Source organism: Theropithecus gelada, chromosome 1 (assembly GCF_003255815.1).
Source record: "Theropithecus gelada isolate Dixy chromosome 1, Tgel_1.0, whole genome shotgun sequence".
NCBI lineage: Eukaryota > Metazoa > Chordata > Mammalia > Primates > Cercopithecidae > Theropithecus > Theropithecus gelada.
In genome coordinates, this window is record NC_037668.1 from 22,308,495 (window position 1) to 22,376,976 (window position 68,482).

At 52.8% G+C, this 68,482-nt stretch overlaps 4 protein-coding genes across 10 annotated transcripts in view; 2 read left to right on the forward strand and 2 right to left on the reverse strand.

The window, feature by feature from the left end:
• The window catches only part of PRCC (PRCC, proline rich mitotic checkpoint control factor), a 31,371-nt gene extending 30,643 nt beyond the window's left edge, over positions 1-728 (forward strand). For all 3 annotated transcript variants that reach the window (XR_003121058.1, XM_025395501.1, XM_025395511.1), the window contains one exon: positions 280-728. Coding sequence is in view for 2 of the 3 variants with exons in the window: in XM_025395501.1 (XP_025251286.1) it covers positions 280-366 (87 nt within the window). In the remaining variant the exon portion in view is untranslated. The remainder of the gene's footprint in view (positions 1-279) is intronic.
• Positions 729-6,511: 5,783 nt separating this feature from the next.
• SH2D2A (SH2 domain containing 2A) lies at positions 6,512-17,114 on the reverse strand. Of its 3 annotated transcripts, none has more exons than XM_025358050.1 (9): positions 16,941-17,114; positions 16,271-16,328; positions 15,305-15,489; positions 14,473-14,562; positions 14,116-14,284; positions 9,911-10,057; positions 9,453-9,740; positions 7,442-7,612; positions 6,512-6,840 (listed from the first exon to the last, which is right to left on the reverse strand). In XM_025358050.1, the coding sequence occupies exons 1-8, from the start codon at positions 16,949-16,951 to the stop codon at positions 7,445-7,447; spliced, it is 1,116 nt and encodes a 371-aa protein (XP_025213835.1). In that variant the 5' UTR covers positions 16,952-17,114; the 3' UTR covers positions 6,512-6,840; positions 7,442-7,444. The 3 variants fall into 3 exon arrangements, with proteins under 3 accessions (XP_025213835.1, XP_025213826.1, XP_025213818.1); XM_025358041.1 differs by having other exon boundaries at positions 16,271-16,359; XM_025358033.1 differs by having other exon boundaries at positions 14,473-14,592; positions 16,271-16,359.
• Positions 17,115-42,358: 25,244 nt separating this feature from the next.
• On the reverse strand, positions 42,359-60,520 carry INSRR (insulin receptor related receptor). Its single transcript, XM_025357997.1, has 22 exons — positions 60,160-60,520; positions 55,479-56,030; positions 53,625-53,928; positions 53,383-53,525; positions 53,033-53,177; positions 50,719-50,933; positions 50,397-50,523; positions 47,987-48,225; positions 47,419-47,586; positions 47,087-47,282; positions 46,840-46,881; positions 46,544-46,764; positions 46,175-46,311; positions 45,930-46,092; positions 45,643-45,748; positions 44,930-44,982; positions 44,511-44,740; positions 43,910-44,020; positions 43,608-43,767; positions 43,161-43,290; positions 42,889-43,023; positions 42,359-42,602 (listed from the first exon to the last, which is right to left on the reverse strand). The coding sequence occupies exons 1-22, from the start codon at positions 60,242-60,244 to the stop codon at positions 42,359-42,361; spliced, it is 3,906 nt and encodes a 1,301-aa protein (XP_025213782.1). The 5' UTR covers positions 60,245-60,520.
• Positions 60,521-62,016: 1,496 nt separating this feature from the next.
• The window catches only part of NTRK1 (neurotrophic receptor tyrosine kinase 1), a 21,481-nt gene continuing 15,015 nt past the window's right edge, over positions 62,017-68,482 (forward strand). For all 3 annotated transcript variants that reach the window (XM_025358009.1, XM_025358016.1, XM_025358023.1), the window contains exons 1-4: positions 62,017-62,742; positions 65,937-66,011; positions 66,311-66,382; positions 68,465-68,482. The exon at positions 68,465-68,482 is cut by the window's right edge and continues 51 nt beyond it. In XM_025358009.1, coding sequence (XP_025213794.1) covers positions 62,453-62,742; positions 65,937-66,011; positions 66,311-66,382; positions 68,465-68,482 — 455 coding nt within the window. In that variant the 5' untranslated portion in view covers positions 62,017-62,452. The remainder of the gene's footprint in view (positions 62,743-65,936; positions 66,012-66,310; positions 66,383-68,464) is intronic.

Sequence of the window (68,482 nt, forward strand, 5' to 3'; positions counted from 1 at the left end):
CCCACTTCAGCTTTTGAGTTTTAATTCTACTAGAGGAAGCACCAGGATTCTTGAGTCTTTATTCTGCTTAAACCTTGATAACTCTCCAAAGAAATGATTTTTCTTTGCTTTCTTGGGGTCTTCCCCTTTTACTTCGATAAGTCTTTCAAGGAGTTTGCAGTTTCCCCATAATCATTTTGATAGGAGAAAGATTTTACATTGGGAAGCTCACAGAGGCAAGAGGACAGCGTTTCTCAGAATTCCGGTTTGACCCTCCCCTCCCCTTCTTCCTTGCCACAGGCCAAGGAGCGGGAGCTGGAACTGAAGAACACCTGGTCGGAGAACAAGCTCAGCCGCCGTCAGACCCAAGCCAAATATGGATTCTAGGGCTCTGGAACGGATTGCTCCCAGGATCTCCTGCCAGCCCAGCTGGCCTGGCCCCCAGCTTCACCTCTGGGACCCCAGCAGCTGCTCTAAGCCCAGGATCTCTTTCCCCAAGGACCCAGCCCTCGCCTCTGCGAGAATGGACATATTTGATAGATTTTTCTTAACAAGTTAGAAAATTCAGCTCCTGTCTGTCCTGGAGCTAGCAAAGACTTGTGTGATGCCTCTGAAGGGGCTCTGAGTTCTGGGATGGGAGTTTTGCTCCCTGTCAGGTGTGATGAAATGTTGAACCCTCCCCACCACCACTTTTTTTTTTTTTTAAACCAGGGATGTCTGTTGAAATAAAACATTCAGTCTGACAAACATTGCCTGCCCTGTCTCTGGATTTGTGTTTACCTTGTGTAAAGCACCTTCCAAATGATCTTGAGCTGCCTGATTCCTTTGCTTTTTTTTCTCTGTATCCACCGTCTAGCTGTGTTTGTGGCCATTGAAAACCCTAGAAATGGTATGCACAACTTTATATGAGGTGGGATGATTTTCAGAGAGACCTGTGGTCCCAAATATGTATTGCTTATCTCAGGCACCTCTGGAGACTGGGTGAAGTCAGGAGGTTTTTTTCAGTAGCACAAAATAGTTGTCAGACATAAAAATCCTATCCAGCAAGAGGTAAAGTGGCAAAATCCCTGTCCCTAAAGATGATTCAGATTGACACTGGTAGTCCATTGGTCTGGATTGGTTTGGAAGCTTCACATTGAACTTGGGTGCCAGAGATACCCTTGGAGACGCCCAGAGCCCTAGCCTTTGTTGAAGAAAGGAGGTACAGGGTCTATAGACTCCCATTATCTGTAATGCACTGTGACGCTCAGAAGTGACAAGACAGATGGCATAATTCCAAAAACAATGTGCAACTCATACTGCAAGCCACCACTGAAAAATATGGCTAAGGGTATCAGGATTCCAGTAGGGCTTAGCTGCTGTGGTTTCCTGCAGGAAAGTAGCATTGAGGAAACTCCTGCAAGAGAGCCTTGGATGTCAGGTGGAGGAGCTGTTGACCAGAAATAGACTCTTGAGTGTACTGTTGCTGGAAAACACTGGGAAGAATTAGTGTTTGGCAGTCCTGGTGACAGAGAGGGGAGGCTAAGGCCATTGGGGCATTTGAGGTATGTGGTGGAGACCTGGGGATGGGAAGGAAGAGGCAGAAGTTAGAAACCTCACCAAGCTTCTGGTTTTGTGTGCTGGGGTAAGTTGAGGAGTCTGTTTCTCATTAAGCACAGAGAAGGTTTCATCACTTACAGGAAAACCACCCGCTTATCTGAAATCTGACCTACTTCGGGCTGGAGCCAGACAGGGCTCCTGCATCCCACAGGGACACTCAGGCTGTAGTTGTCCAGATCTGTGCAGCCAGTTAAGACTTCAGCAAGGAGCTTCAGCCCTACCATGCTCCCAGTGTTCACAGAGGCACTGGGGGTCAGGGCTGAGATCTGCCCCTCTGGGGTGTCACAGGTGGTGAGGTGTGCTCAGCAGGGCCTACAATCTTAGGTTCCAATGAATCCAGTGCTTCCTTTCTTATATCCAGTATGCTACAGATGCAGCCCTAACCATATGAGTCGCCACGCTCCTGGGATTCAGTAATTCAACTTTCTCATTTTAGGGGCTGTGTCATGATATAGCTGGAAGTGCTCTGGGCTGGGAGGCAGAAGATGGTGAGAGGGAGACTCCCTGGTCTTCTGGAAATGGACAGAATTGGGCTAGATATCTATAAGGGTCCTCTTGCCTCCCACTTCCTTCAGTTCACTCAAGAGGCTTAAGCCACATTTTTTTTAAAGCCACTTTTTAGTCCTACCAAAGATGGCATTTTATTTGGTGGTTGGAATTTCCTGGTCGCTGAGAAATAACTAACAATTAGAAAATGGATAGACTTCATTTGGGAGGGCTTCCTGAAGGTGGTAGCCTCAAGTTCTTTTTTTTTTTTTTTTTTTTTTGAGACTGAGTCTGGCTCTGTCGCCCAGGCTGGAGTGCAGTGGCCGGATCTCAGCTCACTGCAAGCTCCGCCTCCCGGGTTTACGCCATTCTCCTGCCTCAGCCTCCCAAGTAGCTGGGACCACAGGCGCCCGCCACTTCGCCCGGCTAGTTTTTTGTATTTTTTAGTAGAGGCGGGGTTTCACCGTGTTAGCCAGGATGGTCTTGATCTCCTGACCTCGTGATCCACCCGTCTCGGCCTCCCAAAGTGCTGGGATTACAGGCTTGAGCCACCGCGCCCGGCCCGGTAGCCTCAAGTTCTGATGAACAGAAGACAGAGACAGAATGAGGGAGAAATAAGAGTGATAACTTGGTTAAAATTAGCATGGCAGCAACAGCCAAGGGGCAGAAGGAGAAAGGTGTGAAGGCCTTGGTCAGAAATGGATCCAGTGAGCCCTGGAAGATGTTGGTGGGGCCGGGGCAAAGCTGGATGTGCCGTGTCACATTGACCAGGACAGTAGAGCTGGAGAAGCTGAGGTCTGCAAGGATCAGACTTAGAACCCTCACAGAGATGATGTGGTTGTCGTAATGAGGGTGTTTTAGTGCCTCTGCAACACCACTGGCCCCTTCGGAGGGGCCCAGCCACATCTGCACTCTAGCTGGGGTGCTGAGCTCGCTGTCCAAGAAGCCCCAATGTACGGAGGAGTGGTTAAAGTTCAGTGGGGCCTGGGGGAAGTGGCAAGGATGCTGGAAAACTCTGGGCTGCGTGCTCCCGTCTGCCCCTTTTTACCCCTTTCCCTCTAGGTTCAGCTTTCTTTTTCTTTTTTCTTTTTTTGAGGTGGAGTCTCTGTGTCGCCCAGGCTGGAGTGCAGTGGTGCAATCTCGGCTTACTGCAACCTCTGCCTTCCGGGTTCAAGTGATTCTCCTGAGTAGCTGGGATCACAGGCGCGTGCCACCACGCTCGGCTAATTTTTTTGTATTTTTAGTAGAGACTGGGTTTCACCATATTGGCCAGGCTGGTCTCGAATTCCTGACCTCAGGTGATCCACCTGCCTCGGCCTCCCAAAGTGTTGGGATTATAGGCGTGAGCCACCGCGCCCAGCGCACCCGGCCTAAGTTTAGCTTTCTTTCAGGTGAGGACTCAGTGATGACCAGCCCCACCCCTCCCTGAGTGGGTTCGTGGGATGTGATGTTAGCTCTTCAGTCCCCCGAGAAGCCCCTGAGCCAGTTACAGATCACCTTACTGAGACTGTGCTGCATTAGTTGAGGGAGCAGACAGGAAGAAAGGGGCAGCTCAGGGGAGGCTGGAGCAGGAAAGAGCCATCAGGGTAAGGCATGGAACTGAAGGGGCAGGGGCTGGAGGACAAAGCTGGACCCTGTAGTGGGAGCCATGCTCTCTGTTCACAGCAAGGTCTTCCATGTGCTGTGACAGGGTGAGAGGTTGCCCTTTCACAGATATAACAGTGGGCTCAGCCAGAGAGGCTCTACCTGGAGGAGGCAGGAGGAGGGATGGAATGACCATGGGAAGACTGTCGGTGAGAAATGCCCTCCCCCTCTTGGCATGTGGAGTCTCGCTCAGCATAATCGCCCCAGTTCACTTTTCCTGTACAAGTTACTCAACTTCTCCCTCCTGAGGTCTCACCGCAGCCGCAGGCCTCAGCTTGGAGGAGTAAAGTCAGCGGGATCGTGCAGGGGTGCCCCTCGTGAAGGGGAGGGAGGTTCCACCACCTTGGTCTTCAGGGCTGGGCCTCCAGCTGTGGCCCTCAGCAGGACTGGGACCTTATCCTTTAGCCTAGGAGGGGCCCCGTGGTATTAAGAGGAACCCTGGGTTGGGACGACAAGATCTGGGCCCTGGGCCTTACTGCCTTTGGCTCCCTGTCACCTCCCCTCTCTAGACCTCAGTTTCCTCTTTAGTTGAGCCAAAAACTCTGTCATTAAGGGTCTCTGAAGTCCCTTCTAGACCCAGCAGTACTGCTTTTCAAAGCCCTTCACTCGCATGGTCTCATGTGTGTGCAATGAGGCATTATCTCCAGCATAAAGAATGGAGGGAGCAGTGGCACAGAACAAGGGTTCCCCTGCTGAAGGTTGCACAACTAGTTAGCACAGCGCCACAACAGACCCAGGGCTCTTGATGCCATAGGTTCATCTGAGCTCCACCACCCCTTTGGTGTGTCCACTGCATGCTCTGTGGAGTCACAGAAGGAAGAAGAGGGTCCCTAGGTCCTGCTCTGCCCCTGGCTTTGCTCCTGCCCCTGTTCTGCCCCAGGCTTTCTCCTCTAGAAACACCAAGTGGGTCGCTAGGCATTTCTGGCCCCCTCCCCACACCTGCCCATTCTGTTACACCCCAAAGTCTGGGGAAATGTATTTTCTGACTTTCTGATTTCTGTCTCTTGCTGTACAATCAATATGCCACTCTTTTCTGCTTCCTCCCCTGCCCCAAGGAATCAGCCACGAGGTAACTGACTCCATGCGTCTAATCTGAGACCTTTCTGGCACTTTCAGCCTCCTCTCTGATTTCAGCAAAGTCCTCTGCTCCTCCCTCCCTGCCCCTCTGCCTCTCTCCCCACCTCTCCTCTTGCTCAGGAGGGCATTTAGATCTGAGGTCTAAACAAAGGGAAAGGAAGTGGAACCCCAACTCTGTTGACTCAGCAACCATATTTCTCCTTAAGCCGATTAGCACTGGAGTGGAAAGGAGGGGAATTGGCCAGTCACTGGAGCTGGCACCTGGGCCAGGCTGGGGGTGGTGCGGTGGTGGCAGTGCCCAGCCAGGCCTAGGGACTGTGGCTTAAGGAAATGGTCTGGAAGATTCCTGTGCCTCAGGTAGGTACAGGGGCCCTGACAGGTGCTGATTGCCTGGACTAGACTCTTATAGGAATGAATGTGAAAAGAACAGGCTGCACAGATGGGACCACAGGAGTCCGCAGGCCTGGGCAGCTCTGGAGGGGCCGTCTCTGCTCTGAGCCCTGAGGATGATCCAGGGGCAGACACTGCCCTGCCTTAGAAAGCCCCCTGTCTGGCTGGGCATGGTGGCTCATGCCTTTAATCCCAGCATTTTGGGAGGCTGTGACAGGAATATAGCTTGAGGCCAGGGGTTTGAGACCAGCTCTGGCAACATAGTGAGACCCTCTCTCTATAATTTTTATTTATTTATTTATTTATTTATTTTTATTTTTCCCCCAAGACGGAGTCTTTCTCTGTCACCCAGGCTGGAGTACAGTGACGTGATCTTGGCTCACTGCAACCTCTGCCTCCCGGGTTCAAGCAATTCTCCTGCCTCAGCCTCCTGAGTAGCTGGGATGACAGGCATGTGCCATCACGCCTGACTGACTTTTGTATTTTTAGTAGAGATGGACGGGGTTTCACCAAATTGGCCAGGCTGGTCTCAAACTCCTGACCTCAGGTGATCTACCCACCTCGGCCTCCCAAAGTGCTGGGATTACAGGTGTGAGCCACCACGCCCAGCCGGGCTTGGTGATGGGCACCTGTAGTCCCAGCAACTTGGGAGGCTAAGGCAGGAGGATCCCTTGAGCCCAGGAGTTCAAGGCTGCAGTGAGCTATGATCATGCTACTATACTCCAGTCTGGGCGACAGAGCAAGACCCTGTCTTAAAAAAAAAAAAAAAAAAAAAGGGAAGTCCCCAGTCTGTGACAAAAGTAAGGCCCAGGGCATACGCCAGAGCCCCAGAGCTTTGCATGGGAACAGGAGGCTGGCTCTGAAGTGGTTCTGGGCAGAGAAGGGGGAAGCAAGAGGGATATGGGAGAGAATGGGGTCCTGATTGAGGCAAAGGGCCTAAGCCCAAGAGGCTAGGAAGATGAGAGGCCTGGAGCCAGTTCCAAGGGGATTCCTGTCCTCTTAAGGGGCTCACACACACATCTTCCTCCTCTCCAGTCCTGGACTTGGCAGGGGTGTTGCAGAGGAGGTGAAGGGGCTGTCCTTCAACTGCTCAGCTCTCTGCCCCTCTTTCTTTATGCCTCAAGTGGTGCAGCCACCCCTATGTCCCTGCCTGCCTACTCAACCCATCCCAGCCAGAGAAGGAATACTTTGCAGAGGTCTTGTGTCCCTGGCCTTGGTGTCTGTCAATCCTCAAGCCCTTCCACCCTCACTGCAGTGGCAGTTCAACCCCTTGCCTTCCACAGTATGAGAGAGAGAGAGTCAGAGACAGAGACAGAAGGAGCCTGGAGGACTTGAATCCCTGTAGGGGAAGGCAGTTGGTGATGATTTATTAGCCAGACAAGAATCAACAAACAAGTTCTAACATCTGTTCTCACCAAACCATTCCTCAGACAACAGCAGCATTGGACCAGGGCCCAGACTCAAAGGCTCAGAGGGCCAAGGAAATTAGACTCCAGGAGGAGAAACCAGGACAGTGAGAGCCAGCAGGGCCCTCCTCGCACACTTCTTTGCTGTCTTAGATCATCAAGGACTGAGCCATTGGATTCTTGGGATCTCTTAGGAGGGAGCAGGCTCCACATTTGCTTCTCTGACCTCCAGGCTTCTTTGTTGGGGGTCAGGCCGGACCTGTCGGGGGACAGAGTTAAGCCAGGATCCACAGGAGGGGACCCAGCAAGCACCCAGGCCTCCATGCAGTAGAACTCTGGAAAGTGGCCAGACTTCCTGTTTGAGGAAATCTCTGATGTTTCCTATGGACTGGAGTTTGTGGATGTGTGGTAAGGAACAGAGTACTAAACGGGGAATCAGGAAGCCTGGGTTCTAGTCCTTGACTTTGGCCAAGTCACTGTGCCTCTCAGGCTATGTTTTCTTTTCTGCATAGTGAGGGAGTTGAATTTGATCAGTAAGGACAAATGTAATGCTGCTCATCCTCCCGCCCTTACCCATGGCAGACATCACTAATCAATCATGTGATTTTTTTCTGCTGAGTTCAGATATAACCTTAACATCCTTTCCAATGCAGCACTCTAGGCAGCCACGACCAATGGATTGGAGTTGGCATGCAAGATGACACCTCTTTGCCATCCTTGCAATTGATGATGGCTGAGGTCCTTTCCAGCTTTGATCAACTATGGTTTATTCCATCCACATTTCCTGAGAAGGGTGCCAGGTGTGTGTGAGGGTCTCTGGACCTTATACTCCAAGTTATCCTCACCAAGCTCAGACTTACCGCCTACTGAGGAGGCCCAAGGGGGAGCCATGCCTGTCCTCTGTCCTGAAGCACCTGTCTAGAAAGATTGTGGGGGAGGGTGTGTCTCCAGGCGGGTGGGGGCTGGTGGGGCAGGGGAGGGCCTTGCCCAATCACAGAGTTCTCAGAATGCAGCTGGGAGCCACCTGTATTCTGCAGAGAGAAGGACAGTTCTAGGTCACACCCTCTACCCTCTGCCTCCTAGGTGAACCTGCAGTCTCAAGACATCTGATCTGAACAGACTTTGGCTTCCAGAGAGGGTGTATAAACTCCTGTCATTCATTAATTCAACAAACATCTCCTGAGCACCTGCTCTGTGCCAGACACTGGGCTGGGTGCTTTGGAAACAGATGGGTAAGTCCCAGCCCTCCCTTCAGGGAGCTCACACTCTAAACTAGGGAAGGGACAGAGAGAAGGAGATGGGAAGAGATGGGTGTCTCATGTGATCAGTGTCGTGGCAGGTGTGTGTAAGGCACAGGGGGTGGCCTCTGTGGCCTCTGAGAAGGGAAAGCTGGTCTTGAAGGATGATTAGAAAGTTGCCAGGCAGCGGGAGGATGAGCTTGCAGGAAGTCGCTATAGGCAGAGATACTGGTGGGTGCAAACCCCAGGAGGCTTGAAACCACTTGGTTTAGAGAAATATGAATCATTCTAGGAGAATGGGAGCGGCTGGTGGTAACGCTAAGGAGGTGAGACCCCCCTCACCCAAGTCTAGAGTGCATCGCGGGCCAGGCAGCTGCTTCAGCAAGACCATTCTGGCTTTTTTGGTGCAGAGTGGATCAGAAGTGGCAAGTATGGTGGTTAGGAAACCAGTTAAGAAGCTCTTGGGAGCCAGGCAAGGTGGCTCGAGCCTGTAATCTCAGCTGAGGCGGGAGGATCACTTGCACCCAGGAGTTCAAGTTTGCAGTGAGCTATGATTGTGCCACTACACTCCAGCCTGGGTGACAAAGCCAGACCCCAATGATGGAGGCTGGAGCTGGGGAAAGGAAAAATATACTTAGGAAGAGATCCAGCATGAATGAGTGGCTTACCGGGGGAGTGAAGAAGGAGCAGTGCTGAGGGAGCCCTGGGATTCTGACTTGGCTAGCTGGGTGGCTAGAGACTTAGCAATCAGGACAGAAAACATGGGACCGAGCTGTTTGGAGGGCAAGGGTGAGAGTGGTGTTGGCTGTGTTGAGTTTGAAGGGCTGAGGGATGCTGGGGGGAACTGACCAGAAGCTTGGAGAGAAGTTTGGATGGAGATATGGACAGGTGACGTCAGCTCTAGGACAGCAGGCGTTGGCAGGGGTGTGGGTGAGGACAAGCAGGCTCAGGCTGAGCCGGGAGCCTGGGGCACCAGCAGGGAGGGAGGGTGGGGAAGGGTCTGAGGAGAGAGGTTGGGGAAGGGCTTTGGGAGGGCCGCAGAGACCAAGGGAGAGAGTGGGATGGCTGCTGGGGCTAACCCATGGCATGAGGTACTGACTTGAAGGGTAGGCAAGCAGACTTAGGTCTGGGGAGAAGGAAGAGGGAGACAGGGAGTACACAGAAGGAGCTGGGAGAGGAGAGTCCCCCTCCTCTGAATAAGGGACCCCAAGTGCTCTTTTTCTCCAGGACAGCAGGGCCGTGAAGGCCAAGGGAGAGAGCCAGAGAGGCACGGGGTGGGGTCAGCCCCAGGTGCATCCGAAGAGGGCCTGCAGGACCAGATGGACACAGATCAAAAAAGCCTCGATGGGGGAGGTGAAGGGGCACCCTGCCTGGGGGCCTCTGTTTTCTCTGTGAGGTAGGAGGGCATGGGGGTTTGACAAAGATGAGGTCTGAGTGACTCTGGGGAGAAGAGGGGGCAGTCTCTGGGCCTGGAGAAGGGAGGCTGGCACCTGGATCATTCTGTCCTTCCCACATCACCTCACACCTCTGCCCCTTACCCTGCCCCAGGCATCCACTCTGAACACCTTCACCTTCCCGTATCTACCTGCAGGGAGACCTTCTCGAACCCACCTTTCCCTGCACACCAGTTTACCTGGCCTCCTGGGACAGGCCTGGACCGGCTCTTCCGTAGGACAGGGTGCCCAAGGGTGGCAGGTGGGCCCTCATCTTCCACCTCCACATAGATGTTGCTGGGGGCTTCCCCGGGGCTGCCCCGGCCCATGGCGTAGAAGGCTATGGGTTCATCAGGCTCGTTGTAGATAGGATTGGAGGGCTTGGGGGGTGGGGCCGGGAGGCGTCGTGAAACAGGGCTCGTGTAAACTTCTGGGGGCAGCTGAGGTTTGGCAGGGATGGGAGGCTTGGGCCTGAGTGGCTGGGAGGGCTGGGAGAGAAGGTGAGGCCAGGGAGGAGTGGGGTGAGGGAGGCAGGGTTAAAGCCCCATCGTAAGTCCCAGCCTAAGCCTCTGCCCCCGCTAGGCCCCTCCTCCTCCCCGCTGCCTGCACCCCCTCGCAGGCCTGTCCTCCAGCTCCCTCAGCCCCTCCAACCCAATACCTCCTTCTCCCCGGCCGCTTCTTTCTGCATTGGGACTGTGGCTTGCCCCTGCTTGATGATTGGGCTGTACTCGGGGTTTGGGTCCTGGCTTTTGCTTCCAGAGTTTGATTCTTCAGTCCTCAGGGGAAGTCCTGCAGGCTCAGGAGTCTGCTGGGAAAGAAGGAGGTCTGAGGGACTTGGTGGAGCATTGGGGAGGGGGAGGTGATCAGGAGGACAAAATAATCCAGTCTAAGTGGAGGATGGGAGAAGGGGGAGGGGCACAGAAATTTGGCCTGGGCTGGGTTCCCTGGATGAGGAAGAGGGGGTGGCGACGGTGAGGAGACCCAGGGTCGGATGGAGGCGGTGGTAAGCTCTGGTCACAGGCCATATCTAGCATTACAGTTTTTCTTTTCTGAGCTAGAGTCTCGCTCTGTTGCCCAGGCTGAAGTGTAGTGGTGCAGTCTCAGCTCGCTGAAGCCTTGATATCCTGGGCTCAAGCTATCCTCTTGCCTCAGCCTCCCAAGTAGCTGGGACTACAGGCATGCACCACCACCCTGGCTAACTGTGTTTTCATTTTCTGTAGAGATGGGGTCTCAGTATATTGCCCAGGCTTGGTCTTGAACTCCTGGGCTCAAATGATCCTCCCACCTCAGCCTTCCTGAGTTTTAGGATTACAGGTGTGAGCCACCACACTTGGCTGCATTAAACTTAATTTCATCTGGATCACAGGGCAAGGCCAGATTCCATTTGTGCCTGTGGTTGTGAAAATGCAACATGGCTTTACACATCTTTAGCTGAAAAATTATTGGCATGGGGACCAATCTCCATGACAGCTGTGCTTGTGTTTATTTCTGTACTGCTGGTTAATTTATGGAGATATAAGCTGAAGGTTTTTTGTTTGTTTGTTTTTGTTTTTAAGACCAAGTCTCATTCTGTCATCCAGGCTGGAGTGCAGTGGCATAATCTCGGCTCACTGCAACCTCCGCCTCCTGGGTTCCAGAGATTCTCCTGCCTCAGCCTCCCAAGTAGCTGGGATTACAGGCACCCACCACCACACCCAGCTAATGTTTGTATTTTTCAGTAGAGATGGGGTTTTGTCATGTGGCTAGACTGGTCTCGAACTCCTGACCTCAGGTGATCCTCCACCTTGGCCTCCCAAAGTGCTGGGATTACAGATGTAAGCCACTGCACCTGGCCATAAGCTAAAAATTTTAAGGGCAGAGACCACCTCAGGAGAGAGGAACCCCATGTGGGATGGTTCCATCTCACAGACGGTGTGCTTTTAGTTCAGTGTTAGCCCTTGGTCCATGAATGCTGTCCCCATGCCTGCTGCCAGTGTAGGCTAAGGTCACAGGGCTTTTCTTGTGCTCCTGCAATCCACCAAGTGCACGTCTCCATCGGGAGGTGTACTGCAGGTGTACTATGGAATCCAAAGAATTCCTTTTCCTGCCCTAACCCCCTCCTCTCTCAGCATCTCCTTCCTGAATAAAAAGTAGCACCTCCACCCTGCTGCCGAAACAGCACCTTAGGAGTCAGCCTTGATGCCTCCACCTCCTCCCTCTCGACATGAAATCAAACACAAGTCCTGCTCCTTCCACTGTCTAAATATTGTTCACATCTGTGTACTTTTCTCCATGCACACGACCAGCACCCTAGTTGAGGCCACCTGACTCCTCCCCCTGCATCGTCTTGCCCTTCCAACCCACTCTCCAGTCTTCGAGCAGAGCAATCTTACAGAAACTCCCCTAGCAATCCTTGGGTGGTTACCCATTGCCCCAGGATAAGTCAGAATCCTGAGAGCTTGAGTGACAAGACTCTGTGTGATCTCAGACTTCTACAGCTCTGCCTTCAGCCTTCTCAGGTCAGGCTGGCTCCTCCTCACCCCCAGACTTCCCCATGCTCTATGAATCTCAGGTCTCTGCCTGTTCCTCACAAAAGAGGCAGTGACCACAGGCACTGTCCCCACTTGTTTTAACTGACCCAAATCAAGTTCTATGAAACTCCTCTTGTCTAGGTCACCAGTGACCTCCTCTCTGTCAAACCCAGTGTCAATTGCACCCTGTGCCCTCACCCGCCTTCACTCACTTTCTTCACTTGGCTTCCAGAGCATCACACTCTTTGGCTTTTCTCCTCTCTTTCTGAGTGCTCTGCTCAATTTTCTTTGTCAGTTCACCCTCATTTCTGCAACCTCTAAATGCTGGAGACTTGGGCTTCATTTCCTTCCTACCTACACTGACTTTTGAGTGAGATTTCACCCCTCCTAAAGGTTTTAGAGTCCCTCTGAGTGCTGGTGACTCTCAATATTTGTCTGCAGCCCATCCCTTTGTCCCAGTCCCGACTCTGAATTCCAGCTGCCTACTTGACATCTCCATGCTGAACTGCATGTGTAGAAAAACAGAACTCCTGACCCTGCCCCCCTGCCCAGACATGTTCCTCCTAGAACTTTCCTCGTCTCAGTCAATGACAAGTCCATCTTTTCACACTCCTCATCCAATCCTGCAAAAACCCAGCAGCTCCACCTTCTAAGGAGACCCAGCCTCCGCCTTCCTCACACCTCCTGGAGGCAGCCACCTCTGCTACCCTGACCCAGGCTGCCATCATTTCATGTGAAATATTGCCTCTCCCGAAACTTGCCAGGCCATGTCACCCCTCAGCTTGTAACTCTCCAGTGCCATCTCGTCTCACTCAGAATAAAACTCCAAATGCATACAAGAGTCTACAGGGCCCCCCTCCCTCACCCCTCTGATCTCATCTCCTACTTCTCTATCCTTCAGTCACTGGATCCACCCATGCTAGCTTCCTCTCTGCTCCCATCATTCCTCAGACACAGCAAGTCTCCTCCTGCCTCAGGGCCTTTGCACCTGCTGTGCCCGCTGCCGAGAATGCTTTTCCTCCAGTTGTCTGCATGGCTCTTCTATTTCATACAGGCCTCTATTCAGATGTCCACTTACCAGAGTGACCTTCCCTGACACCCTGTGTAGAACAGCCCCAACCCTGTCACTCTTCAACAATATTTCACATGAAATGATGGCAGCCTGGGCCAGGGTAGCAGAGGTGGGTGCCTCCAGGAGGCATGAGAAGGCTGGAGGCTGGGTCTGCCCAGAAGGTGGAGCTGCTGGTGGAGCTGTTTGGTTTTCTTGTCAGTGTGTACTTATCATTACTAGACAGACTCTGTCTTCTTTGCTTGTTTTCTGTATTACTCACTTGTCTGCCTCCTCCTTCTAGAATGAAAGCTCTTGAAGGCAGAGATATTCCAGTCCTTTAAGTTCACTGCTGTTTTTCCAGTGCCCAGAAGGTTGCATGGCACCCAGTGGTCCCTCAGCACTGCCTGAACTTGTGCACCGCTGCCTGCTAGGCTAAACGGTACCCTGTATTTCCTTCTGAATCACATTCTCCACACTGGATTTCTATTACTTGTCCATTTTTACTGCTGGAAAGTAGGCTTTGTGAGTTTGAGACCCGTCTGTCTGTATGGTTCATGGGTCTATTCTCAGGGCCTGCCAGCAGTTGGTAGGCCCTAAGTACTCCGTAAATATCTCTTATATTAAAAACAAATGACTAGGCTGGGCGCAGTGGCTCATGCCTGTAATCCCAGCTACTCAGGGGTCCCATTCAGGAGACCCCTGCATCCTCCCCTGGCCTCATCCTGGAAGGGCAGTCTGCAGGGGCTGCTACTGCAGCAACAGGGATGGGAAAGTAGTTGGACTTCCAGATTTCAGAAGTCAAAGCTGAAAATACCAGATGGAAAATACCAGCATTCGAAGCCTTAGGGACAGAAGGATAATGGGGCCTGGAGAGGGGAAGCTGACTCAGGAGGCTGAGGCGGGAGAATCACTTGAACCCGGGAGGTGGAGTTTGCAGGGAGAAAAGATCGCGCCACTGCACTCTAGCCTGCGAGACAGATCGACACTCTGTCTAAAACAAAACAAAACAAAACAAAAAACCCCAAATGACTCTGTGTGCCCCTGGTCTCTCCTTGCCCCTCTGTCTCCGTGTGGCTGGGCTGGTCTCTTAAGGAGGGACCCCCCAGCACTCATATTTCTTGAAGGGCCTGCCACCCTCTCACGAAGATGAAGATGCCTGGGTAAGGGAGGCATGCCCGGGTGGTGTTTTGGGATGAGAAAGTGCCTGGTGCCGCGTCCTGCGCCTGGGCTCTGAGTCGGGGGACGGGGAGGGGGCGCTGGCCTGAGACCCTGGGCTCTCTGGTCAGGGCCCGGGGCGCGTACCTGGCGGGCGAGCGGCTCGGTGAGCGTCTCCCCGTAGGGGCTGAGCGGGTGCGCCGTGTAGTGCCGCAGCAGGTCCTGCAGCCGTTCGTGGGCGCTGTCCTCGCCCAGCACCACGTGGCGCCCGTCCCCGAGCTGGGCCAGCAGGAAGTGGCGGCAGCAAGTCCGGCTCCTGGAGGGCGCCGTTAAGGATCAGACTATCTCCCACTCCTCGGCCAGGGCCACCAGCGCGAGGCGTGACCCCCACTTTCAGCAGCCCGGGGACTGAGCTAAAAGCTCGGCTCCTCCTGGGATCAGACCCAAGCCCCGCCCCTCCCGAGCCCCGCCTTCGGTCTCCCGGCGCGGGGCCTCGCCCCTCACCTGTAAGTCAGCACGAAGGTCACCGCGCTCTCGCTGAACCGCACCAAGTAGCATCCCTGAGGCTTGGGCTCCAGCAGCCTCTCTGCCTCCCTGTGGGTGACGGAGAGAGGGGGCCGAAACCTGCTCTGACACTTTCAGCCTCGCCTCTGTCTCCCCAGCTCTCACGAGGAACCCTTACCCCCAAGCAAGCATGCTGGAGCGGCTAGAGAAAGGCTAGGGTTGAGATGGGGAGAGAGAGCATGTGGGAGCTGTTCTCCCGCTGCAGGGACTAGGGGTGGACAGGGGCCAGGGGTCCCATTCAGGAGACCCCCGCTTCCTCCCCTGGCCTCATCCTGGAAGGGCAGCCTGTAGGGGCTGCTACTGCAGCAACAGAGATGGGAAAGTAGTTGGACTTCCAGATTTCCGAAGTCAAAACTGAACTGAGGAGGTGAACAAAGAGATAGGGAGAAATGAGGCTGAGAAATGGAGGAGGGAGGATCTGCAAGGGTGGAAGAAAAGAGGGCTGGGAGATAAAGATGGAGTAAGCCTGGAGGGAGAGAGAGGTGGAAAATACCAGCATTTGAGGCCTTAGGGACAGGAGGATAATGGGGCCTAGAGAGAGGAAGCTGAGGCACAGAGAGGCCTGGACTGGAGCCTCTCCAATGATCTCCCCTGGAGAGATGCCTCAGTGAAAGGCCTAGAAAACTCTGGGAGTGGGAGCCTGGAGTGGGCACCTCCATCTGCTCCAGACTGGTAGAAGTGGGAGCCTTCATCTATTCCTGGCAGGTGGCAGGACCCAGACCCAGGACTTGCCCTGCCCCTGTCTGGGCCAATTTCCTCCTCCATGACTCACCTCCGGGTGATGAAGCCATGGAACCAGGCAGGGGCTGCCCCATGCTGCAGGAGCCAGTGGGCCTGGGTCTTCTGGAACCAAGCCCGGGTCTCGGCCTGCAGGGACAGGCTTCCTTCTCCAGGCACCTCTTCTGCCCTCTCAGCATTCCCTGGGATGGAGGCAGCCTCCAGGGCCTGGGGAGATGCCTGGATCAGGGAAGAGTTCAAGGAGGGGGAAGCAGCATGATGGGTGGGCCTTCTCCTGACTTTGATCCACCTGCCACCTTCTTTTCCTCATACCCAGCCTCTCCTGTCTATTTTAGGGTACAATTGCCCAGAAAGTCCTTCCTAAAGTCTAACTTAAATCCCTTCTTCAGCTCCAGCTGTTCTGGCTTCCAGAGACTCTCCTTCCTCTGCCCTCTGGGTCCTGAGGGCTTTTAATCCAGCAGCAGTGAGCTGTCACACTGTGCTCCAGGAGGGACGGGAAAGGCAGCACAGCCTTCCAGATGGATAGAGTCATTCCCTGGCCTGGAGGATGAAGGAACATGATGCTGGAAGTCACGCTAAAGGCCAGAATGAGGGAGGGTTTACTCCACAATATGAGGGACTGAGCTAGTTCACAGAGAAAATTCTTGAGTGGGCGGGAGGGAAGGGCTGAGACGTGGAATGCACCGGGTGAATGAAGGTCACTGACACAGAGGGCAGATGCCTGCTTCTGGGACTCAATGCGCTGCATCCTGGTCACCTGCGGACTCTGCCTGAGCTTCCGGAGGGCCTAGGAGCAGCACGGGAGTGAGTGGGCAACTCAGTGCATGAAGGAGGTACTCCCCATTTTCGTTCTCTCCCTCTGTGCCCCAGCCCGCTGGCAGACCCGGATCATTCCTGCCTTCTCTCGGGGTAGCCTTTGTCCATCTGCAAATCCTTCCCCATGGGAGGGTGGGAGAGATGAGGGAGCTGCACCCCGCTGCCGCCCCAGGTTTCTACCCACCGCAGTGTAGCCCAGGTTCCGGCAGCTCCTGTGGGTCATGTCCGTGATCTGGAAGGTGCTGAAGGTTGGGATGGGGGCTTCGTGACTCCCTGTGAGCACAAAGAGGGCTGTCGGGGTTTCTCAGAGGGGGACTGTGTCTATCTCTGCCTCCCACCCCTCCTCCCAGGTTCAGGGATCTGTAGGGCTGGGACAGTCTTAATGACAGGAAAAACGCAGAAGGGCAGCAGGGGAGTTTCTCAGGCATGAGGATAAGTAGCCAAGGGGGCGTGAGGGGGGCTAATGCTGCCAGAGGAGGTTGTCAGGGACACCAGGTGCCTAGAAGGAGAAGATGGGAGCCAGGCTGGCCTTCGGATGGCCAGGGAGGCAGATCACTTCAGGGCAGGCCCTTCTTCTGGTCCAGGATCTTTTGCCTCCTCCTCCCTTCATCCTCCTGCTCCCTCCTCTCTCCTCTCTGAGAAGCGCTCAAAAAACCCTGTCACCTTTATCCTCAGGAATGAGTGGGCACGGAGCCCCAGGCGGGGTTGTGGTCGCCCTGCCTCTCAGCCTTGCCAGCTCTGGCTTAGAGTGGGGCCCCTCATCCCTGAAGTGGGAGCTCAAGCCCAGGAGGGAGGGCAGGGGGATGGGGGTCTTGGTGCCCCCTCCCACCCGTATCCTCCAACTTCACACTTACCTTGGGGACATATCTGGGCCAGGGGGAAATCCATGGGGGCAGCCTGACAAGGGATCCCAGAACAGGGTGTGTGTATGTGCTCTGGAAAGGTGTGCACACTCAGCAACTCTTCATCTCTCCTTTCACCCTGGCCCCAGGGGCAGGAAATGTCGCCTTACCCACAGCCTTAGTTCTGGCAGAGGACCCACGTCATGGAAAGCCTTAAGACGATTGTCCCACCCCCGGAAGCCACGCAGCTGTAGATAGCGGTGGTATAGCGGTGGGGGGTATCTGTGTCACTCTGTGTTTAGGTGTTAGGAAGTCCTTACTGCTACCTGACCTTCATCCCTCCAGATTCTTTCTCTGCTCCCTCACCCCAAACTAGAACTTCCCTTTCTCTCTCTCTCATCTCTCTTGGCTTCTATTTCTTTCCCTCTGGAAAATCTCCCACTCTGCCTCTGGGCCTGTTCTGAGCAGTGGGAATGGGGATGTCAGCCTCAAGGATAAGCCACACAAGGTGCTTATGGGTCATGCTTTGAGGAGACATGAGGAAGGGAGGGGGCAGGGCTGCAACAGGAAGGATGTGGGTTAGACTTCTGGAAGGACTTTTTGAGGACACATGAAATCTATGAGTCTGGGCATGGTGTCTCACGCCTGTAATCCCTGTACTTTGGGGGGCTCAGGCGAGAGGATCGCTTAAGCCCAGGAGTTCATGATCAGCCCTGGGCAACACAGGGAGATCCCATCTCTATTTTTAAAAATTAATAACAAAAAAAGAAATTTATGAGACAAGGGGTTAGAGAGGAGGGGGACTGGATTCCATCATTCAGCAGATAATGGAACTGAGTTAGGGCAAAACCAGGCAATCCTGGAGGAATGAAGGAGAATTCCTCCAGCTAAGCTGGTCATCATTAGTATCAACACTATCAGCAGTTGCTGTTAATAACATCACTGTTGATGTCTTTTTTTTTTTTTTAGACAGAGTCTAGCAGGACTACAGTGACACAATCTCAGCTCACTGCAACTTCCGCCTCCCAGGTTCAAGGGATTCTTGTGCCTCAGCCTCCCGAGTGGCTAGGATTACAGGCTTGCATCACCAAGGTTGTACCACCCATCACCAGGCTGATTTTTGTATTTTTAGTAGAGACAGTGTTTCACCATGTTGGCCAGGCTGGTCTTGAACTCCTGACCTCAAGTGATCCACCCACCTTGACCTCCACAGGCGTGAGCCACTGCATTGGCCGGTGCTGATGTCTTAAACTTTCAATGTGCTTAGACTTCCCACCATACCAAAGGACCAACCCCATTTCTCTCTGAATTGATCTTCACAAACTAAGAAGGGGACAGAAACATTATCCCCATTTACCAGAAGCTCAGAGGAGTGTCTTGACCAGGGCCTTTCAGTGGCTAAGAAGTTGGTATGAATGCTGGGACTAGAAGCTAGACTTCCTTTCACTAATTTCACTGTGATTTAGGCCAAAGGTTCATGACTATGTGCTGTGCACTGTTCTTGGTACTGAGAACTCAAAGAGGAAAAAAAATTTTGTCTCAAGATGTCAGGTGGGGGAGATGTACTTGCCAAGACTTACTGTTTTTCAAAAAGTGATGTACTGTTTTCTTACTTTTAAAAACGTGTTCTAAATTTTTAATAGTTTTTGGGGTTCAGTTGGGTTTTGGTTACACGGATAAGTTATCTGGTGGTGATTTCTGAGATTTTAATGCACCTGTCACCCAAGCAGTGTACACTGTCCCCAATATGTAGTCTTTTATTCTTCACCCAACCTTCCCCCCAAGTCCCCAAATTCCCTTATATCACTCTCGTGCCTTCGTGTCCTCATAGCTTAGCTCCCACTTATAAGTGAGAACATACGATATTTGGTTTTCCATTCCTGAGTTACTCCACTTAGAATAATGGCCTCCAGCTCCAACCAAGTTGCTGCAAAAGACATTATTTCGTTCCTTTTTATGGCTGAGTAGTATTCCATGATGCAGATACACCACATTTTCTTTTTTTTTTTTTTTTTTTTGAGAAGGAGTCTCGCTCTGTGGCCCAGGCTGGAGTGCAGTGGCCGGATCTCAGCTCACTGCAAGCTCCGCCTCCTGGGTTTACGCCATTCTCCTGCCTCAGCCTCCCGAGTAGCTGGGACTACAGGTGCCCGCCACCTCGCCCGGCTAGTTTTTTGTATTTTTTTTAGTAGAGACGGGGTTTCACCGTGTTAGCCAGGATGGTGTCGATCTCCTGACCTCGTGATCCGCCCGTCTCGGCCTCCCAAAGTGCTGGGATTACAGGCTTCAGCCACCGCGCCCGGCCGATACACCACATTTTCTTTGTCCACTCTTTGGTTGATGGGCACTTAGGTTGGTTTCATATCTTTGCAATTGCAAATTGTGCTGCTATAAACATGTGTGTGCATGTGTCTTTTTTATAGAAGGACTTCTTTTCCTTTGAATAGACACCCAGTAGTGGGATTGCTGGAAATAATGGTATTTCTACTTTTGTTTTTTAAGGAATATCCATACTGTTTTCCATAGTGGTTGTACTAATTTGCATTCCCACCAGCAATGTAAAACTGTTCCCTTTTCACCACATCCATGCCAACATCTATTTGTGTGTGTGTGTCTGTGTGTCTGTGTCTGAGATGAAGTCTCACTCTGTCACCCAGGCTGAAGTGCAGTGGTGCGATCTCAGCTCACTGCAACCTCTGCCTCCCAGGTTCAAGTGATTCTCCTGCCTCAGCCTCCTGAGTAGCTGGGACTACAGGTGAATGCCACCATGCCTGGCTAATTTTTGTATTTTTAGTAGAAAAAATGGGGTTGGTCGAACTCCTGATCTCAGGTGATACCCCTGCCTCAGCCTCCCAAAGTGCTGGGATCACAGGCATAAGCCACCGCACCTCGCCACATCTATTGTTTTTTTGACATTTTAATTATGGCCATTCTTGCAGAAATAAGGTGGTGTCTCATTGTGGTTTTAATTTGCATTTCCTTGATGATTAGTGATGTTGAACATTTTTTCATATGTTTGTTGGCTGTTTGTATACTTTCTTTTGAGAAATGTCTATTCATGTCCTTTGCTCACTTTTTGATGGGATTATTATTTTTTATTTTTATTTTTATTTAGATGGAGTTTCACTCTTGTTGCCCATGCTGGAGTGTAATGGCATGATCTTGGCTCACTGCAGCCTCCGCTTCCCAGGTTCAAGCGATTCTCCTGCCTCAGCCTCCTGAGTAGCTGGGATTACAGGCATACGCCACCACGCATGGCTAATTTTGTATTTTTAGTAGAGATGGGGTTTCTCCATGTTGGTCAGGCTGGTCTCGAACTCCTGACCTCAGGTGATCCACCCGCCTCAACCTCCCAAAGTTCTGGGATTACACGTATGAGCCACCGCGCCTGGCCTATTTGTTTTTTTTCTTGCTGATTTGAGTTCCTTGAGATTCTGGGCACTAGTCTTTGTTGGATGCAGTTTGAGAATGTTTTCTCCCACTCTGTGGGTTGTCAGTTTACTCTGCTGATTCCTTTTTTTGCTATTCAGAAGTTTTTAGTTTAATTAGTTCCCCATCTATTTATTTTTGTTTTTGTTGAATTTGCTTTTGGGGTCTTAGTCATGAATTATTTGCCTAAGTCAATGTTCAGAAGAGTTTTTTGGATGTTATCTTCTAGAATTTTTGTGGTTTCAGGCCTTAGATTTAAGTGTTTAATCCATCTTGAGTCGATTTTATTATAAGGTGAGAAATGGGGAACCAGTTTCATTCTTCTACATGTGGCTTGCCAGTTTACTCAGAACCGTTTATTGAATAGGATGTCGTTCCCCAATCTATTTATTTGTTTATTTTTTGAAACAGGGTCTCACTCTGTCACCCAGGCTGGAAAGCAGTGGCACGATCTTGGCTCACTGCAGCCTCAACCTCCTGGGCTCAAGTGATCCTCCCACCTTAGTCTCCCAAGTAGTTGGGACTACAGGTATGCACCACCACACACGGCTAATTTTTGTACTTTTTGTAGAGATGGGGTTTTGCCATGTTGCCCAGGCTTGTCTTGAACTCCTGGGCTCAAGCCATCTGCCTGCCTTGGCCTCCCAAAGTGCTGAGATTACAGGCATGAGCCACCACATCCAGCGCCCCCAATTTATGTTTTTATACACTTTGTCAAAGATCAATTGGTGGTATGTATTTGGCTTTATTTCTGGGTTCTCTATTCTCTTCCATTGGTCTACATGCCTATTTTTATACCAGTACCATGCAGTCTTGATAACTATAGCCTTGTAGTATAATTCGAAGCTGGATAATGTGACGCCTCCAGATTTGTTCTTTTTGCTTAGTATTGCCTTTGGCTATACGGGCTTTTTTTTGGTTCCATGTGAATTTTAGGATTGTTTTTTCTAGTGCTGTGAAGAATGATGAAGGTATTTTGATGGAAATTGCATTGAATCTGTAGATTGCTTTGGGCAGTATGGTCATTTTCACAATATTGATTCTTACCATCCATGAGCATGGGATGTGTTTCCATTTGTTTGTGTCATCTCTGATTTCTTTCCGCAGTGTTTTCCTTGTAGAGTTCCTTGTAGAGTTTTCCTTGTAGAGTTCCTTGTAGTTTTCCTTACAGAGATCTTTAACCTCCTTGGTTAAGTACATTCCTAAGTTTTTTGTTTGTTTGTTTGTTTTTGCAGCTGTTGTAAAAGGGATTGAGTTCTTGATTTGATTCTTAGGTGGTCGTTGTTGGTGTACAGCAGTGTTACTGACTTATGTACATTGATTTTGTATCCTGAGACTTTACTGAATGTATCAGATCTAGGATCTTTATGGTTGAGTCTTTAGGGTTTTCTAGGTGTACCATCATATTATTGGCAAACAGCAATAGTTTGACCTCCAGTTTGATTTCCAATTTGGATGCCCTTTATTTCTTTCCCTTGTCTGATTGCTTTGGCAGGATTTTCCTAGCAGATACTTATTAAAGCTTGTAGTGGGTTAGTGGTGTAGGCTGCTGCTACGGGAACCCCCCCACCTCAGAAGCCCCTAATTTAGCCTGGTGTGTGTGTGTGTGTGTGTGTGTGTGTGTGTGTGTGTGTGTATGTGTGCGTGTAGGGGGTTGAGATGTCAGAAGACTTGAGATTTAGCTGAGTTGTGGAGGATGAGTAGGGTCAAAGAAGGTGGGGAAAGGTGTTTCTAGAAGAGGGAGACAAAGCTCAGAGTGGTGAGGAAAGGAGAAGTGCAGCAAAAAACAGATGCAAACAATGTTACTGCATTGGCTACTTCAAAATGAGCTGCAAAGTGCAGTGGCCAGTTGCTTGGAAAGCATTTCACTTGGCAAGGAGGACTTTCTTCAGACAGGGTGCAAAGTGAAATCACATGTTGGAGTAATCCACAGAAGGGAGAAAGGAGGAGCAATTTATCTGCCCAACTCCCTGGTGCTTCCCATTTCCCATTGGTCAAGGTTATCCTATAGGAACTGACATAGAGGTTTCATCCTTTGGACCTTGGTGTCCACTTGGGAAGCCAGATGCCATGGCCCATGTGTGATGTTTGATTTTAATCAGAAATAGAGGGATAACTCAGAGAGACAGCCTCAACATGTGAGTGTGAAGACCATGCGTCCCTAGGACTACAGCTTTGACTCCAGGCAGCTCTGGCCACAAAAAAGGGCTCTGATAGAGGTGGTGGTAGTTTGGGAGGCTGGCAACCCTTTTGGAAAGAAAGAGTCAATTAAAAGAATCTAAGGAAGCATACACAATTTGTGTCCAACACGGTCCACCCCCTGTGCCCTCTTATTATGTTCAGCTCCCGGATGATAATATTGGGCTTCAACTTGTCCTGTGCAACATTCCTAGTTCCTTACTTATTCCTCAAGAAGGGAGCTACAGGTCCCGCCAGTCACAGGGTCCCCTTCAAGGTAATAGTCAAGAGTGTTTTTCTCTTGATTGAAGCCAGGAGTTGGAGACCAGCCTGGGTAACAAAGCAAGACCCTGTCTCTACAACAAATAAAGAAAAAAAATAGCCAGGTATGGTGGTGTGCTACTTGTAGTCCCAGCTACTTGTGAGGCTGAGGTGGAAGAATCGCTTGAGCTCAAGGATTGGAGGCTGCAGTGAGCTGTGATCCCACCATTGCACTCCAGTCTGGGTGACAGAGCAAGAGCCCATCACTGAGGGAAAAAATGTGTTTTTCTCAAAGACCAAGGTGAAAAGATTAGTAAAAAAAAAAAAAAAAAAAAAAAAAAAAAAAAGCTATAGCTTTCTTAGTTGTAGCTAGTCCAGAGGCTCTAATTGATATTCATCATTTCCCTCCTCCATTCCAGATGCTCCACCTTCACTTAGCACCTCATCTAGTTTGAGCTGTTTTCCTGGTAGGGTGATCCAGACCTTCACTGCCAAAAGGTGTAGATCTCTAGTTGCCCTGTCCTTGTTGGTTGTGGTAGCAGCCCATTCACAGTCAACACTAGACACATGAAACTATTCAGAGATGTCCCAGAGAGTCCCTGGGTACAAGACATTCTCCCTGACTCATGGTGTGGCAGCTAATTTAGCTCCTCATGGTAACCATAATTGATGATCCCAGTCGGCATAGGAACTTCCTTCCTTTGCCTGTTGGTCCACTGCATGAGGATCCCCAAGTGAAAAGGTGGTAGTTGCTGCTGCCAGTTCAATGGAATTCTTACTGTGTCAACTGGTACAATTCTTCTACCTCTGTTAACTAAGATCTGTACCCTGGAGGATCCCAAGATGATGGTGAAGGGAAGCACACATTCACAAATAAGTTGCTGGATGTAATAGTGAAAGGAGTCATTTCTGATTCCAGTCCTTGATATCCAGATCTGCGTATTCTGATCACAGGGGACACAGTACAATATTGTGCACACACCACCACATCCAGTTCAGTTTCAAGCTCCATCCTAGAGGAGAGGGCTCCAACCCCACATAGGGTTGCTCCCCAGATGGTGCCTTCCTGAGCCTTCAACAGGCCACCCCATCATTCCATCAAGCTGACTAATTATGGGTGATGGGGAAGTACCAGTCCACCCTGTGATCGCGAGCCTGTTGTTGTGCCTCTTTGCTGTGAAATGGGTTCCTTGGTCTGAGGCACTGTGATGTGGGATACCATGCTGAGAGATCAGGCATTCTGTAAGCACATGGAGGGTGCTGCTGGAGTTTGTAATCATTCTGGTAAGGACACATCACTGCTCCCTCAAAAGAGGAAGGGGTCTGATGTCATCAACCTGTTACCTTATGGCTGGATGTTTTCTCTCCCTGCTAAGGAATAGTACCAGGTATAGGGCTCAGTGTCAATCTGCTGCCAGCAAGTTTGGCGCTTGGCTGTAGCTCTGTACCTTAGTGAGAAGGTGTCCGTGATCTTGAGCCCATGAAAAGTCACCATGTCCACTATGTTGATCAGCCCATTGTGCCAGCACTGGGGGAACAGGTGGCTGAAGGGAAAGGCTGGTTAACATCTACAGGATGAGTTATCCTGCCCAGTGGGTTGTTCACTGCCTCCCCAGTGATAGATGCTCTTTGGTGGGCATTAATGTGAGTCCCAGAGATCTGCACCCTGTGTGCCCACTTCCGTAGGCCCATCTGCCAGGGCTGGGCCTGGATGAGGCAAGTAGGTTCCTAGGGAGGCACTCATCCTTAGGATTGTGCAAATGCTCCCTAGTCCTGGCCCTGCCATACCCTATATCTTTCTCAGAGTTTCTTTTCTCCAGTCTTTCCATTTTATTGCTTTCAGAGCTCTGCCCAGTTGGCCAGGCCAGGTGCCACTTCCTCGTAGTCAGTGTATATTCTTACCCTGGACTATCGCTTCCCATATGCAAAGTGGATGACCAGCTACATGCTTGCAGCTCTGATCCCTGGCAGGATTCTCCTTTACTGTTGTTCTTCAGGGACCTCCCAAGTGGAGCCACAGTGCTGTTAGCACCAGCATATCATCCTGGCACATGTGGACTGAAGAAGTAGTGAAATAGAGGCAGGTGATTTAGGAGTCTGGGCCACCACCTGCTCATGCAATTTACTTATGTGCTCTGAACCAGCTTGAGCCTGGTTTGAATGTATCGCTCCCATCACGTAATGGATTGCTGCCTTGGATGTCCAACCTTATGACCCATCATTCAGCTTAGGATGGCCATCTCAGGCTGAATGGTCACTTGGTGCCCATTGGTCAGGCACTTAGTCTCTGCTAGGGCTCAAGAGCATACTATAGCTATTTTTCAGAGTGTAATTCTTTGTCAGAGAGAGCATGACATCTTTGTCAGAGATAATGTGGGAGGGTTATTCTAGAACTCTAGGGTGTGTGCTGCAGTTCTCCCTGGAAGCTCACCAAAGACTCCATCCTTTATCCACCATGGTGATTCCAGCACCACTGGACATGCTGGGTCACATAACCCAGGAGGCAGAGCAGCTTGTGCCACAGCCTGAATGGTGGTAGGGACCTTTCTTTCTGTTTGTTTTGTTTTATTTTGTTTTTGAGACAGAGTTTCTCTCTTGTCGCCCAGGCTCGAGTACAATGGCGCCTCTCAGCTCACTGCAACCTCCGCCTCCCGGGTTCAAGCAATTCTCCTGCCTCAGCCTCCCGAGTAGCTGGGATTACAGGCATGTGCCACCATGGCCGGCTAATTTTGTATTTTTAGTAAAGACAGGGTTTCTCCATGTTGGCCAGGCTGGTCTCGAACTCCTGGCCTCAGGTGATCCACCCGCCTTGGCCTCCCAAAGTGGTGGGATTACAGGTATGAGACCCTGCACCCCGCCCAGTAGGGACCTTTCTTATCCTGGGACTCGCTTGAATCAGCTGCTTGAATTCCGGGTCACCCAATAACTAGGTTGAACGAGATTCTCAAGTGCAGCATATCTTGCCTCCAAAATCCTAAGAGGCCAAGTAAATGCCTTGCCTCTTTCTCAGTGCTAGGAAGCTCAGGGTGCAACATCTTGTCCTTCATAGCAAGTTCTAGGATGGGGCTTTTGGAAAGAATATGGTGATCGAGGGAATCTGAGGAGGTCTGTGTCCAATATAGCAAGAATAATATGCACAGTGGATCATACAGATAGAGTTCTTCACTTTTTTAATCCTACTGTCTGCTTTCAGGGAACAAAACTGATGAGTTTTAATTTTTACCATCCTACCCTTTGTGTCCAGACCTTAACAACGGCCCATCATTACCTTGTATACTCAGTTATTATTTGACAAATAACTGCCAAGGCCTGGTCTTGCCTTATTTAACGATTAGCTGGCGCCATTTTACAGGTGAGAAAACTGAGATCATGGTCAAGAGACTTAGCTTCAGTCACACAGTAAGAACATCAGTCTGAACCTGGGGCTTCCAGTTTGGAACTTGTAGACCATGGAGGTGGAGAGAGATATACCGTCATGTCCTGCTTGCCATGGGCAAACGCTGTGCTAAGCGCTTTACCGGTCTGAACTCACCTGCCCTTATAACTGGTCCATGAAGTGGGTGCTGTTATTATTCTCCCCACTTTACAGACAGGAAGTCTGAGACTTGGAGGGGTGGTTAAATGACTTGCCCAGGGTCACACAGAAAAGAAGTGGGGATTAGAACAAGATGACCTGGTATCAGATTTTGGGATCTCAATCAATAGCCAGTATAGCTGCCAAAGAGTTACGGACGCAACCCCCCACGGATGGGTGGGCCCTGCCAACTGCTTTTCCACGGAATGAGTTCATGGTAAAGACACCTGAGGAGAAAGGAAAAGGAGCAGGACTTTCCAAAGCCTTGAACTATTACTAGAGCAAAAGAGCTCTGTATGGAGTTGCCCTGAGAAGACCCGTTTCAAGCTTTCTATGGTTTGTTGTTTTAAGAGCTGGGGTTTTGCTATGTTGTCCAGGCTAGACTTGAACTCTCAGTAGCTGGGGCCAGAGGCACACACCCCTGCTTCCAGTTGAGTTTCAAGCTTTAAGAAACCGGAATCCAGGATGTTTTTCTAACCACCAGCCCAAACCCTACCCTTGCAGGAACGTATGCTTTGCAGCCTTTTAAACCCAAAACATGCACTCATTTGCAGAACCATAGTATCTTTTTGCAAGTAGTTTTTCTTTCAGCAGAATGTGCTTTGCCAACATCATGAGCAATCATAACATACTCCCACAACACTACTGAAAGGAGCAGTGGGATATCTTAGATTTCGCATAATGCCTTTTCTCTGAACAGTTCTAAGCATTTGCAGAGCCAAAGCATTACTTTATAGTTACTCTTCCTGTATCTATTTAGTCAACACAGATTCTATGCCTACAGTTCACCAAACATGCAAAAGTAAATAAAAACTCAGCTCCCTGTTTTGGAGTTCACTTCTGGGGGGAAAAAATAACTATTGCATATTAACTTTTGCTTTATTTATTTATTTTTTGAGACAGGATCTCTCTCTGTCACTCAGGCTGGAGTACAGTGGCATAATCACAGCTCACTGCAGCCTTGAACCCCCAGACTCAAGCAGTCCTTCCACTTCAGCTTCCCAAGTAGCTGGGACCACAGGTGCACAACACCACACCCAGTTAATTTTTATTTTTTAATTTAATATATATATATATATTTTTTGAGACAGAATCTCCCTCTTTCACCCATGCTGGAGTGCAGTGGTGCTATCTTGGCTCACTGCAACCTCCACCTCCTGGGTTCTAAGGGATTCTCCTGCCTCAGCCTCCTGAGTAGCTGGGATTACAGGTGTGTGCCACCATGCCTGGCTAATTTTGTATTTTTAGTAGAGATGGGGTTTCACCATGTTGGCAAGTCTAGTCTTGAACTCCTGACCTCAGGTGATCCACATGCCTCGGCCTCCCAAAGTGCTGAGATGACAGGTGTGAGCCACTGCATCTGGCCTGTTTTTAATTTTTTTGTAGAGATGGGTCTCGCTATGTTGCCCAGGCTAGTCTTGAACTCCTGGGCTCAATTGATCCTCCTGCCTCAGTCTTCCAAAGTGCTGGGATTAAAGGCACGAGCCACTGCCTGGCTGCATATTAGTGCCTCTTACTTCTAATTGAAAAATTAGGTAACAAGTGGCCGGGCTTGGTGGCTCACGCCTGTAATCCCAGCACTGTGGGAGGCCGAGGAGGGCAGATCACGAGGTCAGGAGATCGAGACCATCCTGGCTAACATGGTGAAACCCCGTCTCTACTAAAAATACAAAAAATTAGCCGGGTGTGGTGGCGGGTGCCTGTAGTCCCAGCTACTCAGGAGGCTGAGGCAGGAGAATGGCGTGAACCTGGGAGGTGGAGCTTGCAGTGAGCTGAGATTGCGCCACTGCACTCCAGCCTGAGCGACAGAGCGAGACTCCGTCTCAAAAAAAAAAAAAAAAAAAAGAAAGAAAAAAGAAAAATTAGGCAACAAAAGAAGTGAAATGGAAGTGAGAGACTATGAACCTGAAATGATCAGCTTCTGGCCCTGACTTCAACAGCTACGTTTTCTCTGTGGGTCTGCCATGTGTCTGACTGGGTTTCTAAATCAGGCTTTATTATAGAATTAGTGCATGAATTTATAATGAGCCAGGCCTAGTAAAATCATTCCTTGTTCTTATGAAGGTATGAAAAAAACTTATTTCACAAAATGTTATGTAGTTTATTAATATATCTTTTTTTTTTTTTTTTAGAGATAGGGGCCTAAGTTGCCCAGGCTGGCCTCAAACTCCTGGGCTCAAGCGATCCTCCTGCCTCAGGCTCCCAAAGTGTTGGGATTCCAGGCATGAGCCATCACTCACATCCAGCCTATAATATATCCAATGTTTGAAAATTATAAGGCCATTTGCAATTGTAATATTATATTGATATTGATAAATTAGGTCATTTGCTTGGTTTTTAATATATTATAGTGGGCTCAAAGATCAACTGACTTACTTGAATAGACAATAAATCAATGACAGAAGTGATAGGTTTCGAGTTTATTTTCTTCATTTGTTTCCACTCTGAGGTGGTAACCTTGTCTTATTTATGTTGAATTCTCAGTGCCTGGTAAAATGCTGGCATGCAGGATATGCTGAATAACTATGTATTGATATTTTGAGGAAAAAAAAAGCAAAGAAAGGAAGAAAAGGAAGGTTTAGAGGATAACAGCCCCTCCAGGGAGAGGCGGCTTGTGCTGACTCCTCCTCCATGCTCCCGGCTGGGCTGCCTCACAGGCTGCCTCCACGCTTCTCTCCATGCACAGGCGTGGGTCGGCCTCTGTGTGTGGCAGATGATTCTTCACTCACACGCCTGTGTTTGCCACGGGCACCCGCATGGACGAGGATGATGAGGAAGAAGGAGCTGTGGTTTACCCTTCCCTGTACGGATGACTGTGAGGCTATGGAAGGAGAGTGGTGGGAGTCAGGGTCTTTTTGAGTCTCTGCTCTGCCACCAGAAAGGCTGCGTGGCTTGTGGCAAATCCTAGAGGCCCTCTGAGCCTCAGTTTCCCTGTATGTAAAATGGGAATAACCCAGACTAAGTCATTGTACGTAGGAAATGACCAGTGACTCAGTGCATTGCTTTGTCAACTGTAAAAGGCTGCTGCTGTCAGGCTGGAATTATTATCATTGTTCTATTTATCATATCCTTAGAGGAGTAATAAGAAGTGGAAGTCCATCCAGTCAGCTCATTCAAGAGTGGAGCCCTCCCTTGATGTAGCTGGCAGTGCCAGGCCCTGGGGATATAGCAGCAAACAAGATGTGCACAGCCTCGCTCTCTGAGAGCCTTTATTCTGGTGGGGGAGAGAGAAATAAACTTATGAACAAATAGGAAAAGTGATTTCAGCTCACAATAGGAGCGAATAGGAGGTATGAGGATGACAGTGCAGGGTGTTAGATGTAGGGTAGGTGATGCTTTTGGAAGGCTTCTCCATGAGGTGACAGGTGAGAAGCCAGCCATTCAAGCTCTAGGGAGAGTGTCCCAACAGGGACAGTGGGTGCCACCACCTAGAGCACATAGCACAGCCACAGAACAAGGCTCCCCGCATCCCTTATCCCCCTCTTCAGTTCTGGGGTGGAGCAGAGAAGGACCGAAGATGGGGAGGAACTAAAAAGGCAGTGGGGAGGGCTGTGGAGTGGCTGCACAGGTCCCTCCAGCCCAGAAGTCTGCCTCCCCAGCCCAGGTTCTGCAGAGAGTTCCAGAGTCCTGGCCACCTTCAGGATCCGGCCTTTTGGACAGGGAGGCCCTTGGGGATGGACGGTCTCTCACTGGGCCCAGCTCTGGGTAGGATGACACTTTAAGGAGTAGGACTGCTTGAGCCCAAGTATCGACCCCCAGACTCAAACCAGTTGTCTTTTTCTTTTTTCCTTTTTTTGAGACAGAGTTTTGCTTTGTCACCCAGGCTGGAGTGCAGTGGCACAATCTCAGCTCACGCAACCTCTGCCTCCCAGGTTCTAAGGGATTCTCCTACCTCAGCCTCCCGAGTAGATGGGATTACAGGTGCCCGCCACCACACCTGGCTACTTTTGTATTTTTAGTAGAGATGTGGGTTTCACCGTGTTGGCCAGGCTGGTCTTGAACTCCTGACCTCAGGTGATCCACCAGCCTCGACCTCCCAAAGTTCTAGGATTGCAGGCGTGAACCACTGCGCTTGGCCCAGTTGTCTTTTTCTATTTGAAAAGGGCCAAACAAGGAGAGCAGTGAGTCTGACTGTTGGCATTCAAACACCTGATTGCCATTCTCTCCGAAGCCTGCTGTCTAAGCATTGCTCTTCAGGCAACAGGGCAGTCTCAGCACTGCCCATCTGTGGCTCCGCGCTGCATGGCCTGAACTCTGCTTTGCACAGCCCACTTCTGGAAACGTGCTTACCACTTTGATACACATTGTAATCACTGCAATACCTTTAAAATGGAATCAATTACTCTGCGTGTGGAAGCCTGGGCCCAGGACAGCAGCTCTGTCAAACAGAGGGGGCTGTCTTGGACACTGGAACAGCTGAGCCCTCCATGACAGCATTGTCTACATGCAGCCCAGGTTATGAGACTGACAGGAATTTCCGGTGTGCCTCGACATTTCACTGGGATTGAGTTAGCTGGGAAATAGCCTCTCTTATTATGTCTTCACCCCTCCTCCACCCTTGTGCCCAGGTGAACCTGGGCAAGTTACTTGATCTCTCCAAGCTTCAGTTGCTGTCTGGTAAATGGGGGAAGAAGACCTTTCTAGAAGAGAGGTGGGATTCTTTTTTTTTTTTTTTTTGAGACAGAGTCTTGCTCTGTTACCCAGACTGGAGTACAGTGGTGTGATCTCTGCTCACTGCAACCTCCGCCTCCTGGTTCAAGTGATTCTCCTGCCTCAACCTCCCGAGTAGCTGGGATTACAGGCGTGGACCACCAGGTCCGGCCAATTTTTGTACTTTTAGTAGAGATGGAGTTTCTCCATGTTGGTCAGGCTGGTCTCGAACTCCTGACCTCAGGTGATCCTGCCACCTTGGCCTCCCAAAGTGCTGGGGTTACAGGCGTGAGTCACTGCGCCCAGCAGGGTTCTGGGATTCTATCAGCAAATGGATGTGCCAGCCATCAGAGGCTTGGGTATTTTCTTCCTTTCTTTTCTACCAGCCCCCAGAATCCTGAAGAGAGCATTTAGCAACCTTCTTGTTCTTGCTGACTAGGGCTGAGGGTCAGACCTCAGGTCTCCCCTCTGGTTTTCTCTCTCCCTTCAACCCTGCATGCTGCAGGGCCCTGAAAGGGCTCCCAAATGTCATCCTTTCTCCTCGAGGGGCTTACATCCTAGAAAGAAGGGGAGGAGACTCAAGAGAGTGCAGTCTGGGGGCATCTAGGCTGGGCCTTGAGAGCTAAGCAGAATCCCAATAAGAAGTCATGGGTGGAGAGGGTGTCCCGAGCATAGGGAAGGGCTTTAGCAAGGATGTGGAGGCAGGGGGGTCACTTGGAGCTGTGGCAGGAGCACGCTGGGTCAGATCAGCTTGCCTTTCCCACTTCTCTCCTCTCTCCTGCGGTGTGTACTTTGCTTCCAGAAGTTTCCTGAGGCTGAATTTGCTGTTAGACTGAATTGCAATGAACTGGCTGGGGCAACGGTGACAGGAGGGCAGGGGGAGGAGCCCCGCAGCAGCTGTAGTCCTGTGTCAGGTGGCTGTGTGTCCAGATGGTTCTGGGTCAGAGCCGGCAGTACCTGGAGGGGGTGGAGAGGGATGGTGAAGAGAACGAGAGAGCCTGGGAATGTGGAGAGGCTGGCAGAGAGAGTGCTTGGCGACTTGACAGCCAAGTTCCAGGACTGCTTGGCAGTCATCAGGGAGGGAAACTGCTTGGTATCCTGGTGGTCTCAAGGATACCAAGAGATACCCGAGAGAACCCAAGGAGGCTCCAGATGTTCTGAGGGACCCATGAAGCTGAAGGTATCACAGCAACTAGAGGATGTGATGGTTAGGGCAGAAAGATGTTAGAGGGAATTGAGGATCTCGCAGACTCTGAGCGCTGGAACTAGAGGGCTAGAGGGGAGGGGAGATTGAAGGGTTTCACTCTTCCCTCCTCTGTCGTGGCTGACTGTAGACTTGGTGGCTGAGGAGGAGTCATGGCAGTCAGGCCTCCAGACTTCCTAGCATAGCCCCAGGGACTGAGGTCCTCACATCTGGTCCCAACATCATCCCTGAGCACCTGACAGAAGAGGCAGCTGGTCCAGCTGATGCTTTGGCTCAGGGATCATGTGTCCCGAGGTACGTGGTAGATTTTCCATTTGACAGGCGACTTAACCTGAGGATTGAAGTAAATTACCAATAACTTTGCTGGAGCAAACTAAACTTAACTAGATTTAGTTAAGTATGTTGAACCAAGATTCAGTTCAGGTCTGGCTCTCAAGGTAGTATATTTTTTCCTTTCTGTACTCTCTGCCCCTAATTGGTTTGTTGTCATTAATTCATCAAGCATCTATTTGAAGCCTAGAATGTGCTGGAGTTTGTTATGGTTTCAAGGGATACAAAGATAAATGAGGCATGAGGGCAAGAAAGATATATAGGCAAACAAATCCAGGTCATTCGGAGTTTAACTTTGAAGCAAAGATTTGGGGGAAGGGGTGTAAGGAGTGGTCTATTCTGCCTAGGATGAGATTGCAAGGGGAAGAGAAATCAGTAAGGGCTTCAGAGAGGAGGCAGCAGTTGAAAGAGCTGATTTAAAGGGGGAGTAGGCGATCCTCAAGATATATGGGAAGGGAGAGGTGGAGGAGAGTGGAGGATGCTGAGTAGCAGGAGCAAAGTGAATGAGGGCATGCAGGCTTACAGTTGCAAAGCCCTCTGGAGGATGGTATGGGTGTGAAGGGGCAGGAGGCTTGAGAGATGAAGCCTAGAGGTAGGCCTGCCTGCAAGCTATGTGCTTACCTCATCAGCACTGGGGAGTCATTGAAGGATTTTCAGCAGGAAAGCATCAAGATACGAGTTTCATCATCCTCATTCCATCATTTATGGTGCCCTTGTAGCATTTGGTTCTTACACAGCTCCATGAGGGTTCACCATGGTGTACTGCAATTGTTCGTCTACATATCTTCTCTCCCAGCAGGCAGCATGCCCCTCAGGGCAGGGGCTTGTTCTTGCCCATCTTTGTGAGACTTCTTCACCCACTGCAGGACCTGCTGTGAGTGGGTATTCAACACATCACTATTTGCTAAAGACATTTTGGTGCTGGGGCCATACAGACACCATCCTGCTCGTAAGGACTTATGCCCACCCATCTCCAAAGCCCTCTCAGTCCAGAGTGGTGCATCATGTAGGCAGCGTGATACAGTGGAAAATATGTGTACCGATCTCACTTTGAATCCCAGCTCTGCCATTTATTAGTTGTAGGACTTTGAGCAAGTTATTTGACTTCTGTAAGGCTCAGTTTCCTCATCTGTAAATGTCAGCAATAGTGTTAGCTTACCAGATTGTTTTGTGTGTTAAAGTGTATGTCAAGGCTGGGCATGGTGGCTCATGCCTGTAACCCCAGCACTTTGGGAGGCCGAGGCGGGCGGATCACCTGAGGTCAGGAGTTTGACATCAGTCTGGCCAACATGGTGAAACCCCGTCTCTACTAAATATACCAAAATTAGCTGGGCATGGTGGCGTACACCTGTAATCCCAGCTACTCGGGAGGCTGAGGTAGGAGAATTGCTTGACCCTGGGAGGTGGATGTTGCAGTGAGCTGAAATCGCACCACTGCACTCCAGCCTGGGCAACAAGAGCGAGACTCCGTCTCAAAAAAAAAAAAAAAAAAGTATGTCAAGCGTAGACATGTGGTAGGTGCTCAATATATTTTAGGTATAAGAAAAATAATAGCTACCACGATGCTGGTCACTTGTTTATTGTTTCTTGGCTCTAAACCCTCCCTTCTATACTCTACTCTGTAAGGCTGGGGCTGAAACTCTGCCAACCACACTTCCCAGACTCCTTTGCCTGCTCTGTTAGGTTCTGCCAGTAGTGGGTGCTGCAGGGAGACTCACTTCTTTCTGTTTGTTTCCTTTCAGTATTGCTGGGGTACCAGCTGGGCAGCACCACCTCCTCCTCTGAGAGACCCCACCTCTATAGGGTCCCTTTGAATTTTTAGACTCTCACAACCTCAGCCTCACCTCTTTGTTCCCCCAGCCTAGGGGAGTTAGCTTCTTCCTGCAGTTATCTCTGTGTTACTTAGTGTTCTCTTTTCGCTTGTCAACGCTTTCACACCAGTAAAGTCAATCCCTTATATTCAATACTATCTCTCTGTGGAAATACCTAGAGTGGTTTCTGTTTTCCTAAGGGGACCCCTAACACTCATACCATAGCTGTGTATGGTAATAGGTATTTAGTGCCCTGTGGGCAGTATAGAGATCAGAAAGGGCATCATGGGGAAGCCACAGAGACCAAGGATGCAGAGGAGGGAATGGGGACAGATGTGAAGGCCAGTCTCAGAAGATGCAAGTCCCAGGCTTGGTGGTAGGTGACACGGTACAAGCTGTCAGGGAAGAGTCTAAACTGCTTGAAACATGGGCTTTGTATTAGGCTGGGGCATATCATGACACTGAAAAGGCAGGTTGCAGCTAGAAGTAGAAGGCTTAAATGCCACAGCCTAGGGACAGGGAAGATACAATTTGTAACTATAGACAGAGACTGAAGGCCAAGAGAGGAAAATGCAGCTGTATTCTCAGTCCTCGAGGCAGATTGGGGTAGTGGGTGTGGGCTGGACCTCCAGTAACTGGCTATGTGATCTTAGGCGAGTCATTTTGCTTCTCAGATCATTGACACTGCCCTCTCTAAAGTAGATTTTAAAAAGTCTAATTTGGAAATAGAAAACTCTTTGCCAGTGTAAGGAGTTACTGATGTTAAATGTTATTCTGACTGCATTCCAGCCTGGGTGATAGAGACCGTGTCTCAAAAACAAACAAACAAACAAACAAAACAAAACATGAAACAGAACAAAAACTATTCTGGGTAGGTGGGGATGAGTGGCTCTAGGGGAGGAGATTCAGGAGTGGAGCAGGTGGCGGTGAGGAGGTTGTATTTTTAGGTTGGGAAAGAGAGGAGAGTGGGATCCCGGTGAGGAAGAATTTGGGGAAGGCCTCAAGGGGTGTGATAGTCCACACTCAGACTGGGAGGAAAGGGTGGGCAGAGAATGAGGGAAGGAATGGAAAAAGGAGACATGCCTGGGCGATGGGCATGGAATGTGTGAGAAATGGAAGGGTGTGGGAACCCAGACTTAGGAGTTTGAGCCACTATAGGCAGAGGCCGACCCCACAGGGTTGGGAGGGGAAGGTGCCCTCACTTTTTGTGGCCCCAAAGATCCTGTAAGCAGAGAGCTATTGGCCTCCCTTGGGGTAAGCCTAGGGTTGCTAGGAATCTCTGAGAAGTGTCTGCTTTTCTCTACTTCCCACCTGTGTTATGTCTCCTGGGATGGAAGACATGGTAGGGCTACAAAAACATGCTGCCAATCCTGAATTCAAGAAAATGGAGTTTGGCCCAGCCTAAAACATGGAGGAAAAAATTCTTCTTGGAGAGTATGTATGAGACAGCCTGTGGTACACACCTAGGTAGTGAGGGGGCAGAGCGGGGGGCTGTAAGGCTCTGTTCACTCATCCTGAGCCCAGACCTCTGGGCAGGAAGCCTTGTTCTTTTCAAAGCAAACTGCTTGTTTTTCCCTGCATGAATAATGTATGTTCCTTAAAAAACACAAAGAGAAAATACAGAGAAGCAAAAAGAAGATATAAATCATCCACAACTCATCACCCAGATGCATATTTATGCTTCCAGATATTTTTTTCTGAATCTGTACATGGAAATGTAAAAAATGGCATCATTTATATTATTTGTAACCTGCTCTTTTCACGCCACAGTTCATCGTGGCCATCTTTCCATGTCACTAAATGTACTTCTGCAATATCTTTGTAAATGATATCACAACCAGATAACAATGACAATAATTTGTATAGTGCTTTATAGCTTACAAAGCACTGGGCATCCATTATCTTATTTCAGCTCTTGGCCTTCCAGCATGAAGGTCTCTCCCCTAGGAGATTCTGCTTCCAAAAGAGGCACCCCTGCCTCCTTCACACCTGTGCCTTGCATGCCCCAGAAGTCGCCGCCATCTAGGGAGGGATGCTGGCCAGGCCCCTTCTCCCTCTCCGCTTCTTGTCTGACCCTGCTGTCAACTTCTGTCCTTTTTGTCTCATTTTCTTGAGAATCTGTCTTCACAGTCTCAGAATTTCCTCCTGGCTGCCACCTTCGTCTTCTCTGCTTCATCTATCCTCCCCTGTCTCCTCCTGCGTGTCTGCCCACCCCGCTTCTCCTGTCCAGTTCTGCTTAAGACACAGCGTGACACACCTGGGAAGCTGGGAGCCAGAGCGGGCCCCCAGGATGGGACCTGTCTCATCTCCGGAAACGACTGAGCAGAAAGTCCCCCTGTTGTTCATAAGTGGGGAGGGTTGGGGGACAGACCCACAGACATCAAAGGGACAGGGCTGGGTAAAATGTCCCGGGGTGTCCTCAGAGCTTCTACAGCTGTGCATAGGGACGTTTCTGAGTTCCTGTCTCCCTACCGCTGCCTCTCTCTTCCACACCCCACTCTGTTTCTTTCTCTCCTCATGACCTACCTGGCATCTCCATTCTTTTTTGTCCTCCCTCTTACATCTAGAGGCCTTGGTGCTTGACAGCTACCTCCCTCTGTGTGGAAGGAGAGGTGGGGAGAGAGACAAGAGGGAATGCCCTCTGTCCCTGAACTAGCCTCACTTTTTGGCCCTGGAACTTCAGTCCTACCTTCATCCTGTGAGTGCTTCCCTTATGCCCCTCCCTCCTCCCTCCTCTTTCATGGTGGGAGTGATGAAGCCGGGGAGAGGCTAGACTCTGCCTGCAACTCTGGGCCTGCTAAGTCGGGGAGGCCAAACCATTCAGATGTGCTGCCTTCACAGGACTGAATGAGGAGCATATTTCACAGGGCTGAATGAAGAGCATATCTAAGCTGGGGCTGGACAAGCTATGCAATTAGCCACGATCCTGGGCAGGGGTCTAGATCTCCTGGCTTTGGAGAAGGGCAAATACTTCAGAGTTAGGGAAATCCAGATATCCACACCCAGGGATCACCCCACCCCTCGCCACACCCATTCTGAATAGTTGCCCCATTGCCCATCAGGCCACTTTTCTTTTTTTTTTTTTTTGAGACGGAGTCTGGCTCTGTCGCCCAGGCTGGATGGAGTGCAGTGGCCGGATCTCAGCTCACTGCAAGCTCCGCCTCCTGGGTTTACACCATTCTCCTGCCTCAGCCTCCCGAGTAGCTGGGACTACAGGCGCCCGCCACGTTGCCTGGCTAGTGTTTGGTTTTTTTTTTGTATTTTTTAGTAGAGACGGGGTTTCACCGTGTTAGCCAGGATGGTCTCGATCTCCTGACCTCATGATCCACCCGTCTCGGCCTCCCAAAGTGCTGGGATTACAGGCTTGAGCCACCGCGCCCGGCCAGGCCACTTTTCAACAGCAAGGACATCAGAACTCTGAGCCATGTGGCCCTTTTTTTTTTTTTTTTTTTTTTTTTTTTNGTTGCAGTGATTTTCATCCATTATTTTGGGGGTAATAAAATCAGAACTATAAACTAGGGTCTTTCATCCTTAGCACTATTGATATTTTATATCAAAATCTTTTTTTTTTTTTTTTTGAGACGGAGTCTTGCTCTGTCGCCCAGGCTGAAGTGCAGTGGCCGGATCTCAGCTCACTGCAAGCTCCGCCTCCCGGGTTCACGCCATTCTCCTGCCTCAGCCTCCCGAGTAGCTAGGACTACAGGCGCCCACCACCTCGCCCGGCTAGTTTTTTTTTTTGTATTTTTAGTAGAGACGGGGTTTCACCGTGTTAGCCAGGATGGTCTCGATCTCCTGACCTCGTGATCCACCCGTCTCGGCCTCCCAAAGTGCTGGGATTACAGGCTTGAGCCACTGCGCCCGGCCGCCATGTGGCCCCTTTAAAGAGCATGCTTCAGCCAGGCATCAGCTGCAGCTGAGGACTTGATCTCCAGCTCCTGTCTCACCAAGTGCCTTTACCGTCAGACTGTGCATCCGGGGCTCACCAAGCACCTTGGGCTCCAACTGTGTACCAGGGGCTCACCAGGTACCTTGTGCACTATGTGCCAGGGCTCCCCAAGCACCCTTCACTTCAGCTTTGCATCCAGGGTCCAGGGGCTCACCGAGTATCATCTGCACTAAACCCATCCCCAGCTCTGCCCACCTGGATTCCTTTTTTGGCACACATTCAAGAGGATGCTACATTCCCCACCCTCTCCAGCAGTGGATGGTGCCACCCTAGTGATCACTTACTAGTGGGGCCTTGGACAAGTAACCCAGAGGGGCTCAATTTCATGGTGGATGACCAGGAGATGACCCAGGTGGTTCAAGCTCTCTGCCTCCTGTGCAAAGAAAGGGGGTGGGCAGGGAGTGTCAGCACTTTGTCAGTTGACCTCACAGGGCTGGGAGGAGACCAAAACTTCAGTCCCACCGCTGGGAGCAGGTGATGTTGGCCTGAGGAGTTGTGCATGGGAGCCTCTGGCTGGAAGCGGGAAGACCTTCGCTGTGGGTTGGCGGTCACATACTAACATCCCCTTTGTCCTTAGCCCTCAACAGAAAGCGGGAGAAGATGTCAAACAGCTAATGGACCAGGGGAAGAGCTTCCACAGTGTGTCGACACTGGGCCAAGGGCAAGGTCCAAAGTGTCTGCTCCAGGGCTGCCCCTTGGCTGGGCGTCTGAGACCTGGCACTCTGCCATCCAAGTTCCCGGGACTTGGAGCTTGGTATTACAGGGCGGGATAAAAGACGTTGGTAGGCCGGGCGCGGTGGCTCAAGCCTGTAATCCCAGCACTTTGGGAGGCCGAGACGGGCGGATCACAAGGTCAGGAGATCGAGACCATCCCGGCTAACATGGTGAAACCCCGTCTCTACTAAAAAATACAAAAACCTAGCCGGGCGAGGTGGCGGGCGCCTGTAGTCCCAGCTACTCGGGAGGCTGAGGCAGGAGAATGGCGTGAACCCGGGAGGCGGAGCTTGCAGTGAGCTGAGATCCGGCCACTGCACTCCAGTCTGGGCGACAAAGCGAGACTCTGTCTCAACAAAAAAAAAAAAAAAAAAAAAAAAAAAAAGGACGTTGGTAAAATCAGGTGTCAGAAGCTGAGCTCTCATGTCCTTGTACCCCATTCTTCTTCCTACTTGGTGACAGCCAGGAACAACCCTCTGCTCCATAGCCAGAGCCTAGAGGAAGAATAACTGTGAGCTCAGAGGAAAAGGAACCTCATCTCGCTGCCACCGAGGACTGGCTCAGTGGCACAGCTCACCTGACTTCAGACCATTTCCACCTCCTCCCCCAGGCCTCTGGGCCTCTCTCCCCAGAGAACTCCAACCTGTTCTCCCGGCCCCTACAAAGATGCATCAGTTGTTCCTGAGCTTAGAGGGGGTAGGGTATGAGATCCAGAGTCCCCATGGGTGGAGGATCTGCCACGAGGCCACAGGGACAGTTTTGAGGGATGGACGGTAAACATGCCATTCTTTTATGCTCACCTGTCTTCTCCCAGCCAGCTACAGGTTTTTTTTTTTTTTTTTTTTTTTTTTCTGGAGTTCTGTCTGAATCTGGGGAAGAGGAGGGGGACCAAGATGGGTGTTTCTGGATTTTAGTCGCTGCATTTACTGTTCTGCCTCTGTGGTAGGTGTCCATCCTTCCTTCTCCAGGTCAACCTGTTGTCTGTCTGCAACTGTCTCTCAGATAGGAGACACGTCTTCCCTCCCCAAAGCTTCCCTGTGGCGTTGGGAAGTCCCTCCTGAAGTCCAACCTCCATCTATCTTGCTACCTAGTTAAATCCACTTCTTTTCTGGGACTTGGACAGCAATAGAGCTCGTTTCCTAGCATCCCTACATCCTTCCCCCAAAAGTATTTCTGGACCAGCCACCACCTGCCCATCTTTGCAGATGCAGCCCCGACGGCATATTAATGAAGCCCTCTTTTCTTCGACTTCCAATCCCTTCCTTAAGCATTTCCACATCCAGGTGACCAGCACTGTGAGGGTTAGGGGGCATAGGTGGTGGGGAGAGGGGTTGATCCCACTGCTGCCCTGTGGGCGTTTGCAAATGCAGGCGTGCCTGTGTGCTCTGTGTGAGCGTGCAGGTCTCAGAGCCAGGGCTTGCGTGGAGTCTCTCCACCCTTCCACCCTCCTGGAGGCCTCTCAGAGACCCAGCAACAGAAGGCAGGGAAGCCCAAACTCCCCAACTTTCTCCCTTAGCTGCGGTTCTGCTGGTGACCATTAGGGGTCACTGTTGCTTCAGTCACCAATGCGGGGCAGGGGCGGGGTGGGGCTCCACACAGGTGGTCCTTGCTGCCCACCCTGACCCTGTGGGGATAACAGGGTAGTTGTTGTCATAGAGACGGCCTCACGCAGACTCGTGCCCACTCCACTCTGGTGTGAGGGAGCTGTGGTTTGCAGGACAGCTGCCGGCGGGCGTGAGCAAGGGTGCACAGAAGGGCTCATCTTGCCAGACCCAGAGCGCATGGCATGTGTGTGGCATGGCAGCTATACCCCAAGCCCTTGGGTGCAGGAAGCTAAAGAGTTCTGAGCCGTGGGCAGCCCCTCCTGCTGCCACCCCCTTCGTCAAGGTTTGAAGCCATTCTTTTGCAACCTTCCCTCTCAAATGCCCTCATGGCACTGGCAGAAAAACCTGGGAACTGACTCTCCTGTGCAACATCCACATGCCTTAATGGTGTCTCAGATGAACACTGAGATTCTGGCCTCCCAGGATAACCACAGGGTGCCAGACGCACAGACCTTGCTCTGCTGTGTGTCCCCTGGCTTGGGTGGGGGCATCTGGCATGAACAGGTGATGTCATCAGGGACTCTCCCCTGCCCCATGTCTGACCACTTAAAGTGTGTCCTATGACACTCCAGAAAATACCTATCCAGTGGACCGATATAACAGACATAACAAGGGATGAAATTAAGATGAGATGTTGGGGACAGGTTGGTTCTGCTTGGAGGCCAGACACAAAGGTTCCCTGCCGGGCTCAACCACTCCTGGTCCTGAGTGGGAGATAATTGCAAATTGTTCTGCCTCACTGCCATGGCAACCCTGGCTGCTCGGGTCCTCATGGAGGTGGTGTTTGACAGCAGTGTATTTATCCTGTGTCTCTGCCTTAGGGTCACCACCTCGAGTCCCAGAGGAGGGAGAAAGGAAGTTCATCTAGTGTTAACACCATGTAGATGGAGAGATAATGGCTGCCTGGGACCAGGGTACAAACAGGCCTCGGCATTTATTGTGCCTTCTCCAGTCTTCCCATGAGAGGCAGGAGTGGGGGCGGGGCTGGGCGAGGGTGAGGGGAGGGAGGAAGACCAGGCTCTGAAAGCCTTAAGCATCCAGGGCTAATCATTGAGGGGAGGGACTGGAGAAAGGGTGACTATACTCCAAGGGATGCCCCTGGAAGAAAGGAGGAAGGAGCACCAAGCTTGGGGAGCCCTGGGCAGGGCAAGAGGAGAGGAGGAGGTGAGGGCAGGCAGGCTGGGAACCACTCCCCAGGCCCTTGGGTTCTCCCCACACCACCTGGTCTGTGGAGCTAAGGGGAGGAGTTGAAAAGCAGTGGCAAGCAAGGGAGTCATGTGGACCCCCGACCCCGCCTCCCACATATGCATGGAGAGCGCCCCAGGCCTGCTTCTGATTGCTCATCTAATTTCAAACATGTCGATGGCCCTACCTGTCCACAGGAGACCCCAAACTGAGGGGCAGGACCTCTAGGCTGGGCGGGTCCCCTCTTCCTAGTCTGAGTGGGGTCCCTTTCTCTGAGGGCAGGATGTCTGTCCCTGGCCTGATCTCCACTCCTCTGGCTTTGACCCTGCTTGCTTTCCCCTGAGGGACTCAGAGTCTGAGAAGCTCCTATGGTGAGACCCCTCTGCCCACCCCCACAGCCTTCCCTGCTCCTGTTCTCTGCCCCACCCTCGGCCACCCCTTGCCATGGGTGGGGGTGGGGGTGAACATTCAGACTTCTCAGCCACAGAGGTCGGGTCCCTTCCTCTCTCCCCATGGCAGGCCAGCCAGCCAGGGAATGGGGTGCCCCTCAGTGCCCTGGACCCCCATTTTGAGGGCTGCAGTCTGATGAAGCCCCTCTTGGGGTAGGTGAGGAGTCAGGCTCTGCATCGGTGGGAGGCAGGGAGCCCCGGGCCCCCTGGCACTCCGAGCTGTAGTAGAAGGAGAGGAGGCGGAAGGAGGGCCGAAGCTCCTCCTGTATGCTGTCCAGAATGTGTGTGAAAGATGGGCGCAGGCGTGGGTTCGGCTGCCAGCAGCGGCTCATCAGCTCCTGCCTGGTGGGTGTGGGGAGCAGGGTCAGAGGCATCCGGGAGCCCCTGCCGCACTCTCAGCCTCCTGCACTGAAGGGTCAGTTGGTAGGAGTGGGGATCGTGGGCCATTATGCCTGGGAGAGTGAGAAGGGATTAAATGGGAGTCGTGGGGGTTTGGAACGGGGGGTGCTCATAACTGAGGGTCAATGGATGTCAAAGCATCAGAGGAGGTGAGCCAGAATCGTGGGGCCGGGTGGGGGAGGGTTGTAGGTAGATGAGCAATGAGGAAGGGGCAGGGGAGGTGACTCACAGCTGAAGGGGACAGCCCTCCAGCTCCTCCAGGACCCCGCCATCCATGACGAACTTGAGCACCTGCTCATTGGACAGGCCCTGGTAGGGTTGTTCAGCCAGGGTCACAATCTCCCAGAGTACCACACCGAAGGACCTGGAGGGCATGCAGGAGCTCCTGAGCCCAGCACCCTTTGTGCTGCTTGGTGCACTCCAAGGGACGGGGGTGTTCCAGGCCCCTCCCCAGATCCCACCTCCACATCCCTGGAGCCCTGTGCTCCAGCTCGGCCCCACCAGACATCCGAGTGGGTGGTGAAGATCCCATCTTTGAGGGACTCAGGGGCCATCCAGCGCACGGGCAGCAGCCCCTTCCCACCCTTGCGGTAATAGTCTGTCTCATACACGTCCCGAGTCATCCCGAAGTCTGGAAAGTGAGGGAGAGGGTGGAGGAGGCGTGGGGCATAAGAGTCACACACTTGCTCCCGCCCCTGGAATACCTCTCCCAATCTTCTCATCCTCCAGAGTCACCAAGAACCCTGGAAAGTAGGGGCTCAATGGACCTCAGAGCTCATCCCATCCAAACCCCTCTGCCCTCAGACAAGAGACTAAGATCCAGAGTGAGGGTGACTTGCCAAGGGTCTCACAGGCTGTCAGGACCAGGGCTGTGGGTTTCCTGATGCCTAGCTTAAGGGAGTCTCTCTACTTTTCAGGCCACCCTCATCTGTCTGGCACCCTCTGTACCCCCGATCTTGACGGTGAAATCCTGGGACACCATGCAGTTGCGGGCTGCTAGATCTCGGTGCACAAACTTGTTGGCAGCAAGGTAGGCCATGCCGTCTGCAATCTCACCAGCCATCTGGATCATTTCCCCCAATGCTGGCTGTGGGAGCCCAGGGTTGTTCTAGAGTCAAGATTGGGGGCTGGTGAGGAAGGAACCCAGAGGCTGGTCTCCTGTCCAGAACTGGCCCCCACCTCCCACACTGTGCCCAACCCTTCTCTCACCCCCAGCCCCTGGGCTCGCTCAGGGTCTTCCTGTTCCCTACCTCTGCCTCAGGCCGCAAAGATCGAAGATGGCTCTTGAGGTCCCCATGGGTCATTAACTCCATGATGACCAGAGTTGGCTGGCCCTGAGACACCACACCCAGGAGACGCACCTGGGACAGACAAAGGGCCTAGCAAACCCCCTAGCTCCCATTGACCCATTTGGCCAAAAGCCTGATCTGCTATGACCACAGTCTGACTCAGATACCAAATCTGACCCTAACCCCAACCATGACTATAACCTGACTCCTGACCTAACAATGACCCTGACCCTAACCCATGACCATCATATCTGATGATCATCACAATCATGAACTTAGCCCAGCTTTGGCCTTGAGCCCAATCAGGACTCTAATAATGATCTGGACACCCAATATTGAGCCCCAATCATGGCTGATCTCAGCCCTAGCCATGACTCTACCATGGCCCTACTATGACCGTTTGACTCTAACCCTAACCATGACCTTCACCCCAATTAGGATCCTAACCATGGTCCCAGTCTTGACCTTAATTGTGCCCTAACCTCATCTCTGACCCTTTCTTTCTTACCACATGACCTTTACACTAATTATGACCCTGACAATGCCTCTGGCTCTCCCTTACCACATGGTGACACTTGAAGGCTTTCATGACAGAAGCTTCCTTGAGGAACTCAATGCGTTCCCGTGGGCTGGCCAGCTCATTCACCGTCTTCAGGGCCACGGGTGTGGACTCCTCTCCAGCCTCAAGTCCTCGTGCCAAGCCCTCATATACCATCCCAAAAGAGCCCTGGCCCAGTTCCCGGATTATCGAGATCTGCTCCCGAGGCACCTCCCACTCATCAGGGACGTACACTGCAAAGAGTTGGAGGGTCGCAAAGCAAAGATGTGCTCTCTGCCACACCTCACCTGCCAACTTCTCTTCTCTTCTGAAGGGTTCCGGTCCCAAGGCTATCTTCTGCAAGAAGGTCTCCTGGCAATCTGTCTCTGCTCCTCTCCTGTCTCCCTTTCCCATACCGCCTGTTCACCCACTCCCAGACCTACTATCAGAGGCGCTGAAGTACTCCGGATTCACAGAAGCATACAGGGTTCTGTTTCTGCAATGGGAGGTGAGGGCGTCAGGTTGGAAGGGTTCTCAGGAAGGAATGAGCAACATCAGAAGGAAGAAGGACATTTCAAGAAGGGAAGTTACTGACTACACCCCCAGCCTTGGTCAGGGTGACTGCTGGGGATCCCTAAGTACCCTCCAAGCTGGCCTTGGCCCTATTCCTGGTTCCGACAGGGAATAGGGAGGATACAGGAGTAAAGGGGCTTCCACCCTATCAGCTAGTCCCTATAGCCAAGCTGATCAAGGTCCAGCCCCATTTTCCTCTTGCAGTCAGCCTTGGAAGGATCTGACATCAGGCATTCTGGAACACATCCCCAGGCCTCCCGCTTCTCCTCCTAATAAGGCACCAGCTTTATTATTTCTCAGCTTGCGCTGAGATTGTGGTGACCAACAATCCCAGTGTGGCTGGAATGAGGGGTTTCCTAGGATGCGGAACTTTTACTGATAAAACCAGGAAAATCCCAGGCTAACCCGGATAAGTTGGTCACCCTAGCTGAGAGGTATGTTTCCTCCTTGTCACCACAGGGGAAGCGTTACTGTCTGTATGGAAGATCTGTCTTTCTACTGTCTCATCTACCTCCCTTTGACAGACTTTATGATGAGGGCTCAGGGAGAAAAGGGGGTGGGGACTGGTGGGACTTATCATCACCTCTTCTTGCCGTAGAAGAAACCAAGGGCAGCAAGAACGATGAGCAGCGTGAGCCCCACAGGGGTGGCAGTGAGGAGGACATGCAGCCCCCCAGCATCCTCCTCCTCTGGCAGTCAGAGGGCAGCAGAGGGTAGAGTCAAAGATGTAGAAGTCAGAGAGAAGGCCATGCTTCTCTTTCCATGCTGGGAGGTGAGGATGGGGAAGGATGCAGGGGAGGGGCTTGTGGTGGGCTGGGGACCAGGTGGGGCTTTTCGGTGATACAAGTCTGTGACAGAGGCTGCGTATACCTGGGCCAAGGATGTAGAAGGCAACACTGTCTGTCCAAGAGCCATTGCCAGCCAGTGAGGTTGCCCTAACCCTGGCAGAGTAGTTTCCAGGGGGCAGCAGGGCCAGGTGGACTCCCCCAAACTTCGCATATCGAAGACGGGACACACAAAGCACTGTGGCCTCCTGAGGGTAACCCAGAACAGCTGGCTGGGAAGGCGATGTAGGCACAAAACGGGACTGGGATGGGGATCCCACGGGCACCTACCTCTCCCAAGCGGCGGTACTTGATTTCGTACTTGAGGATGAGTCCGTTGGGGTCTGGTGGCTCGAGCCAGCGCAGGAGGACACTGTTCTTGCTGGAGGCCTCCCAGGCCACCTTTCCTGGAATACCATCAGCCTCTCCTGCGGGAAGGGGCATCCAGCAGCCAGGCCAAAAGTGGTTCATCTCACTTTATGTTCAAACCCAAGCTAAACTGGGCTGAGCTGGGAGGTGGGGAAAGCTTTGGGATTATGGGAACTGAGAGGAGCAAGCAAAGCAAGGCTCTGGGGTTAGCAAGAAGTCAAACCCCAAACCCTTGCACAGGGTCCTCGGGGTCGGTGATGGGGATAGAAGGTGCGTGTGTGGGTCACCTACTGTGGGGCATGGTGCGCGCAAAGACGAAGGTGGCGGCGCTGCAGCCCACGGTGTGCGCCGCGTGGTTGCAGGCATGGATGTCGATTCGGTATTCCGTGAAGTGGCGCAGGCCGCTCAGCACCGCTCGCTCACGGGGTACCTTGTCCTCCTGGATCTCGAAATCCGAGCTGTTGCCCCCTAGCCGGAGAGGCCCAGGTGCCCGGCGGTGCCGCCCGGAGTCCCTAGGGAGAGCGAGTCAGAGCCAAGGCCCAGCCCCAAAAGCCACGCCCCTCAGCACCGGCCCTAGTCCTGCTCACCTTTGGGGGCTCTTGTTGATGGACGTCACCTTCCAAGGGGATCTGGGGAGGCCAGGGGTAGCCCTATCAGGCCTGTCCGTGTGCACCCCTATGCCCTCTGCAGCGCGCACTGCCTCCAAAAGCACCCACAACCCGGGCCCCGTCCACACAAGCAAGGCCCCGCCCACAAACCCCACCCCTCCAGCAAGACCCACCCCTCACAGGCCCCACCCATCAGACCCGCCCAGGCCGCGAGCGCTCTTCGCACTTGGGGATGGTGATCGCGTTGTGTAGAAAGTTTTCAAACTTCTTTTGGAACGAGGCCTCTTGCGCCTCCAGCGGGGGCAGAACCTGACCAGGAGGTGGGTGCTGGCAAGGGCAGCAGCCGGACTCCATCTCTGCCTCAGGATCTCCGTCTTCGCGGTCGAAGCGCGGGTCATTGTTGCTGGTGGGCAGCCGCAAGCCTGGCGCCGCAGCGGAAAGACACTAGTAAGACAGGCCTTCTACCCACCCCTGATTCCCCCATCTGCCCCGGCCCTGCGCCTCCATCTCCCCTTCCCCACCCGCCCCGCGGCCGGCCTGCGCGTCGTCCCTGCCCACCGCGGTGGCAGTAGTCATTGAGGTAGAGGTCGCCGTCCTCTGCCAGCCGCTGCCACAGCACCAGGTAGTAGGTGAGGTTCCCGTTGCGCTGGGTCGGTGGCTTCCAGCGCACCAGGAGGTGGGAGGAGGAGTTGGACGTGGAGATGACGTCCTGGGGCACCGTGGGAGCTAGGAGTGCGAGAAGGATGCAACTCAGGGGTTGTGGGGCTTCCTCTTGAATACTGTCTAGTAATGAGCCCCTCTCTCTGGGGTCCAACAGCCCTGTTCTCCCGAAGAATAGGTGATCCTCATCTCTGCTTTCCTAGAACTCACTGTTTTGTTTCTGTCCTCCCATTCTCTGCCATAGGCCCTTGAGTTCCCTCAGCTACTGACTCTGGACTGTCCCAATCCCAGCCCCGCAAGGACCTAGGCAGATGCCCCCTCTTCTTTCTAGGACTCAAGCATCTGGCCTCCCAGCCTCTGTGGGCCAGGTGTTCAGTGCTGCGGCTTCTCTATTTCTGATGTCTGTGCTCCCCTGTTCTCATGGATGCAGGCGTCTGACTGACTCTTGCGCCCTCCAAATGCTTACCTGCAGGCAGCGTTCGGAGGTAGATGATGGGACTCTGGGCTCCTTGATGGGGGCTGTCCTCATCAGTGGTTAGCGTGATGGCCCGCACAAACACTGCATACTGTGTCCAAGGCTTGAGGGAGGCTAGGGTCACCCCTGGCTCCTGGGTGCGGCTTAGGGGCAGCTCCACATCCAGCAGGTTCCAGCTCTGGGTTCCACAAGCATCTGGACCCACGTGCTCTGTGGCATTCTGGAATGGGCTGAACACCCATCCCCAGAGCTGAGGGGTCATTCAACCCCACCCCCAAGTTCTGGCACCTCCCCACCCCCTCCGCCGCACTGAATCACTCCAGGACTATCATTGTCCTTCTTCCAGTACGCGTGAGGGCAAAGCCATGACTCCAGCCACCTGTTAGACCCTGGCAAAGGTGGGGAGGGGACGGCCTTTGATATCTGTGTCAGTGAAATTTGTAATGATGTATCTCCTCATCCTTAGCAGGGAATATCGAGCTCTAGTTTCAATGAATATTGAACAAATCTTGCATTGTATAAATAAAACAAGAAAGTGTGTGTGAAAGAGTCCCCTCTCCTAGAAACAGCAAGCAATAAGGTTATCCTAATTCCCCTAAGTGTAATTGCCTGGAACCAGGACCTGGAGACTGCTCCCTTCCCAGTATCTTCACTTAGGCCCTTGAATTGACTTTGGAGGTTTATGAGCCTCCCAAACTATAGGGAAAGTTTTGTGCATGTGTGATTTTCTAGAGGGTTCCTAGCTTCAACAGCTCCCAAACATGTCCATGACCCTAAAAGGCCAAGATCCATTGCCACAGGGAAATTAAGGGGCCAGAGGCAACTAGTGCTGGCTGCCTGAAGGCCAGTTTCGGGGCAGGGCTTGGGGAAGCATCACTGGCTTTAGGGGTAGAAGAGGGCTCCCTAGGGGAGATGAAAGTGGGCCCCACATGGGAGATAGCAGAATAGACCACGGGAGACAATGGAACATCACACTGATGTTCATGATATTTGTTTCTTTGGTTTGGGAAGGGGGTGATGGAATTCATGTTGAGCCAGGGACAAAACTTGAGGGAGGTCATATTGGGTGGTGATGGGGGAACTTGTGGCCCAGCTGGAAGTGCCTGCCTTTGTTGGGACCTATAAGCAGGATAGTCCAGGAGCATCTTGGGGAGGGGTGCGCAGGGGCTCATAGTGGGTGTCATGGGAGCAGGTGTCCTGTGAGGCATGACACACTGAGCAGATCTGGGTCTGTTTGGAGTCAGGGTTGGGCAGGATCTGCAGTGTGTGTCTCTGAGGGAGCATAGCTGCAGCCACACTGCAAGGCAGTGATGTTAGGGAAGCTTCTTGAAGGACTCCCAAGGTTCTCTGCTCTTTGAGCCCAGAGACAGCTGTGTATAGTTGTGCTGATTGTGAAGTGCCCAAGCTGGGGAGCCAGGGGAGATTCACATTGTAGTCAGGCCAGTGCTCCATAGAGTGCAGTCCACAAACCAGCAGCTTCAACATCTCCTAGGAGCTTATTAGACATGTAGATTCTTGGGCCCTACTCAGGATTAACTGAATCAGAATTAGTGAGGGTGAGGCCCAGGAATTTGTATTTAACAAACTCTCCAGCTGCCCATGCTAGAGACCTTCACTACCACTGAGACCTAGGAGAGTCTTGGCCATTTGAGTGGGTCTCCTACAACTGACTTCCTTCCTCTGTCCTCCCAAGCCAGACCCTGAGCTGGTGGTCAGCTAAGTTCTCTCCATTCTAATTCACAGGAAATGCTTCTAAGCCAGGTGGCCTCCATCTTCTATACTATCTATCAGAGAGAGAGTATGAACTCCTTACTCCTGCTCTCTCAGTCTGCATTCGAAATCCATCTCCCTCCTCTAAGGATGTCTCCTTTTGATTCCTAGCCGTGTTTTTGAAGAAGTCCTTCCTGTGGTCTAACCACTATCCTTACTGTTAGGGTCAGTTGACTCTCGCCAAAGAAAAGAGCAGTGTGGTCCCTGGCGGCCCCTGCTCCCTCCCTTCCTAAGGCTTAAATGAAATGCTGGCAGAGCTGCTCATAAAACTGGCCAAATTAGTGGGCGCTCCCCAAACCGCTGCTGGGGCAGGAGCGTGTGGTCAGTGTAGAACATTAGCATAATGAATTGAAGTTTAATGATCCAAGCCTTCCCAGCACGATGGCTCTCCTGGGCTCTCAGAAGCCCTGTCTTCTCCATTTCACTTGGTGAGGGGAAACCGAGGCACGGAGGCATGAAGAAGGTGAGGGAAGAGAGCCAGACCTGGACCTTACCACGGAGTACAACTTGGGGGTCCTGGCTTCCTGGGTCTTCATAGCCTCGCTGAGCTCCGCCCTCACCTGCCTGTGGTCCCTAAGAAATTGGCCTCGTCCGGCCCCGCCCCCGCTCCGGCCCCGCCCCCGGCACTTACGACTCCTTGTAGTACACGATGAAGCTGAGCAGGTCGCGGGCCTCCAGTGGCTCATAGCGCTCCCAGCGTAGCAGGATGCGGTCTGCCTCCGTCACGTTGGACACGAAGCGCAGGGTGCGAGTCTGGCCTGGGTGGGAAGAGGGGCCTGCTCTCAACCACGCCTGCCCGCTGCTTGAGCGCCCACCCTGACTCCGCGGCATCCCATTCCCAGTGAGACCACGAAGAGAACTTCTCAGGCTGTCCCCCCTCGAGCACCCCTCCCCCGGGTGCGCGTGTCTAGTGTGTGACCGCTTGTCCACAGGCACTGGGGTTGGGGTCTCACAGGCGGCGCGGTCTCCGTTGGTGCGAGGGTTGATCTCAGCCTTGTTCTGCCGACCTCGTGTGCCCGTCACCTCCTCCAGTCGGTAGATGTGCTCCAAGCAGAGGCGCGGGTTGAAGGCGAAGTAGATCTTGCCCACGGGAATGGTGAGCCCCGCGGCCACCCAGGACCCTAGCTGCTGTAGGTTCTGGTTGTCCAGCACGTAGAGAGTGTAGTTCCTGGGGGAGGCCAGGGGACCTTGCTTTGCGGGGAGGTGGGGGCAGGGGGTAGGAAAGGGGATGGCTTATGAGGCGGGCACTCAGTGGCCGGCTCACACCAGCACACCAGGGACATTCGTGCATACCCACTCTGTGCCACTGACCAGGAGTATGATATCTGCCAAGTGACCCCATCTTTTGGTTTTCCTCATCAGTGAAATGGGATCCACAGCTTCCCTGCCCCCATCCTTCCCTTGACTCTCTTTAAACTGAGCACCGGCGGCCCGGCGCGGTGGCTCAAGCCTGTAATCCCAGCACTTTGGGAGGCCGAGATGGGCGGATCACAAGGTCAGGAGATCGAGACCATCCTGGCTAACACGGTGAAACCCCGTCTCTACTAAAAAAATACAAAAAACTAGCCGGGCGAGGTGGCGGGCGCCTGTAGTCCCAGCTACTCAGGAGGCTGAGGCAGGAGAATGGCGTAAACCCGGGAGGTGGAGCTTGCAGTGAGCTGAGATCCCGCCACTGCACTCCAGCCTGGGCGACAGAGCGAGACTCTGTCTCAAAAACAACAACAACAACAACAACAACAACAACAACAAAAACTGAGCACCGGCTATGTGCTAGACTCTGGAGGCTTCGGAGACAGGAGGAGGAGTGATGCTCAGCCTGGGCCATTCCTCTCCAGCTGAGGTGTGGACAACCCTGGGGTACATGCAATGTGTCTGGAGACATGAGAAGCCACAGGCAGCCACTAGACTAGATGGTAACTTTGTTTTTTTTCCTCACTCTGTCACCCAGGCCCAATTGTGGCCCACTGACGCCTTGACCTCCCGGGCTCAGGTGATCCTCCCACCTCAGCCTCCTCAGTAGCTGAGACTACAGGCATGCACCACCACGGTCGGCTAATTTTGTATTTTTTATAGAGACCGGGTTTCACCATGTTGCCCAGGCTGGTCTCTAACTCCTGAGTTCAAGTGATCCTCCCACCTCGGCCTGCCAAAGTGCTAGGATTACAGGCGTGAGCCACCGCATCTGGTCTGGATGGTTATTTATTTATGTATGTTTTGAGCCAGTCTCCCTCTGTCACCCAGGCTGGAGTGTGGTGGTGTGATCTCAGCTCACTGTAACCCCTGTCTCCCAGGTTCAAGCGATTCTCCTGCCTCAGCCTCCTGAGTAGCTGGGACTACAGGTACCCACCACCACACCTGGCTAATTTTTGTATTTTTAGTAGAGATGGGGTTTCTCCATGTTGGCCAGGCTGGTCTTGAACTCCTGATGGCGTGTGATCCCCCTGCCTCGCCCTCCCAAAGTGCTGGGATTATAGGCAGGAGCCACTGCACCCGGCCTGGATGGTAATTTAAAACATTGTCTCTCTCTCTTTTTTTTTTTTTTTAAGATGGAGTCTCTCTCTGTAACTTAGGCCCTAGGCTGGAGTGCAGTGGCACGATTTCGGCTCACTGTAATCTCCACCTTCTGGGTTCAAGCAATTCTCCTGCCTCAGTCTCCCAAGTAGCTGGGATTAAAGTCACGTGCCACCACGCCCATCTACTTCTTTTGTATTTTTAGTAGAGATGGGGTTTCACCATGTTGGCCAGGCTGGTCTTGAATTCCTGACTTTGAGTGATCCACCTGCCTTGGCCTCCCAAGGTGCAGGGATTACAGGCATGAGCCACCGCACCCAGCTCATTCTTTTTATTTTAAAAAATCCTGGCTACATTATAGGTAGGTCTTGACTGGCAGGTGATAGGAATGGGTCTCAAACCCAGGCAGTCTTGCTCTGCAGTTGACAGGACCAGATGATGACAATTATAGCCAACCGTGATAGAGTTGTATGTGACTGTAATTTATATTGTATATACTGTGTTCCAGGCATTGTTTTATGTGCTTTACACATAACAACTTGAGTAATATTCAAAACAGCCCTAAGAAGTAAGTAATGTTATATTAACCCTATTTTACAGATTAGAAAACTGAAGACCAGAGAAGTTAACCTACTCAGAGTCACACGGCTAGTGAGTAGCAAAATTGGTTCCAGAGCCCATTCTCTTCACCACTGTTCTGGGAGTGTTGGAGGAAGGAGTGTAATAGAAGGAGCTGGTCAGAGGCCTAACCCTTACCCGTCCACCATGGCGTCTCCCCGGATTAGTTTGAGGTTCTTGAAGAAGCCCAGGGACACGAGGGCAAAGGAGTGCTTGATTTTGAGGAAGCCAGTAATGGTTTCTACCAGCCCCAGGCTGTGCTGCAGCTGCGGCTCCAGGTTGTCTAGGGATGGGAAGACAGGGCTGGAGCAGGGAAGGTGATGGGTCCATGGGGCAAGGGGGCTGAATGGGGGCCCCGGGAGGGTGGACCCTCAGGACTGGGACCCAGGATGATGGAAAATCGTGCTGAGTTGGGTCATTGTAAGGGGTGTGTCTGGGAGGAAGGGTATGACCAGGAGGAGGAGTGTGGCCCCAAAGTAGGTACTGACAGCCCTGGCGAAGGTTGAGGATGAGGCTTCCCTCCACATGCGTGCAGCCCACCAGATCCTGTGCCGCCTGGATGGAGTCGATAGTCTTGGTGCCTACCTTGCACTCTTTAGGGCACAGCCCCTCGCACTTGTGGCAGAATATGCTAGCAGGAGCAAGCAGATATCCTGAGCCTTGGACCAGTTTGGGCCTCCTCAGGCCTCCTCACTGCTCCCAGGGTGCCCCCCACCCTCCCTACACTCACCTGCTGCTATTACGGGTGAAGCCAGAAGGGCACTGGGCCAGGCAACTGCCCTGGTGTATGCCGAAGGTGGAGGCGCGGCCGGGCACAGAGCGCAGGCTGGCACAGCGCTCAGCTGTGACACAGCGCCAGGACTCATACTGGTAGGTGCCTGGCGGGCAGGCCCACAGGCAGGCACCCTGGAAGTAGAGGTGGCGGCAAGCTACACAGGCACGAGGGTCTTCCGGCTGGCTGCAGCCCCCCAGGCATTCAGTGTGGCAGCACTCGCCCCTCGCTGTGCAAGCCAGCCCATGGGGGCAGGGGCACACTGTGGGGAGAGTGGTGTGTTAGACCTTGGCCATGCCCCCTCAGTCCTGGCTGTCCTTCCAATGCTGGCCCCACCCTGTTTCTCTTGGGATGACACTCAATCTGCACCCAGGTCCCTCCCATTCAGATGACACTGGTAGCTGACTCTGTTCCCCTCCGATGGGATTCTTGAGGACAAGGACTGTGGCCCTGTCTGTGGCTCCCCAGCTCCCACAGTGCCTAGTCGGGGTGTCAGAGCTCAGGACAGAGCAGCGACCTTGTCCATCAGGGTTGTTGCTCTCCAGCCTGCTGTCCTGTCTATCCTGTCTAGGCCTGGTGCCCAGATCATGGCTGGGCATGGTGCCAGGGTGAGCGGGCCAGCCTCTCCTGAGCAGCTAGGCCCACGGGCCTGAGTGTATGTGCAAGGAGGGGCCAACATCCGTCGTTTTACCCACGCTCCTGCCCATGCCGCCCCCACCTCAGCTCCCCGCCCTGGGCAGGAGGAGGCTCCAAGCAGCAGTGGGAGGGTTTGGGGTTGGAGGCCCAATTGCCTAAAAACTGCACAGTGGCAGCTGGCTGGCTATGGGAACGATCTGTGGGGTAGGGGTCAGCCAGGTCGTGTTGACACTGTACACGAGAGGATGCGCAGCAGCTGTGTTTACAGCCAACAGGGAGGCATCAGGGAGGTGGGGCACAGCCGATGCAGCAGGGATCTGGTTACTCTCCCACCAGCCCAGCTGCTGAGGCACTGGGGGCGAGAGGAGCTGACCTCCAGGAGCTTAGTGGAAAAAATCCCCAGGTTGGGGGACCCCAGATCTGCTCCCCACCTCTGAAAGGTTTTCCTCTCCTTTCCTATAACGTTTTGCTTCCTCCTGCACCAGCCATCCCTCTTTTTTCTCCTTCCTCTTTTCTCTATTGCCTTTTTCCTCTCCTTGCATCATCCTAAAAGTACCACCTTACATCTTTGCTGTCACCTGTTCAGTTCTTCACTGATCATCTCCTTTCTTCTCCTGCTCACCCCAAACCTCAACCTCCCATTACAGTACTGCCAGCTGACCCTGGAACACTGTGCTGTGGCCACTCTGAGTACGAACATAGAACTGCTACCATGACCCAGGCACTGCTCTGACGCTTTGTAGAGTAACTCATTCCTCATGACACCCAATGATCATTTTACAGCTGAGGAAACTGTGGCACAGAGAGGCTAAGTGAACATAGCCAGTAAGTGGTAGAGCTGAGACTTGAACCCAGGCCCTCTGCCTTTGGACTTAACCACTGCCCCACACTGCTTCTTGTGCTGCCTACTCTCCGTTCGTGCCTGCTGTTTTCCCCCCATGCCCACCTTGAACCTGTCCTTCACCTACTCCATGATGCCGTCATGGGCCTACCCCTTAGCTGTCTATGCCACATTGGTTATTTAACTTTTCTGAGCCTTTGTTTCCTTACCTGCCTCATAGGATGAGTGCGGATTAAAAAACAGTGACAGCTGAGCCATACCATCCTGTGACCACCCAGCCCCATGTGACCCTGCTGTTTCTGTTCCCTACACTTATGTTCTGTGCCAGTGCCCACCTCTCTGGCAGTGGCTGGAGGTCCAGCATCTGTAGTCAGTGTGCCCGCTGAAGGTGGTCTTGGCACAGGATTCGCCAGCAGCACCCAGCACACCAGGGCACACGTCAGCACACTCCTCGCCCAGCTTGTTGCCCACAATGTGGTTGGCACCAGGTGCTGGCTGCAGCAGTCCCCAGTCAATGGTGGAGAGGTGGCAGAGTTCCTGGTTCTTCTCCACACGCACAGCCCCACGCAGCACGGCCCCAAGCGCAGGTAGTCCCACGTCACGCAGATGCGGCATCTCAAAGATGACCAGTGCGTAGCCCAGGAAGAGGCGCGTCCCGCGGATGACTGCTAGGTTGGGGAAGAGGTCGCGCAGGCTCTCCAGTCCGTAGACACGGAAGAGCAGCAGGTAGTCGGTGACCTGGGTGAGGCGAGGGAAGCTGAGGCCACGGAAGTCCTCCCCGGTGGCTGTGAACATGAGCAGGATCTGCAGGTGGCCTTCCACCACGCTGCAGTTCTCCAGTCGACGAAGCTCTGCCACCTCTGAGCGAATGTCCAGGCTGGGACACACTGTGGGCATACATGGCACGCAGCATTGAGTACAGCCCAGGCCAAACTCCCCATCCAGTCCTGGCAGCTTTGGAGGGGAGCCACACTGGCAGTAGGACAATGAGTGAGAAGCCGGGCTCTGCTCCGGCTGTGGGGTGGCCTCCTCCCTGGGCCCTGGAGGGCTCACCTGCAGCCTTCAGGGTCTCTACCAGATGAGCCACACAGGCAAAAATGAACTCCTGACCCTCTCTCCCAAGCCCATTTCCCCTTCTTAGTTAATAGCAACTTCATTCTTGCAGTCAGGCTCCCAACCTAAAGTCACTTTTAACACCTTTCTTTTTCACCTTCTACATCCTGTAGGTTTATCTTTAAAATATGTCCAGAATCTGAACTGCTTGTCGACACCTTCACAGCTTCCACCATCATCTTCCCCTGGATTGACAGTAATAGCCTCTCAAACTGTCTCCCCAATTCCACCCTTGTCCCTCTTTGGGACATTCTCCACTCTGCAGCCGGAGTGATCTCAAAACACAGATTGATCACGTTTCTCCTCTGCATATAATCCCTCATGACTTCCATCTGTCTTGATCTTACCACAGCCTACAGGGCCCTGCATGATTTGAGCCCCTGTAGCCTCTCTGATTTCATCCTTTTTATCTTCTTCAGCCACATTGACTTCTTTGCTATTCCTTATATATAACAGGAGTTTTACTACTGTGACAAGCCAGCAAAGCTCCTGCCTTGGGGTCTTTGTCCTTCTCTTCCTTCTGGCCAGAACCCTCTTCCCTCTACATGGCTTGCTCACCTCCATAAGTCTGGCCAAATGTCCCCTTCTCAAAGAGGCCTTCTCTGACCATCCAATTTTATTTATTTATTTATTTGATATGGAGTCTTACTCTGTCACCCAGGCTAGCGTGCAGTGGCACAATCTCAGCTCACTGCAGCCTCCATCTCCTGGGTTCAAGCGATTCTCCTGCCTCAGCCTCCCGAGTAGCTGGGATTACAGGTGCCCGCCACCACACCCAGCTAATTTTTTGCATTTTTAGTAGAGATGAGGTTTTACCATGTTGGCCAGGCTGGTCTCCAACTCGTAACCTCAATCAATCCACCCACCTTGGCCTCCCAAAGTGCTGGGATTACAGGCGTGGGCCACCACGCCCGGCCTGAATATCCTATTTAAAATTGACTTCTATTTTCACTGGTTGGGTGCAGTGGCTCACATCTGTAATTCCAGCACTTTGGGAGGCCAAGGTGGGAAGAATACTTGAGCCTAGGAGTTCAAGACCAGCCTGGGCAACATGGCGAAACCCCATCTCTGCAAAAATATACAAAAAGTAGCCAGGCATGGTGGTGCACACCTATAGTCTCAGCTACTCAGGAGGTTGAAGTGAGAGGATCTCTTGAGCCTAGGAGGTCAAGGCTGCAGTGAGCCGTGATCACACCACTTCACTCAGCCTGGGTGACAGAGTGAGACCCTGTCTAAAGATAATTATAATAAAATAAATAAAATAAAATTGTGACACTCTTTACTCCCCCTTCTGCTTTAATTTTCTCTATAATTCTTAAAACTGACTAGTGTGTGTGTGTGTGTGTGTGTATGTGTTTGTGTGTATGTGTTTGTGTGTGTATAATATTTTGAGACAGGGTCTCACTCTGTTGCCCAGGCTAGAGTGTAGTGGCAGGATCATAGTTCGCTCCATCCTTGAACTCCTGGCCTCTTCAAGTAATTCCTCTGCCTCAGCCTTCCAAAGTGATGGGATTACAGGTATCAACTATCATGCCTGGCCATATACTTATTTTTAACACTGGCTAAAATATAATTTATATATTAATATAGATATTTATTTATAGGAACAGATATATTTTGTTTATTGTAAGCTCCATAAGGGCAGGGATATTTGTATAATTCATGTTGTACCCTAGTAGCTGGTAGAGCTCCTGGCACAAAATTGGCCCTCAGTAAATATCTGATGAATGAATGAATGAGTGAATTCTGTGACTGGGAAGAAGTGATCTGAGCTTCATAGGTCCCATGTTTCTCCCAGCCTTAAGGGAGTTGGATGCCTGTTCCCTGAATTAATTTGATTACTCTTGAAGGGACTTTCCATTGCTAAAGATTCAAGTTTCATTTCCTCAGCCTGACATTGTAGGGTGTAGACAAACCGTTCCTTACTAATGCCTCCAGCCTCAGAAGGGTCCTTCAGCCTCTAGGGACAGACCTACCTTCCCTGACCCTCTGGCCTGGAGTTAATCACTTCCCCTTCAGGCTCAGCTACACTTAGTCCAGCGCCCACATCAGATTACCTGGGGGCATTGCTCCAAAATTTTTGTATACATCTCTGTCACCCCCTCCAAGGAGGGTGGGACCCTTGTCAGTCAGCTCTGCATTCCCTCAGTTGTGCCCAGTCCAGGGCTGGAACCACTGGGCACTCAGGAACCATGGACAATGGACGCTCCTTCCTTGGGGACCTGGATGTGTCTGGCTTCTTCACTAGAGCCCAAGCCCCACTTCCGTTTCTCTCCCTGGACTCACTTGCTCCCAAGAGGGCCTTCCGTGGCTCCCCACTGCAGAAGATTCAAGTTTGAATGTTTCAGCCTGACATTCAGTTCCTGACAATGTCTCCAGCCTCTACTTCCCTTCCCACCGAGCCCTCCGGTGTTATCACAGACACCACACGCCACATGCCACGCTCTCCAGGCCTCATTGCTGATAGTTTGTTAAGAGAGGTGGGCAGGCAAGGCTGGCTCCCTGGGGGTTACTTCACATATTCTCCCCGTTGTCATTAATGGTCCTGAGCTTGGCTCTGCCCAGCAGCTCTGTGTGTGTGTGTCTGAGCCCACACAGGTACACATACAAAAAAGAGGGAGAGAGAATGAGAAAACACTTCTGTCCCTTCCAGGCGAAGGCCAATCAGGCTCTGCCAGGCAGATGGGGGTTCTCTCAGGCGCCCACTTCCCATCATGCCCCTGCCTCTCCAGGGCTCCCCTGATGGGAGTCATTTGGAAAAACAAATCTAAAACCTTCACAGTTTAACCCCTGCCTTCCCTCAGGACCTGGCTCTATGCAGAGCTGCACTGGGAACAGAACATCTGGATCCCCTAAGCAAATACTAGCCCCTCCAAGGACGTGCTCCTGTCCTGACAACCACACTCCCAGCTGGCATCTGCCGTGCAGAAGGGGCGGGGGGTTTGGTGGTTGGGGGAGTGGTGCTATGCCTTACAGACAGAGGCTCTGTGACTAGCACCCTTCAGGGGACCTCCTACCTAGCCCATTGCATCACTCTCCCGTCTCCATGGGAAGAGGAGACTCCCCTGCCCCTGGGAGCCCCCAGTCTGAGGAGCATCATAGGACCCCTGGGGCAAGCACAGAGTCTGGATTCCTGAGCTGCTTCAGTTTGGAAGAGAATGGTGGGACTGGGGAAGGGGATACCTCTTACTCTTTCCCTTTTTGAAGCTTCCACCCTCAGCTCTTTTTCCTCTTTCTACCAAGCCCCCAGTACCTCCATGAGGGTCATTTAGTCTATAGAGTGCCCCCGCCCCTCCTGTCTAAAACGTATTCGTGGGAAGTATCTAGCCTGCAGGACAGGCCCTGGGGTGTTGAGGAAAAGCAATCTTTCCCCAAAACCAGCCTTCCTCCCTGTAGGGATTGCGCCCTAAGAGGCGGGACACAGGACAGGGCCCTGGAGGCAGGAGCTCGGGACCCAGTCTAGATTTACCCTTAGTTCTCAGAGCTGCAGTTTCCTGTAGGCAACATTGCCTCCATTACTTAATGGTGCCTGGTTCTCAGCTACCTATCCCAGCCCTGCCTCTTCCCATTCAGTGGCCCTAGAGATGACTTCTAACACTCTCATGGCCTCATTTGGGTTTTCAGGCAAGCTTCACTGGGATCACAGTTTAACTAGTAGGGATGGAAGATATCTACTCATCCTCATTTTGAAGCTCTTCTCACCTCTCAGGGAGCTGAGGGAAAAACATCCTTATGTGGGGAACTAACTGCTTTTTCTGCTGGGTAGTTCTCTGGAGAGCTAACCCCAGCCTCCGTGTTCCAGTGCAGAGTAAGTGGATGTGCTGTGGCTGCAAGCTCAGTTGTTTGGCCTCCCAGCTGGCTGGGAGGGAGGGAGGGGTCTGGGAGCCAGTTCTGGGGACTCACCCTCTACTGCATCCAGGCCAAATCCCAACGAGAGGAAGATCACAGGCAGGTATGCTCCCCAGGGCCACAGACTAGGCACTGCCATTGTCCCAGCCCTGGTTTGTGTCCAGTCCCGGCTCTCCTCCTGGTGACCCTGGGGAGAAGGATTTGACAAGCCCTAAGGGACACAGAGACCAGGGTTCAGATAGGAGAGGGAGGGCAGGGACAGAGAGACAAGGAATCCCACACAGAGATAGCAGGAGACAGAAAAAAAGAAATGAGAGTCACAGAGACACAAAGACAGTGACAGGCAGCTGGAGACGGAGAGACTCAGCATGAGATTGAGAGATGGGGACAGAGATGCAGACAGTGACAGGGAGAGAGAGAAAATGACACAGGGTTCTGAGCAAAAGGCAGGCCAAAAGGCCAGCCAACCCTGAGGGCAGAGCAGAAGGCTGGGGACCGCTCCCAAGGAGGGCAGCGGGGGTCCCGGGACGCGTGGGACTCCACAGGGAGAGTCTCCCTGGATCCCTCCGGGCGCGCGGCCCCCCAGCGCCAGCTGACCGCGCTGACTGCGGTCTTTCCCAGGGCAGGGGCCGCGCCCAGCTCCCGCCCTCCCCGCCCCCCGCCGAAACAGATTGGTTCGCAGGGACCTCTCCGTTCTCTCCGCCCCTCCAGCCAAGCCAAAATATTTAGCCTAACAACTGAGGGGAGGACATATCTGTTGGGGAAATAAGGCCAAAATACGGGGGGAAGGGTGGGCCAAGAACTGAGCTTCCTCAAATCCCGCTGCGGCTGCAGCGGGTCCCCCCCAGCCCTTTGTCCCCACCACAGGCTTCTTCCAAGTGGGGCTGCACCACCGGAGGGACAGCCAGCGCCCGGGCTTCTGGGGAGGATTGTGTCTAGATTCTGCTTCCCGGTGCTTTGACACCTGCCGGGTAACTTCTGGCAGCCTCGACCCGGGAGAACGTGGACAGCCTTTGGCCTCTCAGAGCCGCTCTCAGCCTTCCAGGAGGCCTCCCGGTCCTCTTTGGAGACCCCTTAGCGCCAGGCTCCGTCACCGCCTAGTCCCTTGGTTCTGACCAATGTCCTGATGAAGAAGGCGATCACTGTGTGGGGCTCTGCCTCCGTCTGGTCATCTTCTTGAACTCAGGCTGCTTAGTCGGTCAGTGTGTCCCTGTCTCGGGGATTTGGGGGACCATCCGTGCTGGCGCCTTGGCGGAGAGGAGAACCGCGAGCCTCTAGGAGGCCATCCTTCGCCTGCTCCCTGGGGCTTTGCCTGTCTCCCCGCCAAGAGAGACCCCTCTTCCCCTCGCTCTCCCCAGCTTGAGACGAATGGGTTCGTGCAGCCACAGAGGCTTGCGCGGTGGGAGGGGTTGGGACCAGCCTTCTGCTGCCCTGGGTGCTGGGGATCCCGGGGCTTTCCAGGTGCGCGGCCACCAAGGTGCACGGTCCTCAGCTCCACCCGCGGGCGGCTCCCGCGTCCGAGGAGCTAAGAGATCTATTAATTTCTTCACGAATAAATCGATGCTCTTGTCAGGGAGGCGATCGATGTTAGCCCTGCCCTGCCTTACCCTATCCTGCCCCGGGGCCGGCGCTGGCTGGCCGGGGTCAGGGACTGAAGCTGAGACCTGAGGCCTTGCTGATTGGGGGCTGCAGATCGCACCCCCAGCCACCCAGCCCCGGCGGAGAGCTCGCTCCTTTGCGCGCGGGCTTCTCACGCCACCCTGTGGCTTCTCTTGGAGGCGCGGTCTTGGCTCTCTGGACTCCCTTCGGCTGGATCAAGCGACCCTTCCCTTTCTCTGCCGGGTCTGTGTCTTCCTCCCCAGGTTCTGCGATTGATCTTTGGTAGTCCTTTTCTTTTCTTCCTAGAGTTCGGAGAATGTTCTACCTGACTTACTCCAAGTGACATGCGCACTCTCCCAGGCACGCGCGCGCTGAGGATGGAGCGCTGAGTCTGGGGCTGACTAGGATGACCTGGACAGCAACCTTTCCTCAACTCAATCATCTTCCCTCCTCCCCAATTGTAAAAATGCAGCTGCTTTAAGCTGAGAGAAATAACGTATCAACTTCCCACCCCCAGCCTCAGCAGACACCTCCGAGGCGTTCTGCTGCGGCCCCTCTGCATCTCCCGGAGCTGGGGGGATCCTCGGGGAGAAGGCTGACGCTGGGGGCCCCTAACAGGAGAGGGGGCAGAGTTGGGGGCGTCAGAGGGGAGAGAAGGGGGTGGAGACGAGGGGCGGGGCGGGGCCGGGCGGGGGCGACTGGCTCCGCCCTTTCCTGGCGGCTGGGTCTTTAACACCGCCCAGCGCACATGTCGAGGGAGGCCTGGCAGCAGCAGCTGAGAGCGCACAGACGGCTGCCCCGCCGGAGCAAGGCGGGCGCCGCCGCGATGCTGCGAGGCGGACGGCGCGGGCAGCTCGGCTGGCACAGCTGGGCTGCGGGGCCGGGCAGCCTGCTGGCTTGGCTGATGTTGGCATCTGCGGGCGCCTCACCCTGCCCCGATGCCTGCTGCCCCCACGGCTCCTCGGGACTGCGATGCACACGGGATGGGGCCCTGGATAGCCTCCACCACCTGCCCGGCGCAGAGAACCTGACTGAGCTGTGAGTGTCCGGCGTGCGAGGGGGCGCGGGGACAGGCAGGAATTGCCATGCCCCGAGGGCGCGGACTCTCCGCTTGTTTGCTTGGTCAGGCAGGGCGAGTACAGCGGAAGGCTGGCACGACGCAGCCTTTGGCGGTGCACGGGCGTTCCTCCGCAGCCGCCGCTGCCCTAGCAAGCTTTACGGTCACTGCCTGGATGTTCCCTAGCGTTCAGGGCAGCTGGGCCGCCGGCTTCAGGGAGATCGAGGGGAGAATCTCCGGGGACCAGGTCTGAGAGAGCCTAGCCGTCTAGAAGCCGCTTTCTGGAGCTCAGTCAGAGGCTCCTGCTCTGTCCAACAGAGAAAGGTGGTTACCAGCAGAGAAGCCCCCAGTTTGACACCCTTAACTACCTTTTCCCTTTTCTAGGGGCAAGCCAGCCCCCACCCACTTCCTTGTTATGAGGAGGCAACCCCAGCTTTTCTCCTGGAATTGGGGATTGAGCTGGCTGGCATTGGTGGGAGGTGGTAAGGAGCTGGGTGGTTGAGCTCTCCTCTTTCCATTTTTACCATTCCTTTCACCAGAACCCCTTGATTTGGATCTGAGGAAATGGGACCCCCTCCTGGATTTTCTCTCCCCACTCCCATCTCCCTCTCCAACCCGGGGCAGGGAGTCAGGGCCCTTGCTGAGAGACCCTCCTCCCTTTGGTACACAAAGCTGGGAGGAATCTTCAGCATTCTGCAGGACTCTGACATTCTGCAGGAATTGGTTACAAAATACTGAAGTACTTTTTAGCAGCTGGTGAAACCTATGGGAGTATGCAGTGATGACTGGCCTGGAGGTACTCAGGCATCACATGGTGATGGCTGGAAAATACTTGAATATTACATATGGCTATCATGGCCAGCAAGACATCTAGAAGAGGGGAGGAACTGCGAGAAAATCCTCCTCCTGTGGCCTGGGGTTTACAGGGTGGACAAGGAACCCTGGCCCCATGCAGTGATGGGCTGGAAGGTATCAAGGTGAGGATCATCAATGTCTGGAAGTTACTTGAGCAGCTTGCACTAATTGGCACTGAGTTACTCGGGTATCTTATGGTAATCAACGGGAAGGTACTCAATCTCTCTCTCTAATAGCTCCAGGGAGACCAGGAGTAGAGGAGATGGCCTTGTCTTGGTCTGGGCCTACGTCTCTGCATGATGGGAGGGGGCATGAGAGACAGGCTGCCAGTCCTAGTCCAGTTCTCTCATCACCCCGGGCCTTCAAACTGGGGTCCAGACTCCCAAGTGCTTGCCATCAGGGCTCGCATTTCCCAACTCCTTCCAAGTCCCAAGTGGGTCCAGCAGGGTAGGGATGGAGTGGTAGGGGAAGTGGACAGGCCAGGACTGGGGACTAGGAGGCATGCAGGGTGGCAAGCTGAGATGTCCCCCTGGGTGGGGTTGCAGCCTGACACCCCCTCCTCACTGCCTGCACAGCCCCTCCCTCCTCCCTCACCCGCAGAGCTAACGAGGAGATAATGGACTCGAATAGACAGATTGATTATGAATCCAAACGAATGAGGCAGCTTTGAGCACGCTGGCCTGACAGCTCACACACACCCTGCCAGCCCACTGCATTCTCACTCCCTCCCTGGGTCCCTACAGTTTGAAACCTTCTGGGCAGGGGCTGGGGGATGGGTAGAACAGGGACCTGGCCTCCCTTGTAGTCAGTGGAGGTTACTTTCTAGGTCTCCACTAAGTCCACAGGGAAACTTAGGATCTGATCCTGGCTGTCCTGGTGGGGCCAAGGCTGGAAAGGGAGGAAAGGAGGAAGGGAGGGGTCACTTAGGCTGGTCCTGGTTCCTATAAGGTAGGGAAAGTTAGAGGGTAGAGGGGGAGAGTTCTGAGAACCGGCAGTGAGTCAGGGGCCCCTGGCATGTGTTTTGTGGGGTGGAGGGGGGCACATTAACATGTCACTGCAGGGCAGCTGAGTTCTCAGGAACTCCCTGGTACGTCAGATCCAGCAGTCAGGCAGGGCCCAGGGCATCAGCCGTCCCCTAGACCTGAATGCCTACTCATTCTTCTTATGTTCTTGTCTGTCTTGCTTTCTGTAGCTATCTGTCCTTATCTATCTGTTTCGCTGTCTCCCTTCCCTTATCTGTCTTCCTTCTTACTTGTCACTATCTCTCTGACAGTCTCTTCCTGTCAGTTTCTCTTTCAGTGTCTCTGTTTCACTCTCTTTGTTTTTCTGCCCTTCTGCCCCCACCCTCCTCATTGAACCTTTCCATCTTTCTCTCTCTCTCTCCCCCTCTCTCTCTCTCTCTCTCTCTCGCTGTCTCTCTCTCGCTGTATAAGTCAGCCAGTCTGTGCCTCTTCTCCCCTCCCCAACACTCTGACTGCATCCTCTCATTGCTCCTCTCCTCTTTCCTGGGTCCCTCCTTGGGGTCCCTGACTGATAGCCTCTAAGCCTCTTGCTTGATCTGTTGAAAAGGTGGTAGGGGAGGTTTCGGTGGAGTAGGGGTTGCTGCTTGGGTATGGAGAGGGGCCAGAGGCTATTGGGGTGCAGAGATGTTTGTGTGTGTATATGTGTGTGTGTTTGTGTAGTACAGGTGAGCTCGGGCAGTGGCCCTTGGGCGGGCACGTTTGGGAACATACATTTGCATGAGCACAGGCTTTGTCTGTGCTGGGTGGGGTAGTGGCAGGGATGAGCCTTGACCCTTTGTGGTAGCAAGTGTTTCAGTATAACCTCCCATTGGTGAGCGTGTGCCAGGCATGCCTGATATAAAAGCAGAACAACAATGTGAGAATGGACTTGTGTGTGTGCACGTGAGAGATGGATGTGAGCTTTGTTTCTGTGTGTCCATGTGTGAGCCTCTTCCTGAAGGCACATGTGCATGTGCATGGCGTCATCTGTGCAGATGCTTATGCCTCTGCGTGTGTGCATGTGCATACCTGGGTGTGTGCATGTGTGCAAGAGGTATGTGAGAGTGTGCATATGTGTGAGTGTCTGGGGATCTATACATGTGTGCGCTTGTGTGTTCATGCACACACGTGCATGTGCATATGTATGCATTCATATGTGCATGCCATGTAAGTGTGTATGCAGGTCTGAACAGGTGCATATGCGTGTGCCTGTGATGTGCATGTGGCATGTGCCTGTATCTTGTGAGGGAGCAGGAGGGTCGACATGGGAACTCAAGTGTGGGCCTGAGCCCTGTGACTCCCATCCCCTCTCCCCACAGCTACATCGAGAACCAGCAGCATCTGCAGCATCTGGAGCTCCGTGACCTGAGGGGCCTGGGGGAGCTGAGAAACCTGTGAGGAAAATGGGGACTGTGGGTGTGGAGCTCAGCGTGGGCCTGGGGGAGACCAGAAGGTCAGGGAGGGCTCGAGGGTCTGAGGGCCCGGGAGGACCTGAGAGGCTGAGGACTGAGGGACTGGGAGAGGTCAGGAAGCTCAGGGCTTTGAGGGGTCTAGGGTAGTTGAGGAAACAATGAGGGGCCTGAGGAGGGATAGGAGTTCAGCACAGGGGACTGGGAGGCTGGGATGGGCAGGGAGGGCCAGGGGCCCAGAGTAGCTGAGACCTGGGGACTGATCTTCCTGCACCCCTCCCCAGCACCATCGTGAAGAGTGGTCTTCGTTTCGTGGCGCCAGATGCCTTCCATTTCACTCCTCGGCTCAGTCGCCTGTGAGTGTGGCCAGTGCTGGACAGTGGGGATTGGGGAGGGCACCCAGACTTGCGCTGCTAATGGGCTTGGCTCTCCCCAGGGAATGATTGTGAGAGGCCCAAGCCTGGTCAGGGAAGTCACCTCACCCATTCTCCTGGGGCTTCCTCCCATCTCCCTCAGGGATGGCATACTCTTGCCCCCGCCAGCTAGAGGTCCTCCTTGCCATCTCACTTCCATGGTCCATGCTGCAAGGATACTTCTCATAGGTGCCTGCCCTATCTTTCTTCCCAGGGCTCAGATACACACCAGTGCAAAGGGAGCAAGCGTCAGGAGCAGGACTCCTGCTGGGACTCCATTTCCCAGGGACGCATTGACTTGGCTCCTAGGACATCCTGGGAGCTGGGGTGTTAGGTCTGCCACTTGTCCCCTCCTCATTCTCGGGAGTCATAGCTATCCCTCCTGTAGAGCAGCGGACCCCAACTTTTTTGGTACCAGAGACTGGTTTCATGGAAGACAATTTTACCACAGATGGTACGGGAGGGGAGGATGATTTCAGGATGAAACTGTTCCACCTCAGATTATGAGGCATTAGTTAGATTCTCAAAAGGAGCGCACAACATAGATCCCTCGCATGCGCAGTAGTTCACAGAATCTAATGCTGCTGTTGATGTGACAGGAGGTGGAGCTCAGGCGGTAATGCTCACTCACCGCTGCTCACCTCACGCTATGCGGCCCAGTTCCTAACAGACCACATATTTACCCTGTTTATAGCCCCTCTTCCTTGCTGTCCCCCTCTTTTTCTCTAATTTATTTTTTAAGAGTCAGGGTCTCCCTCTGTTGCTCAGGCTGGAGAACAGTGGCACTATTTACCCATCTGTGGCCTGAGAATTGAGGACCCCTGCTGTAGGACACAGAGGGTCATGGGATGGGCAGGAGAGACCATCAGAGTCCCTGGCAGCCCCTCCCTGGCCTTCTGAGGGCGGGAGTTCAGCTCCCCTGTCCCCCAACATGAGCAGGCGGAGAGATGGGAAGGATGGTGGGGCCGACATTCATGGAGTTATGCGGGGTCCTCTACACTCTGCTGTGTCCGGCAATTTAACAAGGCAAAACAAAGTGATGTCGTATCACCATCTATGTACCGGGGCTTCCATTAAAAACGTGTTCAATGACACTTCACGGTACTTATGTCAATGAATCTTCACAATCAACCTGGTGAGAGAGAGAGTGTTCTTGTCCCCATTTCATAGATGAGAATTCTGAGAATCAGAGAGGTTGAGTTTCTGGACTGAGGTCACACAGCTGTAAGTGGCAGGATAGAACTTACACCCGCTCTATCTAGAGTGGGTTGTGTCTTTGGTCCCTATGTGGTGGTACCTCTCCAACCCAGCCACCACAAATTCTAGGTTGACTAGGAAAAGAGAGGGGTCAGGATAGGCCCCTCAGAGGCAGAGGGTCCCAGCAGCAGCAGCCTGGCAAAGGGCACAGGGCACTGGGGCTCCTACATCATTTTCCTGTGTGGCCAGGCCCCCGCTGGGCTCACTTTTTCCATCCCTACAACGAGGGGGTTGGGGGTGTGGGTCCTTTCCTGCCTGACCTTTTAGTCACTGAGGAGGGCCTGAAAGGAGGAGGTGGAGGGGAACTGAGGAAGTGCGTTGAGTTCCTTGTGGTCAGGTAGGGTCAAGGGAGTGTGGCAACCTCAATCCTCCCCCTCTTCCTCTGGCCCCGTCCTGGGCTCTGTGGGGAGGGGAGCACAGATGGAGCCCTTCCCCCAGCTGTGGCCTCAGCACTTTGCCAGCTGGGGCCAAAGCAGTGGGGGAGGGAGGAGCGGCTGTTCCCTCAGATCCCCCTCCCTGAGGTCTGGAGAGGGGGCTAAGTAGGTTAACCCTTGTTGTCCCAGGGAAAGGAGTGGGACTCAAAAAGCCCTCCACCACGCCCCCCATCCATCCACACACACTGCCTTCCAGGGCTTGTTCTGGCTGCCTAGACTGGGGAGGGGGAGCCAGATGTCAACTTCTTTCTTGGCTCCTCCCCTCCCTCACTCTGGGTCAGAGTGAGGTCGGGTCACTCAAGGGGTCTGTCTTGCTGTGTCTCCACACCCGTAGGAATCTCTCCTTCAATGC

Excerpts from the sequence above, each read along its gene's own strand:
- INSRR (XM_025357997.1), bottom strand. The coding sequence starts at position 60,244 with ATGGCAGTGCCTAGTCTGTGGCCCTGGGGAGCATACCTGCCTGTGATC. Across the intron at positions 53,526-53,624 it reads TTCACCCGTAATAGCAGCAG|CATATTCTGCCACAAGTGCG; the intron begins GTGAGTGTAGGG and ends TGCTCCTGCTAG. Across the intron at positions 42,603-42,888 it reads GAGGGCTGTCCCCTTCAGCT|GCAGGAGCTGATGAGCCGCT; the intron begins GTGAGTCACCTC and ends CACACCCACCAG.
- SH2D2A (XM_025358033.1), bottom strand. The coding sequence starts at position 16,974 with ATGGATTTCCCCCTGGCCCAGATATGTCCCCAAG. Across the intron at positions 14,285-14,472 it reads ACCTTCGTGCTGACTTACAG|GAGCCGGACTTGCTGCCGCC; the intron begins GTGAGGGGCGAG and ends GGCGCCCTCCAG. Across the intron at positions 10,058-14,115 it reads CCGAGCCGCTCGCCCGCCAG|ACTCCTGAGCCTGCAGGACT; the intron begins GTACGCGCCCCG and ends CTTTCCCAGCAG.